Source organism: Artemia sp. Qi Xiang Cuo, chromosome 7 (genome assembly GCF_049724085.1).
Source record: "Artemia sp. Qi Xiang Cuo chromosome 7, ASM4972408v1, whole genome shotgun sequence".
Classification (NCBI taxonomy): Eukaryota; Metazoa; Arthropoda; class Branchiopoda; order Anostraca; family Artemiidae; genus Artemia; species Artemia sp. Qi Xiang Cuo.
Window position 1 is genome coordinate 80785083 of NC_142800.1, and position 72089 is coordinate 80857171.

Sequence of the window (72089 nt, forward strand, 5' to 3'; positions counted from 1 at the left end):
AGGATTCCTATATGAAATTCTTTTTATTTGTCTTACTTTCTCTTTCCCTAGTTAATTTTATGTGTGGAAATGTTAAGGGTAATTGTCCAGAGTAAATTTTCATCGGGATTGAATTGGAATGGGATTTTTTCCTGGAGGTGAAGCCAGATTTCTGGACATTATTCAAAAATCGATCAGAAAATAAATAAAAATAACCAAGTTTTTTCAACGGAAAGTAAGGAGCCACATTAAAACTTAAAGCGAACAGAAATTATTACGTATATGAGGGGGTTGTTCCCTCCTCAACATCTCGCCCTTTACGTTAAAGTTTGAATTTTGTCCCAATTTTTTAATAGCGACTCATGAAACGCAAGGGTCGTTACATTAGAACAATAAGCTTTTGTAAAAGTACTAAAAAAACTTTAGCGTGAAGAGCGAGATATTGAGGAGGGGGCAACCCGCTCATATATGTAACAATTTCTGTTCGTTTTAAAGTTTAATGCTGCTTCTTACTTTCAGCTAAAAAAAAACTTGTTTTTATGTTATTAGTACTACGAACAATAAATAAATATATTATGCTCCCTGGACCTATTCATAACTGAAAGTTTTTAGGATGGTCCCATTTTTTCTTCAGCGTTACCGCGCAGAACTGTGAAAATAAATATGATACATAAGGTGACTAGTTAAATTTGAAAACACTTTTGGTCCCTAAAAATTTGAACATCAACGCAATCTTGAATCCCAAAGACAACTATACCATCAAAGGAAAGCTACACCTTCTTAGGCTGTTTTGATGCCATGTTTTTAGTTATTTTCTATAATATCCTTGCTGAAATCCCCGCCCTCCACGAAATTTCTTAAAAAAGATTCAGCCTGAAAAATTTTCCTTGGCATACTTTCTTTTGAAAAATGCTTAAAGTTCTAATCGTTTTTTTCAATTACTCTGGGAATTACCCTTTCCATGGAAATTATTTCCAAGAAAAGTGAGTAGGCCAAGAGAAGGTAAGACAAAAAAGTAGAATTTAAAAGTAGAGTTTAATATACATATGCTGATATTTATTCCTTAAAATCTTAATTAATTTTTGATTTCTTAAAGTTATAAAAGTGAAAACATTTAAAATAATTTTTTTCAGTAAAGTACAAATTATATTCTGGCTCTTAGAAATCATAGGGTTTAGAACCCTACTCAGATTAATTCCTGCTCGTTTTGAGTTGGACTTATTTTAATTTCTGTTTGTTTTTGGGTTTCATTTATTTATTAATACTGATTTGTGGTATTTGTATGCTTGGTAGATTATTTGATTTTATTTTTCTTCATTTTTGGTTTCATTTTGTTCATTTAATGGAGTTCTTTACTTTTTTTTTGAAAAAATTATTTTGTGCAAAAGTTTTTTGATTAATTTTTGTTCGTTTTATATTAACATTGTCTTTTTGAGGGAGAAAGAGTGAGCCTCTTCTGAAGTTAAACAACCATCCCTTCCATAAAAACATTTAATACCGCCTGGGCATAACTTACAACCCTTGTCCCTAGTCTCTGGGGTTTGTTTCAACCCCAAAAGCCTTGTTATATGATATTTAGACTATTTGGAATAGAATGGATATCTCAAAATTTCTATTAGACACATTTCGGGACAATATGACCTGTGTGTAGGGGGGAGAGGGTAACTACCCTCTGATCATTTTGACTCTTAAAAAGGGCACTGTAGCGTCTGATTACCAATCCAGTGAGCCCCATTTGAAGTTTATATGACCACACTTTCTATAAAAACCCTATATTTCCCCATGGCAAAACTTACAACCCTTGCCCTGAGGGCTGGGGGGATTGGTTATCCTCAAAGACATAATTTCAAGACCTTTCTGATAGGCTTAACAAAATGGCTATATCAAAATTTTGATTGGAAGCGTTTGAGGAAATGATAGGCGTGAATGGAGACATTTGTCCTCTGATCGCTTTCGACTAATAAAAAAGGCAATAGTCCTCTCAATTTCGAATTAAATGAGCCCTTTTTGAAGCTTCTACGACAAAAATTTATATTAAAACTTTAAATGTCCCAAAGGCATAACTTACGACCTCTGTCCTGAGGGCTATGGAGGGGGGAGGGTTGTCATCCTCAAAGACATAATTTCCAGATTTTTCAACTACGTTGAACAAAATGGCTATCCGAAAATTTTTATTGGATGTGTTTGGAAAAATGGTGAGCGTTAGAGGGGGGTTAGTTACCCTCCAATCACTTTCGACTATTAAAAAGGGCACAAGCCCTCTCAATTTCCAATTGAATGAGCCGCTTTTGAAGTTTCTACGACAACACTATCTATAAAAACCTTGTATGCTCCCAGGGCATAACTTACAACTTTTGCCCTGGGGGCTCTCGGGGGTTTGTCATCCTCAAATACGTAATTTCCAGAACTGTCAACTACGTTGAACAAAATGGCTATCTCAAAACTTTGATTGAATGTGTTTTTGGGGAAACGGTGGGCGTGAGAGGGGGTTAGTTGCTCTCCATTTACTTTCGACTATTAAAAAGGGCACTAGCCCTTTCAATTTCCAATCAAATGAGCCCTTTTTGAAGTTTCTACGACAAAACTTTCTGTAAAAACTATATATGCCCCCAGGGCATAACTTACAACTCTTGCGCTGAGGGCTGTGGGGGGGGGGGGGGTTTTAATCCTCAAATACCAAATTTACATAACTTTCAACTACGTTCAACAAAATAAATATCTCAAAATTTTGATTGGATGCGTTTGGGGAAATGGTGGGCATGAGAGGGGCGTTAGTTGTTCTTCAATCACCTTGGACTATTAAAAAGGGCTCTAGCCTTTTCAATTTCCAATTGAATGAGCCCTTTTTGAAGTTTCTACGACAACTCATTCTACAAAAACTTCATATGCCCCCAGGGCATAACTTACAACCCTTGCCCTGAGGGCTGTGGGGGGGGGGGGGTTGTCATCCTCAAAGACCTAATTTTTCCACTATGTTGAACAAAATGGCTATCTGAAAATTTTGATTGGATGTGTTTGGGGAAATGATGAGCGTGAGAGGGGGGTTAGATACCCTCCAATCACTTACGATTATTAAAAAGGACACCAGCCCTTTCAATTTTATTGAATGAGCCCCTTTTGAAGTTTCTACGACAGCGCTATCTATAAACACCTTACATGCCCCCAGGGCACAACTTACAACCTTTGCCCTGGGGGCTCTCGGGGGTCATTCTCAATTACAAAGTTCCTAGACCTTGCAACTACATTGAACAAATAGATTATCTCAAATTTTCGGTTGGATATTTTTGGGGAACTGGTGACCATGAGAAGAGGGTCAGTTACCCACAAATCACTTTCGACTATTAAAAAGGATACTAGCCCTTTGAATTTCCAATCGAATGAGCCTTTTTGAAGTTTCTACGACAACTCTTTCTATAAAAACCTTATATGCCCCAAAGTCATAACTTACAACCCTTGCCCTGAGGGCTGTGGGGGATTGTCCTCCTCAAAAACATAATTTCTATCTGGAAATCAACTACGCTGAACAAAATGGCAATCTCAAAATTTTGATTGGATGCGTTTGTGGAAGGGGTGTTAGCTGCCTTCCACTCCCTGTCGACTATTAAAAAGAGCACAGTCCGCAGCAATTTCCAATTGAATGAGCCCCTTTCGAAGTATCTACGACACCTCCTTCGATACGATGTGCCCTGGTCTAAAGAAAAAAAAATAAATAAAAAAATAAATAAATAATACATTGTGCCAACATCGTTTTTTACTGAGGCAGCGCTATTGCGCTGCCTATGATCAGAATCAGGCAAATTTTCTCAGACTCAAACCCTTTATGGGTAACACTAAGCTTAATGAATCTTATATATTTAAGTTGCTATATAAGTTTGACATTGTAAGCACTTCAGACTTTTTTAAGAATACGAGTGGGAATGCTTTTGAATATCTAGGCCTGTTTCGCAGTCCATTCCCAAAGGAAAAGCCGAGCCCCCACCCTCCCCATTCTTCTTACAGGAACTCTGGATCTATCATTATTTTAAAGGTGTAAATATAAAAAAGGCACTTTTCGCCCCTCCCCCCCCCCAAAAAAAATAATATAAATTTGCGCTAGTGTATTTATGCAAATTAATGAAAGAAGAAAACCACGCTTCTTTACAATAGAAACGTGTAACCACGCTTCTTTAAAAATTCAAATTACGATTTAAAACTATTTGTAAGTCAGAAATTCCCGAATATCTCATTCTCGTAGCACTAAAATCAAATCGGGAACAGAAGAAAAACAGGTAGAAAAAAAAAAACAGGACAAAATAGCTATTATAAAAACAGAAACAGATCAGAACAGGTAAATAAAAAACAGATCATCTGTTTCTGTTCTGTTTTTTTTTATGAACACAACAGAAACAGGTATTTTGAAAACAGAAGGGAAACAGTGCCCATGCTTATAGCACACTCTGCTATGCAGCTCAATCTTGGTTTTTGAGAGCCAGTCTCCTATAAGATGAGATCTCCTATCCCTCACAGAGGTCCGACCATTGATTCCCCAGAGAGACTCAAATATTACCTCCTATTTCTCACCAAGTTTGTTAGTTATCGACAATTCGTTCTGGTAGATCGTCCTCTGTTTCATGATCCCTATACTGGACACAGTTTCAATTTCTATCCTCTACCGACAAGGATTTAATGCAAATGATATTCTGACAGTAGACGTAACAAGACGACAGGACTTAATAATTTGAACAAGTTTTTTCATGAGCCATTTTACCAGTCCGGTATATCAGTTACAGGAGCTGGCAAGCAATGGAAAAGAATGTCAAATAAGCCATTAGATCGGCCCAAAGTGATTTCCCAGATAATGAATAGGTGCTGATATTTAACAATTTTTATTACTCGAAAATCGTATATGCATTGTCCAATAAGAGCTTTGTCATTTTCTTCTCAAGGAAACATAAGCTGTATCTTTATTTCATTGAATGCCTAGATGTATGGACTAGTGTCAAAACGAGTAAAAAAGGCACACTATTAGTATGCCTTAAGAAAATGGAGGCTTGGATTTATTCAAGCTCAAATTAAAGACCTTAAGCTCTAGATGCTTCCTTCGTTTTTTAGGAGTGCTATTACATGTTTCATTAAGTTTGAAGGCATTTTTTAGCGAGATGGGGAGCGAAGCCGGCTAGCTTTCCATTATTCGTGACTAGCAGAAAACTGCCTGACTATTATTTTCGAGAACATAAGAAATGGCTATACTTGGACAGCGAATGCAGTCCCCTAGCGGAAAGTATTTCTAGCTAGTGGTTTTATCACTGAATTCAAATTACTGATACTTAAGACTTTTATGAAATTTCTAGTTTTGACTTTTGTCCACATAATATTAGTAATTACATCAGTAATTAATGCTATTTTTTATAAACCTTACAAGATAATGACTGAGACTAATTTTTAACATTGGTTTATACATAAAATTTAATAAAGACAATGGAAGTGTGGTCAATTTTTAAATAACTTACTTTTCTGCTCGCTTGTCGCGACCAGCTAGTATAATTTTCTCTAGCCTGTTTTATAAGCCAGCTTGGTTTCCACTGATTTTTCACGACAGGCACTTTTTTTTGCCACCGAGACACGGCTTATCACGAGAAAAGATTTGCTGTAGGATTAAAGATGTCTACAATTGCAAAACCTTTTTTTATGTACGCTACAGTAACAAAATGTATAAATAATAACCAACCTTAATAAGATTTGTACTGAGTAGTTTCTTTTAGGATTTTCCACAAACTGAATCTCTTTTCATTTAACCTATTTTAACCATATGAATAGAGTCTATCCTGTTCTATGAAAAGGCCTTTTTTTCTTTTTTAACAAGTCTATATCAATTTACTCAACTGGATGTCGCACGGACTTCCTGCTGTCTGGTTCTAATCTTGCTTAGGCACTTTTTTCAGACCTTAGAAGAGGTATTAGTCCCTGACTTGCACTGGCTGGACCTATTGCTTTAATTGGGCAAATTTTAATTTCTGACTAAAATCAAATGTCTTTAGTTTTAATGATTTAAATAGTGTGAAAGTTAAGACCTAATACCTTATTAAAATTTACAAATAACAATAAATATTGATAAGATTTGTATTACGTAGGTTATTAGGCTTTCTACAAACTGAATCTTTTTTTTTCTTTTAACCTACTTCATTAATATGAATAAAAAACAACAGGCTCTAATGCGGGTTTCTACTCAACATCACAGGTCACATCTAAATCAATATTATATACTCTAAATCTAAACTAAACGGGCCATATTGCTTGTTTTTCTGTTTTCTCTTTTTTATCATTGACTCTGAACTGCGTATTTTTTGCATCTACCGTAATAAAATTTATAGAAAGGAACCAAATTTGATAAGATTTGCACTCCTTTTTTTACGAGTTGAATGTTTTTCCTTTGATCTACTGTAACAAAATGTAGAGAACATTTGACTTTGATAAGAGATTTTTATTCAGTATCACAGGTCATATCTAAATCAATATTACCAATTCACAAAAGAAATAATCACGACAGAAATAGCCACTTTCTCTAATTAATATGATTAATAAACTACCCATTTCCAACATAACTTCAAATATATGTATATATTTATAAGGCGTTAGGCACAATGTATAAGCGAAAGACCAGACAATATTGATAAGTTCAAAATTAAATAAGAAACCAAATTCCCTGAGACGATCCCCTCAGTTATAATACAAAAAAGCATCGGTTTAAAAATGAATTGCGAAGGAAATAGTGGGTTTAAGACACTCACTGGATATAAACCCAAACACCTTCAACCAATTAAATAGTATGATCAAACCGGTATTAAATATACAGATAAAACACATTAAAAACGCTCAAAACAATGTGAAAAATCAAATCAGAAGATGGCAGGGTTGTCTAATAGTTTAAATCACAGACAGATGGCCAAAATTGGATATCTAACTTCGACAACTTTTCAAGTAATAGAAGTGATAAGAAACAATAAATATAAAAGTATGCGCACGGGAATTTTTTTTTTTTTGGGGGGGGGGGGATTCAAGTTAACGCAACAGACATCATCTAATTGTATGGAAAACATTATAAGCTATTGGACGAGCTGTAAAAAGATCCACATTTCCAAGGAAGGGGGAACCACTGCCCCGTATTTTTTTTAAATGGCTGAAAACAACTTGCATATTTGACCCCCCCCCTTCTTGCCCCCAGAAAATATGCTCTGATGTCATGGCTTGTGAAGACAAGATATCCAGCTTATTAAAACCGTGTCTCGTTGGGAAAGACAAAAATTGATTTTTATCTTTGCCTCCAACCCCCCCCCCTCTATCTTGTCTAAAAAAGTTTAAGGCAATGCATCTATGTTTTCTTATTTGACTCTTAACGCCATGTTTTATTTCTTCTTTTTTTAATCCGTTAACAGAGCCTTTTTTTCAAAAGAGCATAAATTTTAATTTTTTTTTTCAAATATCACAATTCTTAACAGCAAAAATTGTCAAAATAAAATTTTAACCATTTTTTATTTTTCAAAAAAGCTTAAAATGTTTAGTTAAAATATTTTGGCTATCCATTCGCAATTTCAAAAGAAAATTATACACATACATATATAAATTGGATTTTGAAGAAGATGTTATTTTACAATTTCTAGAATTTTATAAGACTAGAATTTACAACTGAAAATGGGAATGCAGAGAAAAATAAAAGGGAAAATTAGATACACCATCTTCTGATAATGAAAAAATTAACTTGCCATTGTTAATAGAGATCACACAAAAACTACAAAAACCCAAAAACACTGATTTATCACACAAAAATCACTACCCAAAATAAAGGCACTATGCCTAAAATTAAAAAGCCTTTTTAGACAAATTTTACTACTATAATCAACGTGATAATGCATAAGACTTGTGTACAGGCGTAACCTATTTAATATTTTCGAGAGTCTTTTTGGGTACACACTTCATAAGTTTTTTAATGAGATGGTTTGTGAGAAAAAAAAATAATACATTTGATTCTAAATTTCTCAATTTTTCACAATGTAAAGCATAAATAAGAAAAAGAAAAGACAAATCTTCAATCCACTTCTTTTTTGTTTCTTAGAGCTTTATCGTTCATCTCAGTGTTAGGTTTTGTTCCCCAAAGAAGCTTGAAAAAAAAAAAAAATTTAAGTAAGTCTGAGAATACCCACTTCTAATTAGCAAAAATATAAATAAAATAGAGTACTTATTAGGTAGGACTTTTTTGTGCACATATTGGACCAGCAATAGAGAAGTCTCAAAATCAACTTAGAAATTCTGAACAGAACTGCAAAAAACAATTTCTAAAATAAAAATTATGTTTCTTCTTTACAAATTTCGCCACTAGTCAATATTAATAATTGCTATATTTTGGATAACTTGTATTAATTTATATTTTGCACAAATTGTAAGTTTAGCCATGCTTTAACTCAATTACGGACATTCCTGATAGAAGCACTCTATTCATTTCATTTCATATACACGCTTTATATTATTTATCAAGAACAGCAGACAGTGGTGAGGTTATATTTCTACTTCGTGGGCAGAGGGTTCAATATATTAACAGGCATGAACACTCTAATCAACATATAACAAAAATATATGCAACTTCTATGAGAATTATTAAAAACTCGAATTTGAGGAGGATCAAGACCCCAGCCCTACCACTGACTAAATCTGTCGACGGGTTGCCTACTCTCCATCATCTGGTGTACAACTTGGAGTGCTAATTGTTCAGCTACGTGTGGTAACTCCGCTTCTTCGAACGAGACATGGAATATTTCCACCATGCGTAGCGCGCGCCACTAAATCTACGGGTTTTTGAAAGTAGGTACCTCCTCTTTATAGGATATTTCTTTAAGGCATCATTTAAAAAATCAAGACAAAACAATGAAATTTGCAAATCAAACATTATCATAGTATTAAAATTCAATATAACAAGGCACGGGCCGATAATCATCATACATAAATTATAGGGTTATGTCCTATGTTCCAAATAGCAGGATTACTGATATGTGTATTACTTCTTTCAAAATTAAATAGGTCGAAATGACGATGGGAAGAAGCCCGATGTTTCTGGTTGCTGACCCCTTGAGGCTTCCGGGGATTGTGAGGCTTCTGATGGACTAGCAAATTTTGGCGGTTTTCAAAATTTCCATAACTGGGAAGGAAAGGAAAGCTTCCTGTAACTTCTTTACGGTCGCAGCCAGCCGGGTCTGGAAAAAAAAATCATTATGATTGGCTCAAAATTTCTCGAACATAAAAATATATGAAAATCCTAACAAGTCACATACACACAAATTTTTTCAGCGTGGGCCAGATGTTTTAGAAAGAGAATATAATTTCACTCAAACAAAGGCGAATTATTTCTATTGGTTTCACCAAGCCAGAATTATAATAGCTACAACATTTGTAATAGTTGTAATATGTTATAAAACTGGAACTTTTTCCAAGAGAACGTTTTAAACTTGCTGAAAAAATATAAGGTTTTCCTATCTTCGTATGTTTTCAACGTATTTTTAATCTAAAAAAAGGAATTTCAAAACGTAATTTGGTAGATGTATATATGTAAATCTCAGTAACCGGGTGACACCAAAAATTGTCGTCTTAGGCTAAAACATTAAAACTACAAGACTACGTGAAAATAACATACCATAACCTTACACAGGAATTGTAAACCTTAAAGGCTTTTCACCATTATTAAAACAACGGCAAACCTACGAATGATGTGGCCAGTGTTTCCCTTTGAAATTTTCAACGGAAGAGTAACCTGAACAATTAATATTTCGTAAGTGTAAACAATTTGGCCTGCTTCAAGCGTAAACAATTGATTCTTTCTGGATGTTAAACCATAAGAATCTCACAAGGTTTATCACCTACCTAAATATATATATATATATATATATATATATATATATATATATATATATATATATATATATATATATATATATATATATATATATATATATATATACATACATTTAAATATAATATTTGATTGTGCGATATTGTTTATTTCTGATCCTTCCTCTACACAAATTAATATTTGCAGCCTTATCCTGGCCATTCATTGCCTATTTTTCAACTAAATTATGCGAGGGGTAGAATAATTGATGGGTGCAAGTTTTTGCATACTTGGAATGGGGAATATCATCGTGTTATTGACAATCTTCTTGCATGGCTTCCGTTGTTTCCTTGGGATATTTTCCCCTCTCATCGGAAAAAAACAGAATTCGAAGAAGCGGGATTTTGGGGAAATTAACTTTTCCGATAATAGAGAGAACGCAGTTTTAATATAATGGGTGAAAAGCTGTTGAAAAGAGGGGAGGAGTCATAAAAGTTTAACTCTTGAATGTGACTCGAATCTGCTTTAAATCTAAAGACATTTATTGGAAGTGACAAAACCATAAACTTATGAACGTACGTAATGAAGGGGGGAGGGCTCGGGCCTGCCTCTCCAAAATTTTCCAAATTTCTGGGCATTTCCTATTCAAATTATCAGGAAAAAATTACCATTGCCCCCTCCCCTTTAACTTAAAAATTCCTGCGTACAAATCTGAGTTGTCTCACTAATGGGCCGGCATAAGGCCACTTAATACTGCAAGGACTCAGTAGTAGTTGTAGCAACAGGGAGAAAATTTACCTCTCCCAGTCATGCTCCCCTGTCCGAAATAAATGCATGTGTCCTCGCCAGATATTAGAGGTCCATGCAAGAAATAAAAAGAGCATGCTGCTGCAATTGTAATTCAATTTTTTTCTATAGTAAAAACTATTGGTACAAACTGATGTTACCGTGAATGTCCCGAAATTCACCGGTAATGGTACAAAATACCTTTTTATAGCCCCCTCACTCAGGTTTTGTCGAGAAGTGAAGTTTAGTTAATACTAATGAAATAAAACAAAATATGATGAAAATATAATACTTCTATCAACAAAATTATGAAAACTACAACAATGAATTATGGAAGGGGGGGGGGGGGGCCGCCCCCCCTTCGTCGACATTAACCCGACTTAACCGACTTAACCCGACATTAACCCGAATGTCGACATTAACCCGACTTCGGACATTCACGGTAACAACTGTAATAAGTTTTCCAAGTTAAACATGAATTATTCAGACAATTTTGCTTATTGATCACTTGATAAAGATGACAGTAACTTGAAAGAATAATAACAAATTGCCGGCCATTTGTTTTGACCAATTTAGAATTTTACAAGATTGCGTGCAGAGACTACGAAAAGGGGTCCTCTGGCCCGTCCCTGTCCATGATTAAATACAATGCGACCGTTTCCATGTTTTCATATGCTTTATCCTACAATTCCACTTGATTTTTATATTTAGGCTCCCTGGAATGTCACCCTCTCCAAAATCCATCCATGCGAACAAGCCTGGTTGTATGAACAAATAATGTTTTTCAAACAAAGATAAATGGAACAGGATATTCAAATTATTACGCCGATTTTTACCAATTACTAAATCAAGAGGGATAAACCAAGGGATTGCCTACTTTCTACCACCAAATGTACACCTGTGTACGCCAACAAAATGTGCCGCACAATTCCGCCACTCGTGGCAGAATCCCCAAAACACTTGGCACGCGTCATCAAGTGTACGTGATTTGTGAAAGTCGGCAATACTTCGGGATAAATATGCACTATGAATTTAACTAAGAGCTAATTATTTTTATGTGGTTGTTTTTTGTTGTTTTTTTTTTTCATTGGAATACCTTTTGATTTTGGACGGCCGAATTTTTCATCTATTCGACCGCTAAATTTTCAACGTATATTTTAGTTTAACATATAGTCAACATAAATTGATATAAATATTCATTAGTCTAGTTTATCTAAAATATCTAATATCATTAAATATCAAATAAAAATATTCATAAGAGTAAATCTTATTTACAGAATCAAGACTATTTGACATTACACATAAAATGCAATAGGTCTTAAATTTCAACCCCACAGAGGCCTCACCTCCAAAGGCTTCAAAAATTATAAATCATATGCACAACGTAAAATATTGCTTCAAAATTGCTAAAAACAGTATTTGCAACGTCTTTCTAGAACAAGTCCTCAGCTCTACCCCCTCCCTACCCCTAAAAAAAAAAAAAAATGTAAGATGATGTTTCCGTGTAGACACATGCCAATGTTGGTTTTAACATTTGATGTGATGGTTGTCATAGCTAGGGGGCAACTTCTAAAAATTCTAAATCAATTCTTTCTAAATCTCCTTTCTTCTCCCATGCATAGATCCCTCTTTACATCCAGAAATTTCTTTCAGTATTTCCGTGACAGTTTTCTTTCAGTGCTAGACCAACTGACAAAAATACGTCAAGTAGTAATATTCTGATCAAAACAAAACTTTAATACAAATGACTTTAATTATTTGATTTTTCAGTTGAAAATCGTCTTTCCAAATATAATTCATTAAAATGTTTAAATTGAACGAAATTTAAAGCAATTTCAGTTAAGGATTTGCATTATGAAAACATATTTTGTCAAAGATCCAGATTGCTAAAGGCTTCGTGTTCGAACATCACGAACCAAATTCCGTCTGAGGTTTTCAAAGTATATTTCTATGCAATCCAAAAATGATGATTTCAATATTTTAAATATAGTTTTAAATTTAAAAACGCTACACCATGATGACATAACTGTAAAACAAAGGGCTGGTATTGTCAAGGGGTTACTGCCTATAAACCATCGTGTATATCAGGATGGCCACTACATCTGATTTTGTGAGCCATTTTGGAAATGAAGCGTAAGGTCACATACCGCATATAAAAAATATGGTACTGTTGTATTGGCTGGTACCCGCGCGATATACTGTATAGGGAAATGCTAAAGGAAACTAGTCAAACGGGTATCTGTCAATAGAGAATCGGATCGCAAACCGTGGTTTGTCATTGCGTTTACAATATTCAAACTATTGTTTTTTGCGGTTTAGGGGGAAAAAAGGTACCTAGGTCAGGTTACGTATATAATATATGCTATGCTTTACCCCCACCCCCTAATGTGCAAATATACAGTCCAAATTTGTTTCTAAACTATCATTAGCATTAACGAAACAAGACTTCTCGCGGGGTTACCAGCTAATACAACAATGCCAAAAATATATTGACGTTATTTAAAGTAAAAAATTGATTCACAGTTCTTCATGTATACATTCAGGACATTTGATTGAACCGAGTTAGTCATGAGCGTCAACTAAATCTCCTTGGGTTCGATATGGCCAAATACAGGTGTATAGAGTGTCAACCCTTAGACTGAGGAATCAAAATTTTTACTGGGGAAGAAGGGGGGGACACAGCAAATACATTTTCAGGCTACCACTATTCAAATCTTCAGGGAGGGAGTCCTTTGAACCAGAATTGGGGGGAATTCCTTTTCCTCTGAATTTACTACCCTATATGCATGTATTCACCAACAAGTATATTTTTTTTTATTCTGCTTTACAAAAAATAGATTCAAGATCACTTGGCCCAGGGATAAACCCTCTCCATTCATCACTTTTTGTATTACCTCAACCAAACCCGACACAAATCGAAAAAAAATGGTTCTGTCAATAGGATTTTTTAAGATCCCCCTTCATTGATGAAATTGATCGAACATAAGAGTTTCTCCGTCATAAACCATTGGCTGATTACAGCACAAAGCCTTACCCCATGTTAGGAGGGTCGATTTTGAAAAGGCAATTTATTTAATTAGCTCTTAAAACACACTGCTCAAGGTATAATTTCCTAGCTTGGGGTATCTGGCCAGAACAAAAAAAAAAGGAGTCACTTCGGAAAGATAGAATTTGCATTATCTGCACCGCTTTCCATCATAAATGATGGAAAGCGGTGCAAAGATTTAGATCTAAATGATCTAAATAAATGAAAAGGAGCATAAAATACAAAAAAGACAAAAAAAATTTTAAAATAAGGTATATAGGTCTAATAAGAAAAGTAATAGGCACTTTTACCTAGAATTAGTGATAACAATTCTCAATCAATGCTTCAACTCTGTGTACTTATATAGGTAGTATATTTGCACCCAGGAACATCCTCTGAAGAATTCCCTCCCCCAAATAAAACCTGTGCAGCTAGTGTCGGCAAGTAAATCGTAAAAGACTATAATTTAGTTTTAAAAGTATTATACAGAATATATACAGGCATAGTTGAAAGGAAAGAATTTATACAATTAGAAAAGCTGGAATATGTACAAAGCGGGTGAGCATAAAATGACCACACATATAAGCCTTTTATTTTTGTAAATATAGGCCTACACCGAACCTAACACACAAATTGTCAAAAAACCGAAATCCCCGCTTCCCCAAGATAAGCAGGAAAACTGAAAAATTGGACTTAAAGTACACATTTGAGGGTCCAATGTCCCTAGGGCTATTTTCTGAAACCCTAATTAGGGTTAGTCTACTAGGTAGAATTAAAATGAAAAAAAAAAACAATTTTTCTCAAGTTAGCTTTACATTTGGAATCATTTAAGTTTATATATTTGAAATCAGCAAAAAAAAAAAAAAAAAAAAATCCTTTTGACGTATTCATTTACACTAAATTGATTTTTTGGAGTTTTCATTACTGTTAGCCCGAGTCGCTCCTTGCTTACAGTTTGTTATCACAAAATGTTTGAAAACCGTATCACAAAATATTAGGTCAATTTCAGCTGAAACTTTATACACAAATTAATATGTTACTAAGCTAGGTGATTCGAAACGATACCATAACAAATTACATTGCACCGTTAGAATTGGCGCTGAGAAAGTAAGTCTCAAAACTGCGTATTTTGTGCTTGTTGTGTCTCGACCTTCTAAAATAATGGCAACTCTCTTTGTATGCTGATCCTTGTCATATATTTCAAATAAGATAATATTTACTACACGGAGAAAGTAAACTGAAGTTTTTTTTGTAACTGCTTTTACCCGACCTACACATAATTTATTTTAGATAATATACTTAATAATCATAGTCAAATCCATTTTTAAAAATTGAAATTGTCACTCATAGAAACGACAATTTTATAGCCAGTAATAGAAACGGTACTTGTCAATTAAACGAAGCATACTCAAGAATTACGCTTAGGTTAGATCTCAGATAACCAGTTTTATAGCCACAAAGACAAATGACCGGTGACAAAATGCATTGGACGTACATAATTTGGGCTATATATTTGCACATAAGGGGGTGCGGGTTAGGTTAGGGGCACTGTCCAAATACTTATCCCCCCACCCCAAATGTGCAAATATATAGCCCAAATTATATTATTAAATAAACTAAAGGTTAGGACTAATATTTCATTGGGACTAACCTGAGTGTGTTTCGTTAATTAACAACTACCATAAAACACCATTCCACCTAACTATTTACCAGCCTCTTCAATGCTGATGTTACCGTGAAAGTCCGAAAATGGTGAACGGTGAATGCCCGAAATACTTTCTTTTTCTTGGATTTAGTCAGCATTGCTAGTCAACTGTTTCAGTTTAATGCAAGGTTCGATGATGCCAGGTTAGATTAGGTTAGCTTATGTTTTTAACCCATTCTGGTCTGATATTTATAACCAAATTTAACCTAATCTAACCTAACTTCAATTTATGCCATCATAGCTTGCATAAGACTGAAAAAGCTGACTCGCAAAACAAATTGAATCCAAGGAAAGAGAATGGAATTTCAGACATTCGCCGGTGAATGTCGACATTAACCAGATTTCGGACATTCACGGTAACACAAGACATGTATACCCCAAAATAGCCAATAGCCTGGGATAGCCAAAACATGATTTTACAATTCCACCATAATTTTTAACATAATTAATCAATTTTATTGTTTCACCCCCCCCCCCCAATATTGCGCAAAGACCCACACTCTTCATCATCCTACAAATGAAAATAATGATTAAAACGGAAAAACAAGGAGAGAAGGTGCACGACACGGTTAATATCTTTAGTCAGATACAAATATTATTTACGTGTGTATTCTTGCCCAGGGGTCACACAGTCTTCACCACTTGGTTTATATCGCGAAGCACCACTAATTCGGTCATTCGTGGCACACTTCCCTCACACCGAATCTCTTCCCACCACACATGGTAAACACCGTACCACGCGTGGCGTGTCCTACCAAGTGTAAACTGTTTTCAATGAGAGCGACTCCTCGATTCCCGCCATATAAAATATTTACAAACTGACAAATTGAATTTCTCAGCTTAGGAACTAAGCACTACAAGGGGCATGGTATTTTTGAACTTCTTAAAATAGGGATATTAAGACTCCATTAAGATCTCAAATAGATGACAGAAATAAATTCTTAGAACTGGACAGCGTCCGAGGTCTCCCTGGGACTGGCTCGTTCTTTGGATTCCAAACTGTAGGAGGTCTAGCCAGGTAATTCTAGGAGACTTTCCAAGATAATATCTGTATCGAGAACGAAGTTTCTACTTAAATATAAGGTGCCTGATGTTAGGACATCATTGCATCAGCCATGGAGAAGCACTAAAAGTCTTCCTGAAGCAAAAAAGGGAGGAACGCAGATTTTGATTTTGACCCATAAATCAATGAAAGAAAGCAAACAAGATCGAGTCAAAAGTCAAAATTTATTTATATTGTTTTATGGCGGATTTTTTTAATAGTGATGACATTGAGCAATTTGTTCTGCTTATCAGGCGAGGTAAAGATAAGAGTATTAATAAATGTTTATATAGAAATAGCGTTTAGTGTTCTCTTTTAGAGAAGAAATCAGCCAGAAAAGTGTTTTGGGAGTTTTTTTTTTAATGTTGGAGCATTATAAATCAAACAGTCAGATTTTCAACCGTAAAATAACATGTTTCAAATGATAATCTTCCAAGGACTAAGTTTTAACAATAAATATTAAAGTATCCCACTTTCTATGTTTTTAAATTATTAGTTTATGTTAAAAAGATTAGGAATAGGATTTATTTTTGCAGAGGCTGTTCTAAAAGAAGAGCAAAAATAAATGCACACTGCAAAGTACCTCTCTGTTTATCCTTGTCGCCCTTGCTAAGCCACTGCGAGCCTCCTAAAATAACTTCAGTGGAAGACCCGAAATTTACTTTATCGAGTTTTCGACCTCCATCAAAACCCTCCCCCATCACTACTAAGGGACCTGTGTGCACCTGATTTGAATAGAAGAAAGGCATTTCAAGGGATAAATAAATTATAATTGATTAAAATTTAACGGTACAGGGCTGTATGACGTGCCAAAAATTGTACTTTAAATGAGATTAAATAAAAACAGAGATATAGCGATCCTGAAAACGTCATCAATCGATACAGCAGGAGGAATAATCGGTACTTGTGCATTTTATGGTACCCATGAAAGGAGTCAAGTTTGGTTAATGCTAATGAAATATAATAAAATAGAATGAATTAGAAACCAATTTGGCATATATATTTGCACATTAGGGGGATGGGGGTAAAGCATAGCGTATATTAAATACATATTCTAATCTAACCTAGGTAACTTCCCCCCTAAACCCTAAAAAACAACAGTTTAAATATTGTAAACGCAACGAAGACCACACTTAGCATTCGATTTCTCTATTGCAAATACCCGTTTGACGGGTATCCATTAGTAGTTCCTTGTACAATATATAGCGGTGGATACCATAAAGTGCACAAGAACCGAATAATCATATATTGTATATTCTGCTGAAAACCCTATTTTGCCTATATTTGATCCAGGGAATGCGAATGATTTCGATAGGCTGCCCAATGCCTAAAATATTCGCATGAGAAACATAGAACCTACATCGCGAAATCGAGCCAACCCCAAATACACACACATAAATCTTGGATGGGAATTTAGATTTCAATCACTGGAAGTTAGGTACGATGATTATAAAATGTCTTCCTAGGGTCCATAATTCCCCCCTCCCCCAATACTTTGTCAGAAGGAAGATCTGTTGGATCAGTCTTTGTCGACAAAAAACTGTTGTCAAAGCAAAAAAAAGCCCATAAGTCAGCTTTCACGGTCCTCCTCACAGTTGAATACGAAAATAACAATAAAACACTTAACATTCAATTGAAGTTGAGAATTCAGAAATTGCTCATAGACCGAATGACCCCCGCCAGGCTAAGATTTCAGAAGCCTGGGTAGATTTAGTAGGCTATAAAAATGCAGATTTTCTTCTAATATCGACTACCAGATTTGAATCAGCCGATGACATTCGACCCCGAAAATGAGATTGCAGATTCTTTGATCCGCAGCAGCTGGACTGCTGTAGACGTTTTACCAGAGGATGTAACCTGAATCTTAACAAAGAAACCGACTTTATTTATTCGTCCAGAAGAATCACTTTTATAATGGACCTCTATTACGGAGTTTTTCTTCTCTGCTACACGATTTTTTATTAATGAAATTTCGGAATTTTAATGGATAGGATTACGTCAGTTAAAATAAATGGCTAACTACATGTTTCTCTCGGGTACAGCTTGAATGCATTGGACCTAAAAGAGTCGGGTTGATGATCATCAAAAGTTTTGGTGCTACTTTTGCTCCAGAGCAACAAACTTGGCAACAACTGGTCGCCACAGAAGCAGCTCACTGTGGCATTAAAAAAACAACAACAATGAACTAAAAAAAAACCCAATTTCCATCAACCAGATTCTTGGAAAAATATCGTTTATATCGTAATGAAGCTCTTTCACACAGTGAATAAAGGGAAAAAACTTCTGAATTTGGCACGAGGCGTATATGTGTGTATTTCACAAGGGATTTCAACAGAGACGATATGAAATTCACAAAAAATGTAATCTCAAGCTCCATTTTATGTTTAATGAGCACATTTTTGAAGCCAAACAAAATGTTCTTCTCCATTCTCACATGAATCATCTTGGTATTTCTAAGAATTCTTATTATATTAGGATAATAGCGTAATCAATGCTCAAAATTCAATCAGCCGTAGCTATATTTTTTATTCAAAACATATCTATAATTTCCAGAAAAACTGCAACACTGGCTATCCAGTTTTCAATAAGGCATCTTATTAAGCGAACAGTAATCATATATCCATATTTATTTATTTATCCGTAAATCTTTTTTTCGAAAACAGCACTATGCTCTTTTCTGAAATTTGGCATACTACCATTTTCCGATGCGAAAGAACAATTTAGAAAGGTTACGAGTTTGGGCGAATTCGTTTAGAGCTTTAATTTTGAAAAAAAAAAACATATTTCGTATGAATGACATCACAAACATTTGAATAGTTATGATAAACTTTGTTGAAGACGAGGGAGTATCTGCACCAAATATTTCAAAAACACATTACAATTTAATTTGATCCTCAATAGCATAGAACATTCTGTCGATATAAATATGCAGAACGGTTTGCCAAATAAAATAAAATAATTTAAAGTTTTTTTTTGTGAAACAGAGTATTGACCGAGTGAAGGTCTGTACCCTGTTACATAGGAATAAAGGATTAAAAGTTATATTTCGTTGTTCCTTAATACTTCTCCAGTAAAAAGGAAGAGTTAACTGAGTTTGGGGAAGGGATACGCCCCTGCACAACCCTTGATTGACGTTAATGTTTCTATGTGCTTGCCTGCTGAAGCATTATTTCGACATCTTCTTTTTCTTCTTTCCTTACAAGTCTTGCAATAAGACAAACAAATTGAATAAATCGCTTTGAATCATTGTCTTGTAAGTTCATCTTTATCCTACAGACGAGCGAAGCGTCAATTGGGGGAAGGATTGAATGTCTCAATTGCTCCTCCTTGATTTTCACCCCTGCAGATGAGTATAATAATCTCCACGTTTGAAAAATAACGGTCTATGATCGGAGACTACTATTCCATTTTTGGGGGGAGGGAGGAAAAATTCTCAAAAGAGTGCATGTAGGAAAGACAAATTTATCCCCCAGTCGGCACATTTTTTTTTTGTTACCCTTAAAAAGTTCTCAGGCCACCCTGTCTAGACATGATAACAAAAAGCAAGAAATGGCGGGGAAAGAGAAAAGTCAGTCAGTGAAGTAAAATAATGGGGGAAAAACGACATTTCGGTAAAAACCTCCATTTAAGTGTCATCAGTTCAAAAGGTATATTCTAAAAATGAAAAACGAACTTTGATAAGAAAGTAGCAAATATCTGATAACAAAAACCAGAAAATCCAAAACTTAAAACCAATAGCGGCAAATATATATATACATAATATGTATGGTAGTGTTCTAAAATGTGGGAATATCGCGAGAATGCGACTCGAGAAAAGCAAGGCTCAGATAGCCATTGCCCGGTAATTGCCTATCTGACACTGTATAAAAAGAGGCTTATCACTCCGGCAAGGCCGTACCCAGGATTTTTTTTCGGAGGGGGTTTTACTTAGATTTTTTTATCGGGGAAGGGGGGTGTACACGAAAAAAAACTCTAAAACATACAAAATTTGTTTATATCCATTTTTATTACGCTTTTACGAGTCAAAAAAACATTTCGGGAGGGGTTCAAACCCTTCCTAACCTCTCCTCTGGGTACAGTCTTGCACTCCGAGAACTATATTTAAACTTTAGTTTTTTGGGGTTTAGGGGGAAACAGTACCTAGGTTAGGTTACGTATTTAATATATGCTATGCTTTACCCCCACCTCCCTAATGTGCAAATATATAGCCGAAACTTGTTTCTAAACTATTATATTTTTATCCTATTTTGTTTTATTTCATTAGCATTAACCAAACTTCACTTCTCGCTGTATTTTGAAGCAAATACCGTCCCAAATGATTCCCCGTGTCATGATGATCACCAAACAGATATGACCCTCAAGGGATGCTTCTCAACTCAGGCAGACATTTGCATATATTCTTTGTAAAATTAAAATTATTTTGGCATCGTTCTTTTTTCGAAATAATTCTGGCAAGTGTTATAAACACTTTTGTTTCAAATCTGAACGAGGAAAAAAAAAAAATTAGGCGTTGCCAGCTGAAATTATCGTGAAAGTTTGATTGTCATGATTTTTATAAAATAGGAGCAGATTTCTACTTCTGAATAGATGGGCGATAATTACTAACTTAATGTGTTCAAAGCCAAGTTAAGCATTTGCCGTAAGGTACTGTAGGATCAAACGGCACATTGCTATAGAGACGACCAAGGATGTAAAGGATACAGATAACAAGTCCATGTTTGATCAAGCACACAATTTGTTTAATCAAATAATTTGCATACAGAACTATCTAGTGCCACAACAAGGGAATAACCCAAGATATCTACAAGGAGGTCCCCCGTATGAGTGGCAAAAAACAGCAAGTCTTACGATGCCCTAGCATCCGGAGAGCCGAGACTTTCGAGAGAAAGGAAGGAGATTCAATCCAAGAATATCTCAGATGACAAGCACAATTAGTTCGTTGCTACGACTTTCTTCCAGAAAAGTGTTGTTAATGGTTGCTTATAACAAACTCCCGTTTCGATGTAAGACGGAGTCTTCTTTCGGAACTGAAAAATGTGCTGATATTGGCCGAGTGGAATCGTTCCTGGTCGAGTCTTGGTCTACCAAGAGTCTTGGTCCAAGACTGATTTTGAGTGCGTACCCAGTTTCACATATTTTTTCTTTGGGGCTACATCAAGGATTATTAGTCTCCGCAGGGAGTTTGAAGACCATTGTTAGACTCGATGACGCCATGGAGAGAACTAAAGCTATTCCTCGTTCGTGACCAACTTTTGGCTATGTATCAAGATAATGACCGGGCTAAAGCAGGGTTGTCTTGAACATATGCTCTAGAATGAAGAAGAAAAGTACTAAGATTCATAAATTTTACTATTAAAATCTAGCATAAACAAGTATACTCGACTTCCCAAAATTTAAATGTTTCACTTGAATCTTTCTGCAATTTGAAGTTTTTCCCCAGTCTCTTGAAAACATTGATCATATTGGAAAAAATCAATAGATTCTAGTCCTCTTTATAGTTCGAATTTATAGCAATGGCATCATGTTCACTGACATTTCTATAACTTGAAGTCGAAGCTTCTCCATTTTTAAGTTGGTATTTGTTTAATGCACAGATCTGTCTTGTTTATGCGAATGATATGTGAATTCGCAGTCTTATTTCAAATTTCAAAGTGCTACACATTTTGTCTGATTTGTGTTTTTAGAAACTTTAAATACCAAAATGTTGTCCTCTGGGAAAGAAATGTGTTTTTCTCAAAGTGTGTCCTTCGGAAAAGAAGCCTAGGATTTGAGCTTTAGAGAGTGGAAAATCAAAATCAGATGGCACCAAGCAGTTCGGCTTCCTACCATCGACATTGTTGATGATCCCGAAAACGAAGGTCCCATCACCGAAAGACCCTTAAGTGCCAGTAGAAAAAAAAGGGTAAAGGTGAATTTTCCTGTCTTAAGGAGTGCTTGCTTAAGTGCAAAGGACAAAGCGTTTTGGGGAGTAGTTTTATGTTGAAGGAAAAGGCCAACTTTTTACCGCTTAGTGAGAGCCTCTCACCACTATCGAACACTTTTTGGACAAGACTAGATGGAAGTACCTAGCTTAAAAGAAAACAACTGACCTTTCTTCCAAAATGAACGATTGTGAATGTTTTGCGAGTTTGCCATATAGGGTATGAACCTGAATCAATTTGCTAATTTCAACTAATCAAATGATTTATAAGTTTAAGTATCGTTCGTAAGTTTCAAATCAGGCACCGATCCAGCCAAGTATAATTTTTACAGAAAAATAAATCATGCGCGACATGGGCTAGTTGATCTTGTATGCAACAGGACAGTTAGCCCGAAGGGCTAGTCCTGTGACCTCTGTGGATTTACAAAGGTACACCAGCCCCCCCCCTCCCCGCAGTGGATGCACGAGCTAATTTCAAACTAAATACCCAAGTGCTCAATATTATTAAACAATGTTCGAGGTCATAGCCACCGCCCCCCCCTACGTGAAATAACAAATGCCCCTCTGGTTGTTAATGCTTTCGGTATTATTCATGTATTTGACAATTTTTCGAACTTGTCCCTCCTCCCAATACTAATGATGATATTCTGAATGTGTTTCAGAACATTTCAATTCTTTTTTAAGATAAATCAATTTATATGTTCAAGGTCAGAGGAAGACCCCCATTCTTATGTTTACAAAATTCTTTGGATATTTCTCGAGCAAAATGAATATTCTGAATTGACACAATCTGTTCCAGGAACACTACGGGATTGATGGTTTGTTTACTGTTTATCAAAAGGCTGTTCTCATGGCAACCTAGTCATTCATGAAAATTGGAAGTGGTTGTAATGAGTTAACAGTACATCTATTTTCTTCAAGACCATTATGATGTATTGAATGAAAACACCTTTTAAATCGATCCAAAATATTTGAGTTGTTACACCTAAAGAACGTAACCAATTGGACCATTTTTTTTTAAACAAAAAGAAATTAATGTTGCTTATGTCACGATTAGGTCCCGTCGGTGAACTTACTCCCTAAACTAAAACACTTACGGCGATTTTTCCTTAAAGAGCAGAAACATTTATAACAACAATTGACGTACTATTCTACAAATTTATTCTTAACTATAGACTCTTGACAGAATTGTATCCATAATTTTTTTTTCAGGAGGGGACGGGGGTAAAAAAAAACACCAACAAAAGGCGAAGCGTAGGTGTACGAAAAAGAATTACGGGTGAATCATACAAATTCGAAATTTCAGGTAGGAACATCATTACTAAGGTCCCCCCCCCCATCATGCGTGTATTCTGGAGAGGCGTGACACCCTCTTCCAAAAATTTAATGATCACATTATTTCCACACAGAGAATTTGTCTCTTTCAACACGCATATTTTAGACTCAGGCATTCACTCTTTTGGCGCTTTATTGTTTTTCCTTAATAGTATTGCTGGGGGGAGGATAGTGTTTGGACATACCTCAAGAGATTTCTCTACCCCCTTTTGTTAGGTGGTAAAAGGGCTCTTGTAGCCACCATCTTTGGTAGAGGATAATTACCGCCATTCAGCGAAACCAGCTTAATCAAATATCTGTTATTCGAGAAGTAGAATGTAAAAAGGGTTATGTAAATAATATAAGACAAATACCATAAAATATTTAATTTTGTAATTTTTCAACTTGATTACCACCACTGTAAGAACTTCTAATGTTGACAATTGGTTGTCTTCAAAAGCAATACTGCTGACTGCGTCTAGACCTACCTTTGGTTTACATTAAGTGACCTTGATATTTTATTATATCAGAGAAATAATACAGCTTTGAATAAGCTTTATGAATTTAGGCACACACCCCTCCAAATATGAAGTCTTATACTATCTCGCCATCTACAGCACATCAACAGCAATTTAAGAAATATTAAAGAAGTATTTATTGTGAGGGGAGGATGAGCAACCACACTTTGAGCGGTGTTTAGTTAATTAGTTGAATTTATGGATATTGATCGTTGCAGTCGTTCGTCCTCAGATCTTTGTTTCTTCTTAGACAACTACTTGTTAAATGATTATATGGTGTATTGTTTATTTAATAAAGTTTTTAATAAAGTTTAATTCAGTTCAAATTCAATTCAATTCTCCCATAGTTTCTTTAAATGTCGGCTTTATTCATCAATTTTTAGTTATTTTTCAAATCCCCCCCCCCCTTTAGCGAAAAAAAACCCACGAGAACACACTTTTTGGTTCAAGAGGAACGACGTAGTAGGAAATCCGATCCTTTTCGCAAATCATTACAGATTGCATTTCCAGGCAAATATACGTGAACTTAGCTAGACAACGATATCTAAGGTCCCCGTCTACTCTGTGTAGGCATGGTTCAAATTCATAAAACTTGTGTGTTTAATATAGCTTTTTAAAATTCTTTAAGGCTGGTTCTATGAAAATCATTATGCAAACATGGAAATAAAAAGAAAGCGAGCTAATTTTTCAGAACAGAGAACAGGTAAACCAAAAATATTCCAAGAATTTGAACTTTCAAAATTTTTGAAGTTCTTTTAAAGAATCTGACCGATTTCTTTCGTCGTTTGTATGACGGAAAGTATGTGTTAACAGGCAGTTAGGGACATTTTCAAGAGGGAATTTCACCTTCCACATACAGGCATGTTGCTAGAATAATAATTTAATTACTTGAAAATATTTATCACTAAACTATGTCTTCAAGAGGTTTATAGATAATTCCCTCGGGGGTGGCGGCTTCGGTTGCTACAAAAGTTGAGTAATATTAAGGTGCAGATCTGACTTACAACGCCTTAAAGCAAAACGAGTTCAAATAACCTTGTTTACAAATTCTTCGGCTTTCCTGTTGAGCAATTTCTCACACTCTTTATTAAACTTGAAAAATAGAATAGCAACGGACCAGAAGTGAAGGCTGTCTTCCCATTTAAGTTTCAAAAATTGGCATATTGTACATAAACAAAATATGAGAAAAGCTAAATAATTTCAAGATTTTAGAAGGGGGGGGATCTAGTCCCAATAGACACTACAAATATCCAGCGTTAAAAGAAAATAGCCGGTATAATAGCCAGTAACTTAGCGTGCATCCCCAACCTTATGTGCATCCCCTATTTTATGTCGAATTCCCAGCTCTTTTAGTGTTTCAACTATAGAGTTAAGCATACTATCTACGGTTACCTTTACCAATCTTGATTGGTAAAGTTATTAGACGTCCCATTTTGAATAAACCTAATCTTAAACTGATCAAGGCCGTATCCAGAGGGGGGGTTACCCGGTTTGAACCCCCCCCCCCGAAATTTTTGACCGACTCGAAAATAAGTCGAAAATTAGTAAAACCTAGGTAAAAATAAGTAAAATTAGTCGAAAACTGAGTTAAAAATTAGTAAACCCCCCCCCCCCAAAAAAAAGTCAAAAATTAGTAAACCCCCCTGAACAAAAATCCTGGATACGGCCCTGAAACTGATATCTCTCCTTTTAATCTATGCTCTTCCAAAAATGAATTTAGAATCGTGCCAGCCTTTCATTTTGCACTCGAGCATACATTTCATAACTGAAAACGCTCGAACAAGTGTTTTCGTGGGGGGGAACTTTAAAATCAGTATCTAAAAATTACTATTTTGCATGAAATGTGTTAGGAAATGGGAGGGCTGAAAAACTTTTACACCTAGCGGGGTCCTATCCAGAATTTGGTTTCGGGTAGAGGGGTTACCAAAACAGAAATGCTAAGTCGGAAAATATTCTTTAGGGGAAATAGTATTTTTACCTGCCTTTTTACGACCAATTTACGACAGGCGGAAGGGAGGCGATAAACCCGCTACCCCTTGAATACACTCTTCACAACTAGGCTAATTGAAAAATGTGCTTAGTGATTAGCTCCAAACGCCATAAACATCCATAACTCGGTCTGAAAGCGTACCCAGTCAAGTAGGCCTACTTGTAATTTCTTGTATTTTTCAATGTTATAAGCCTGTTTATTGCGTTTTTTTCGATTTTGTGCCCTCTGCAAAATATATTCGGGTACATTTGTATTTTTTTTATCTAAAAAGTAAAGCAAAACAGGTGACCGGACCAGTTTAATAAGCTGACAGAATTTGTCGGAAAAAAAAAACGCTGTTACTTATGGAGCTCGTGCAATTTATACGAAATTAGAGCAAATCCCACGAAATAATTAATAATTTCCCTAGTTGTGAAACGTTAGAACAACACGAAAACGTTATAATTATATTTGGAATGCAATTTTGATGGGTCTGGATGCCATTTGCATTGAATTGAATTTTATTTCAAAAATAAATACAACAATAAAAATATCACATCTCATAAGCTCCAGAAGCTTGCCCTTGTGAGGAACTTTAGGAACACAGAACGGGAAAAGGGTATAAATTAATTATACTACAGAAAAATCCAGTCTTCATTATTTTTTGTACATATTCATGCATCAGTTACAAGTGAATCGGGTTTCCGGTTATTTTTATTCGTCAGCCTAGAATACAAAGAAGAACCCCCTATTAAACCTCATGGGGGACCTGTCGTTCATTCAGAGTTTACCTCAGGTGTTTCTTAGTCCCCCAATTCTACTACATTTTCCATCATGAACTGTCAAGATTAAAAACAATTCATTGAGAATATCAAACTAATCACACCTCATCTCCCAGGCACAACGAGAGGAATTAGGAGGCAGAATTCAAATTTAAAAAAATGTGTCTAAAACGAAACCCACAAGATTTTGATTTTTCAATTAATAAAATAAAATCCCGATATATGGACGCCACGTTTCAATATGACTGATCTCCCAGGGTAAAAAAAATGCTCTAGTACCCTCGCTAGTGTTTCCTAAAGCATGGCATGCGTACCCCAAGGGTACAAAGAGTTTGATAGGGGTACGCATTGCACTGCAGTTTGGTGTGGATGTATACTGTGCAAGGAACAAGCTACTGGTACTGGGCGTCGTTGCATATCAAACAGTTCGTGGTAACGAACTGTAAGTAAGGAGCGACCCGGCTCAATGGTAACCGAAACTCTAAAAAACGGGATTTTGATACCAATAGATACATCAAAAGAATCAGATTTTAATTCTGATTTCAAATATATAAGTTTCATTAAGTTTAAGCTTACCCATCAAAAGTTAGGTGCCTGAGAAAATTTGGCTGATTTTCGAAAAAAGGGGGAAAGACCCCCTAAAAGTTATAGAACCTTAATGAAAATCACACCATCATATTCAGCGTATCAGAGAACCCTGCTGTAGAGGTTTCAAGCACCTATCTAAAAAAATGTGTAACTTTCCATTTTTTGCAATAATAAATATCACGTATGCTTGTTTTTTTTTTTTTTTTTTTTTTTTTTTACCAGGGGTGTTGTTATTGACCCCAGGGTCCTATAAAATAGTTGGCGGGCTCAATGGAACGGAAAATAAAATTTAAATTGACCATTTTAATTGAACAAAAAAAATTGAGGGCAACTAGGCCCCCTCCCACGCTCATTTTTTCCCAAAGTCACCCGATCAAAATTTTGAGATAGCCATTTTGTTCAGTATGGTCGAAAATATGATAAAAATGTCTTTTAGAATGACTTGATCCCCCAAAGTCCCCAGGGGGAGGGCTGAAAGTTATGAACTTACTCAATGTTAACATAAAGTATTGGTTATTGTGAAGTATACAGACTTTTTCAGAGGAGATATTTTCTGGTAGGTGGGGGAAGGAGAGGGTCGGGGACTATATGGAAGGATCTTTCCATGAAGGAAGTTTTCATGGGGGAAGGGACATTGCTATGAAGGGGGCGCCGGATTTCCCAGCATTATTAAAGAAAAAGATCAGGAATTAAATAAAAAAAAACAAGTTTTTCAACTGATCAACTGATTGTGATTAAGAGGTAATTTTTAAAGAACTGGAAAAAAAATTCGAACTATAGTTTAAAGAGCAGGGTATTGACTAGGGGGCGAACCCCCTAATATACGTGTTAAAATTTTATGAATATAGAAGTTCGTTACGTAAGTTAATTCTAAGTTACGTATATTTATTACTAATAAAAACGTTCGTAAATAAAATTAAACAAGTTTCGAGAAAGCCATTTAACCAAATATAAAATGCAAATTTTGTTTTAATTATTCATGTACGGTGAGCCAAAATCAAAACCTGCATTAATTCAAAAACGTTCAAAAATTAAATAAAAAAAACAAGTTTTTTAAACTGAAAGTAAGGAGCGACATTAAAACTTAAAACGAACAGAAATTATTCCGTATATGAAGGGGGCTGTCCCCTCCTCAACGCCTCGCTCTTTACGCTAAAGTTTGACTTTCTCACAACTCTATTTTTCTAAACAATAAAAAAACTTTAGCGTAAAGAGCGAGGCGTTGAGGAGGGGACAGCCCCCTTCATATACGGAATAATTTATGTTCGTTTTAAGTTTTAATGTCGCTCCTTACTTTCAGTTTAAAAAACTTGTTTTTTTTATTTAATCGACCAAAGAACCATAACGATTCATCATCTCGGCACAAATAATTTCATCTTTCTTATTGGTTCAAATAAATATTATTCATAATATGACTTATTTGCGCTTTATTTTTTTTTAACCAATTGGTGAATATACAAAAAGAAAATATATCTTTATAGTTATTGCAATAAATTTATTTTTCACAAAAGGCACTAAGGGTCACAAAAATTATAGAAAAGAGCACATATGTCAAAAGTTTGAGAAACACTACCCCAAGCAGTTGAGGTCGTGTTCACGATCATATACTAATAGTGTCGGGCTATCTTAGAATCAGGTCTAAACTGAGAGCCCCTAAATCAGAACTACTCACGATAAATTTCATGAGCAATCCAAACAAAAATCTTATGATGGAAATGTTCCTCCCAGAATATAGTTAGTAATGAACATAAAAACAATTCAAAGAAAAATAGATTATGATATACTTTTAACGCCCATGTTTATATATTTGTTTCGGTCACATAAGTCGTCTCCAAACACCAGAAGTATTTTAATGATACTTTTAAATGCAAATGACAGCACGTTTCAGACCTTTTTATTACCTTTACAAAATCCGCATTATAAATTAGTTGCTGTCTGCAAACTGTTCTAGACATAGCCTACAATAAAATATTTAATAAGGAATTGAAAGTACCTCTTTTCAATTGGCAAAAAAGAAAAAAGAGCTGAATATAAGCCAGCTCAACCATATTGCGAAAAGACGCAATGGAATGCAAAAGTCCAGTCACACTAGTCACAGTTACGTACTTGGTCAAAAAATGCAAGAAAAACAATTTAATTCTTAATCAATGGAAACTGGCTGCAGTTCAGATGGGCATGGTTTCCTGTTATGCTCAACCGAGTATAGGATAAACGCGACATGCAAAGGTCTTCAGACTTGAGACGCCCGGGTCAATTTTAGTAAGAAATAAAATGAGAACAGGACAGGTGGACCCAAATCATATGCGGAGGATTCAAAACTTTAGCAGAGGATCGGATCAGTACCTGCAGACAAAAAGGGGTGCTTAAAAGCGAGTTTTCTCTGAACATCATACTGAAGGACTACCCCTTCACGGAAAACCATCGATATCAACCAGAAGACTCAAATAAGGTTCTACATGTGATAAGATTCCTTTTTTTTCGGTGCAAGGTTAATAGCTCCACAAAAATAACATTTTCAGGTCCCTCGGAAGGGGGTGGGGCCCTTCAAACCGATGCATCTTTACCCCAAAATCTCAAGACCATTACGATTATTCCTTTAACTCTTATATGCTCGATACAATTCGCACATTTTGTTTTCTTGGTGCCTTTTCCCCTGACAAAAAGCGCTACATCTACATTTAAGAGAACTTCCACAAGCTTATTTCGAAATTTTTACAACCCAATAGAATTGCCAAGCCCTTTTATTTATCACCAAGTCTTTGTGATTTACTTTTTTCCTTAGTTAAATTTCAAAAAAAAGGCACTGCGCCATCAATTGGACTTCTTGCCAAATTTATAATTTTCACTGTGGTTGAAAATACTCTTCTTTTGGGTTGATTAAAAAAAAACAAGTTTCTTTAACTGAAAGTAAAGAGCGACATTAAATTAAAAACGAACAGAAATTATTCCGTATATGCAAGGGGTTGTCTCCTCCTCAACGCCCCGCTCTTTACGCTAAAGTTTTTTGTTCTTGTTTTAAAAAGTAGAGTAGTGAAAAAGAGTTAAACTTTACCGTAAAGAGCGAGGTGTCGAGGAGGGGACAGCCCCTTTCATGAACGGAATAATTTCTGTTCGTTTTAAGCTTTAATCTCACTCCTTACTTTCAGTTAAAAAAAACTTGTTCTTTTTTATTGTTTCTGAACGTTTTTGAATTAATACAGGTTTTGAATTTGGCTCCCCGTGCATAATTAATTAAAACGAAATTTGCATATTAATTTTACCTTTTTTGGCTAAATGGCTTTCTTTGAGAAAAAGGGCGGGGGACAAGGCCTAGTTGCCCTCCAATTTTTTGGGTTACTTAAAATGGGCACTAGAAACTTTAATTTTATTTACAAACGTTTTTATTAGTAAAAAACATATACGTAACTTACGAATTAACTTACGTCACGAACTTCTATATTCGTATATTTGTATTACGTACATGAGGGGGTTTCACCCCTCGTCAAAACCTCGCTCTTTACGCTTAAGTTCAAATTTTGTTCCAATTCTTTAAGAATGACCCCTGAATAACAAAGGGTTTAATCACAGGCAGCACCCTAGCGCTGCCTAAGTAAAGAACGATGTGGGCACAATGTGTTTTTTTTTTGCTCCATACCCGAGCACTTCGTATCGAAACAGTTGTCGTAGAAACTTCGAAAAGGACTCATTCGATTGGAGAGCAACTAGCCCCCCCCCCACGTCCATCATTCCCCCAAACATCCAATCAAAATTTTGAGATAGCCATTTTGTTCAGCGTAGTTGATTTCCAGACAGAAAATATATTTTTGAGCAGGAGACTCACCCACAACCCTTGGGGCAAGGGTTTTAAGTTATGCCCTGAGGGCATATAATAACGATGTTGGCACAATGTACTATTTATTATTATTTCCTTTAGAGCAGGGCACTCCATATGGAAGGGGTCGTCGTAGAAACTTGAAAAGGGGCTCAATCGATTGGAAATTACGACTTCTAGTGCCTTTTTAATATTCAGAAATGATTGGAGGGCAATTAGCCCCCCCCCCCCCACGCCCATAATCCCCCCAAACACATCCAATCAAAATTTTGAGATAGCCATTTTGTTCAGCGTACAGGCTCATTCGATTGGAAATTCAAAGGGCTAGTACCCTTTTTAATAGTCGAAAGTAATTGGAGGGCAACTAGCCCCCCACATCCATCATTCCCCCAAACACATCCAATCAAAATTTTGAGATAGCCATTTTGTTCAGCGTAGTTGATTTCCAGATAGAAAATATGTTTTTGAGGAGGACACTCCCCAAAATCCTCAGGGCAAGGGTTTTAAGTTATGCCCTGGGGGCATATAAGGTTTTTAAAGAAGGCGTTGTCGTAGAAACTTCAAAAAAAGCTCATTCGATTGGAAATTCAAACGGCTAGTGCCGTTTTTAATAGTCGAAAGTGATTGGAGGGCAACAAAACCCCTCTCACGCCCACCATTTTCCAAAACACATCCAATCAAAATTTTGATGTCCATTTTGTTCAACGTAGTTGAACGTTCTGGATATTGGTTCTTTTAGGATGATAGCACCCTCAGAGCCCTTATTGCATGGGTTGTAAGTTATGTCCTGGGGACATATAAGGTTTAAATAGAAAGTTGTTGTATAAATCATAGTCAGCGTGATCACGCTGCATAAGTAAAGAACGGGGACACGAAAATTTGCACTTTACTGAAAAAATACAACTGAATGTGCATTGTCAGTTCAATATACATATACTGATATTTAGTAATCAAAATGATAATATTATTTGATTTGTTGAAGTTATAAAGTAAAAACATTTATAATTTTTTCAGTAAAGTGCAATTTTTGTTCTGGTCTTGGGAAGACATAGGGGTTTTGCGGCCAACTTATGTTAATTTCTGCTCGTTTTGAGTTTGACTCGGTTAATTATTATAATTTCTGTTCGTTTTGGGTTTCATTTATTTATCGATGCTGATTTGTGGTAGTTTCACGCTTGGTACTTTTCTTTGAAAAACTTATTTTGTGGAAAAAGTTTTTTAATTAATTAGAATAAATAGCTTTTATGAAAGTACTAAAAAAAAAATTAGCGTAAAGAGCGAGGTATTGACGAGGGGGCGAACCCCCTTAGATACGTAATAATTTCTGTTCTTTTCAAGTTTTAATGTTACTCCTTACTTTCAGTTGGAAAACTTGTTTTTTTTATTAAATTTCTGATCATTTTTTAAATAATGCTGGGAAATCCAGCGGCCCCTTCATGGAAAATTCCCTTCTCCCATGAAAAATTCTTCCAAGGAATGATCCTCCCACGTAACTTTCTCCCCCCCGACCCCCTTACCAGAAAAAATCCTTCTTGATAACGTCTATATACTTCCAATAACCAATACTAGCCTATATGTAAACAATCGGCACAGTTCACAACTTGCTGCCCCTCCCCCGGGGACTGTGGGGATTAAGTCATCCTCAAAGACATAGTTATTATATTTTTCGATTATATTGAAAAAATGGATATCTCAAAATTTTAATCGGGTGACTTTGGGAAAAAATGAGCGTGGGAGGGGGCCTAGTTGCCCTCCAATTTTTGTGACTACTTAGAAAGGGCACTAGAACTTCTAAAAAATGGCACTAAAATTTCCGTTTGAATGATCCCTCTTACGATATTCTAGGACCACTCGGTCGATACGATCACCGTTGGAAAAAAAAACACGCATCCGTGATTTTTCTTCTCGCAAAAAAATACAAAATTCCACATTTTTGTAGATAGGAGCTTGAAATCTCTACAGTAGGGTTCTCTGATACGCTGAATCTGATGGCATGATTCTCCATTTTTTCCTAAAATAAGGCAAATATTCCCAGGCTCGTAACTTATGATGGGTAAAACTAAACTTGATGAAACTTAGGCTTTTTTTAAATCAGCATAAAAATCTGATTCTTTTTATGTATTTGAGCCGGGTCGCTCCTTACTTAGTTTGTTACCATGAACTGTTTGAAAATACAGACATTCCGCTTAAAATGAACCCAAAAGAACAAACAACAATTATCCTTTTTAGACCTTTGGAAAAGTTGAAAATTACTGTGTTGCTGTTGATAGCATCGATGCCCCCAAGAAATCTTAAATAGCTTTGTAGCTTCCATAGTTAGCGACATTCTCTGTGTTTTCCAAAGTTCGCCTAACCCTATTCCACCCCGAAATAAATTACCACATAGCCTATAGATTGGTATTACTAAAAAGTTTAAGGAAATGTTTATTGTTTAGTTTATCTGAAAGATGACAGACAGGCAACACCTTGGGCGTTAAAGTAACGCAGAAGTTAAATTTGAATGCTACTATGTCCTCTTTTCTCTGAATGAACCCTTTAGGTCCAAAAGTCCAAAAAGTTCCACTTAAAATCACTCTAAAAGTAGAAGAAACAGTTATCAATTCTAAACCTTTGAAGAAGCTGAAAATCACTTTGATATGATGTTGAGAAAGAAAAAGAGAAGCTAAACTGATAAATGATCTAGTGTGCTTGTGTTTACAGACTTTTTTCTCAAAGCGGCCCTCTCTAAAATGGTTTCAAACCCTTTTTTCATAAAAGGGAAATCCTCTTGGTTCCCCTAGAATGCACCTCTATGGACCCCATGCCAGGTCCATGTGAAAATCAGTGGGTGTTCAACTATTATAAATTTGAAGATGGCTTCTGCAAACAAATATATAATTTGGTATTTATCTATTATAGTGCCCCGGTACTCTTGCATTATGTGGGCCTTCCGAGTTAACCGCTATAGAGTAGGCAATGATAGCATGGTTTTCATTGCGTATACGATATTAAACTGTGATTTTTTGGGGTTTATGGGGGGGAGGTACCAAGGCTAGGTTAGGTTACGTATTTAATATATGGTATGCTTTGTCCCCCACCCCCACCCCACCCCCTAATGTGCAAACACATAGCCCAAATTTGTTTCTAAACTATTATATATTCATCCTATTTTATTTTATTTCATTAGCATTAACCAAACTTGACTTTTTAGAAAGGCCTACAGAATGCAAGAGTACCAGTGTCCCCACTCAATAAGTGAAGTTAGGTTAATCCTAGAGAAATATACCAAAATATGATGAAAATGTAATACTTTAGAAACAAATTTGGGCTATATATTTGCACATTAGGGGGTAGGGGTAAAGAATAGCGGGTCTGCATGCAAAATGTGTTAGGTGGAATTATTCTGCATATTATGAAGTAAGAATCATTTTCTAACTTCACACTGTCTACATACCTTACCCCCCCCCCCTAATGAGCAAATATATAGCACAAATTATATATTTCCCATCTATTCTGTCACTTGTCTGGTCTCACGATAGCTGAAAGAAACTAGCGAAGGAAACCGCTTCTACAGTGCGTCAATGGATGAAGAACTTGAGTGGGGTCACCATAACAGATAAGTACCTATACTTTTAATATATAAATAAACATTACAAATAACTTATGTACTGAATTTTGAATACCGAGGGGTTACCTAATTCAGAAGTTTTCCACACCAGGTGATACGCACCAACGTTGCGGAAGTGCACTACATGTGGCACCCCGATTTATTCACCAGGTGTTGGAGAGTGGATAACCCCTATGTGAATGTTTTCTGAACATTCGTTCGGCTCGGAATAACAGTCTGTCATTTTCCTGCACGCAGGACAAAGGGTATAAACAAGTTAAGCGTCAGGCGGACTCACACATTCCTGTTATTGGATAATAAAAAAATGGAATGTCGAAGGCGTTAGGGAGGCTTCCAAAATGGTGATGAAGTACACCTGGTTCCTTGTCAAGTTGTCGCGGACCGTTCTCATTTTAAAGGTACGAAATAGGTTACAAAGACGGCTTTTGCATTGCAAGATTATTTCATTGCAAAAACAAAAATAAATAACAATTAATTTTGACACTTCTTAGCAACAAGTTTTATTGTATATGCAATTTGATTAACGTCTATTAAATTAGAAGGTAATTGACCTGACCCCAAAAAAAACTAACAGAGTTGGACAAATTAATCAGTGGGTAAGGATTCCGAAACTTTTCGAAAGCAGTCATTTTATTGATGTTAAAACAAACCAACAAGATATTTTAATACGTGCTTTGTGCTCCCTTCAAACAAAAATCAATTACAATCCAAACAAATTATTTTACATATGTATACAAACGTGACAATGTTCGAATTTCTGTTAAGTTATATAATTTCTAGACAAACATACAAATAAGAATATTATGTACCTAATAAAATTCTCGGATATAAAAAGAACTATTTGGAAATTTAATCACACAATTTAAAATAGAATTTCGAGACAAAAAATATAGCAGAGGCTTCAACAATATTCATATGAATGACGCAGGCAATCTTTATAAGGCTTCTATTATCCATGTCGTGAAAACCAGACTGAATTTCTCGGAGCTTATAATACATTCAACGTTCAGTTTATTTTATGGTGAGCGGTCACGTGCGAGGGAGGTGGGGCATTACGGCCACCCTCTCATTGAAATCCCAAGACGTTTAGGATTTGTCGGATTAGTTTCAATTTTCTTGGACTTGTCTCGCTCAAGAAATAAATCACTGTGTAGGTATTCAAAAGGGAGTGAAAAATTGAAAAATCATTAAAAAAAAAAACCCACCGAAAGTCCACTTTCAAATAACAACAATTTTTCATGCTTTATTTATAGACTTTATTTAATGGTAACCTATTTAAATATTTTATTTTCTCGAAGAAGTGTAATTAAAAAAAAGAGAAATGGTGGCTTAGATTTGCAGAAAACTGCCACAAAGTTCTATTTCAATAGGAGGCTGTGAAAAAAAAGTTCTTCTGATGAAGAATAATAATAATAATAATAAACATAAATTATTACTTCATAGTCAATGCATCATAGGGGTGTATCCCATTTGAGCGCTTTCCCATTTGCGCGCCGTATTTTAATTAGTTCAGTTGTGTCCCATTTGAGCGCCAGATAATATTTTGCGTATGTTAGGTGATATAGCTAGGTGATCAGGTAAATTTTTCGCAAATCATATTATTGACTTACGAATAAAGTAAACACACCACTCGATGCCTTTTTAGGCTCTTTCCAAATATAATAATCATTTTTGTCGGAAATGAATTTTACCCCCACCCCTATGTATACCAATCCAGGGTATATATTTGCACATTAGGGGGTGGGGGTAAATTTTAAACTTACCTCCCATTAACATCAGAAATAAAATTTACCCCCCCCTAATGTGCAAATATATACCCTGAATTGGTATATATAGGGGTGGGGGTAAAATTCATATCAGAAAAAATGATTATTCTATTTGGAAAGAGCATAAAAAAGGTATCGAGTGGTATGTTTACTTTATTCTTATGTCAATAATATCAACTGCGAAAAATTTACCGACGGGTCTTCATGTCTGTTTTCCTCATACAGTATATAGCGGTGGATACCGCATAATGCATAAGTACCTGTATATACCTTTAGTAGTAAATATATATGGTAAACATAAATACTATATATATTTACTTAGTTTATAATACTATAAATGGAAGTTATTTTCACAACCATTGACCCAATAAAATCCTCAGTTTTGTTCGTTGTCTTCGTGGCAATAAATATTTCTACAGGTCAATGTGGCAGCAAACCACGCTTCATCCACCGCAAAATCACAATTTTGGGTTTGGCGCTCAAATGGTACTCCGTGGCGCTCAAATGGGAACAAAATTCCATGGCGCTCAAATGGAACAAAATTCCGTGGCGCTCAAATGGGAAAGCGCTCAAATGGGAACACCCCCATCATAGATCTATATAACAAGTTCAAATGAACTGGTTCAGGATAATTCCCAATATTTTGTTGTCTGTTGAAAACAGACAACAATATATAATTTTAGTACAATAGGAAAACAAAATGCCTTGATATTTTTTTCCCAGTAGAAAAATAGTAGAAACGCAAATTATGTTCTGGTCTTCAGAAGGCACAGGGAGCGTTAGCCCTACTCCTATTTGTGGTAGTTTTTGCTCGTTTAAAGTTTGACTTGGTTATTTTTGTAATTTCTATTCGTTTCGGGCTCTATTTATTTATTGACAGTAATTTACGGTTGTTTTACGCTTTATAAACTATTTGACTATCTCCGCTTACCTTTGGTTTAATGAAGTTCTTTATTTTTTCTTTGAAAACCTTCTTTTGAAGATTTTTTTTAATTAATCCACAGAAAAGGTAGTGTATTATTAGCAAATTATTTAAAATTTCTAAAACATGGACACTCAACGAAGACAATTTTCTTAGTCAGGTCATCAAGTAGCATACTAAGTGAGCGAGTAAGTAACTCCGTACGTCTTATACTTAAAATATTCTAACGTACTGAACAAATCTCTTAAACTTAAGAAGTCTTCATAGAAAAACCCTCAAAATAAGCATTAACGTAAAAAAGATTGATTTTGAAAGTTGGCATAAAATAGAACCGTATTGAATATATACGGCCGTTTCTCAACTTAGAAAAACATAACATCTGCCATCCCTCTAAGAAAGTGTTAACGTTCGGTAACGTAAGTGTTAACGCTTTTTTGCGTAAAAGAAAACGATAAGAGTCGGTAACAGGGGCACTATGTTGTTTCAACTAATATGATGAATATAGGTAATAGAAGTCATTTGGCTTTTGGACTTTTATCTTTCACCTGTGATAAGGATATCATTCAATCCGCAATCGCATCAAGCTAATATTTGCTTGGCATAATCCGCTTTGTTAAGATAAAAAATTAAATGATAATTCCCAGATTAAAAGAATTGGCTATACTCTTAGCTGAACCAAATATTTCACTACTGTCAGAATTTGGCCACATATGGCTCCTCATGTTTTGCTGCAGTATGATTCACGAACGTACACACCATCTCGCTGCAGGGACCAATTAAAGGAGCGACTCAAATTCATCAGAAAATATCTAAAGTATAGCATATGTTAAATGCGTAACCTAACTTCACCTAACCTAGGTACCTTTCTCACTCCTAAACCCCAAAAAGCAACCGTTTAAATATTGAGAAACCACGCTTTACCATCAATTTATCTAGCAAATCGCCCATTGTCTGCTAATGAAATAGCAGTTTGACGGGTTTCGTGACTGGTTTCTTTGATGTAGTATAAAGCGATGCCCGCATAATGCACCAGTACCGAAAACTCAAGAGGGGGTCATTTGACCCTCTCCCCTTAGAAGGCATGTTCTTAAAATCTTTGGTACTTTTCGGTTATTGGAAACGCCAAAAAAGTGAAGCTAGGTTAATCCTAAGGAAAAATAACAAAATATGATGATAAAATGATATTTTAGAAACAGAATTATGAAAACCTAACCCAAACTAACTTAACCTAACCCAACCCTATCCTCACCCCTAATGTGTAAATATATAGCCCAAATTATATAAGTACAATGTACTCTGTCTAAGTCCAATGCATTGTATCATCCATCACTTGTTTTTGTAGCTATGAAACCAGTTTTCTGAGATGTAACCTAAGCGTAATTCTTTATGTATTTCCAATAGCCCACAAGTACCAAATCTTTTTCAAGGGTCGGATCTATGGCTACAATGATAAGAAAACTAGATACACTTAAAGATGAGGTAGATATCACAAACTTTGCAAATCAAACAGAATTTTTGACTTAGATGAATGTTTCGTTGCATATTTTCTTTCTAAGTTTTCCACTATCCTTCCCTCCCCCCCCAAAAAAAAACAGTGTGGTTTTCATAATTACTTCAGGTTTTCGTAAAATTTTTCTATTTTTAACTTTTTCGAATCCTCCGTCTTCCCTCAAATAGGTTAATGCGTAGGCTATATGCCAAACTTAAAACATTGTTTGTCTTTCAAGTGACCAATCATACTTAAAAATAGTGTATTCTTTGGGAATTTAGAAAAAAAAGGCGAACTACTTCCATTTATCAAAAGGCCATAAACGTTTTTTTTTTCAAGCTAGGACAAGTAGCATCAATCAAATCAGGCACGTGCATAGAATTTCTTTTTGTGGATTGGGTGGTAGCTTAAGAAAATAAACTAAGTATATGAAAAAAACGTAATAATTTAATATTTTAAAAGGTTAGCACAGCGTCAGCGTCCCGAAGACCCCATGCGTAAGTGCTTCGATCAGATTTTTGGTTTCGGTCAGATTAAACATTTATTCGTCACTCCAAATGCCACACCGATTGCCAGATTAATCCTCCTAGAATTTCCCCAATTATTATGCCTTGGAATTTTTCTTGTCCCACCCACTGAAAAGCCCTCTCACAAAAATCCTTTGATTTGAATGAATGTTCTTACCCAATATTGATAGATCCAAACACATCTGGCGTTGAACAGATGGTTAAGGCTATGGTACAAAGAAGGCAATAACCAAATAAAGAAGAAGCTCAAGAAAGCCAAATTTCACGACAAATGCGTAGCTTGATTTTTTTCAAACCAGCTGGATGACTTCCGTCGTGTTTTGTAAAAAATAAATAAAAAACTAAAAAAAAAAAAAAAAAAAATATATATATAATACAACCTATAGCTCTTAATATAATAGCATCACTTAATTACTCGAACTAAACCCGGACGATTCAAACCCATAGCTGTAGCACAAGAGTTGCCACCCAAAAAGAAAAACACTATAATTTTAGTGATTTTCTTCAATAATTTTTTATAATACATTCTCTATAGCTCTTAATATAATAGCATCACTTAATTACTCGAACTAAACCCGGACGATTCAAACCCATAGCTGTAGCACAAAAGTTGCCACCCGGTGAAAAAAAAACCACTAGATTTTAGTGATTTTCTTCAATAATCTAGTGATTTATATGCTGATTTAGTTTTTATTTGTTGTTGAGACAATATAAAAATCGCCACAAGAAGTGATAAATCACTAGGGGTGGCAACCCTGTGTAACACTCAAAGCCATATTACATTGTCAATAGCTTTTTTGTTTCTTTTTTTTAATATATCTGAAGAATGCATTATTTCATCACATATTATTTATACTTTTCTGTAGATGAATAAACCGCCAATGACAGTTTGATTTTTTTCAGATTGATAAATTTAATTTCGAGTAACCAACTAAGAGAAACATGTCCACGCTTCACTCAAAGATCTCCTTCCCAAAAGATTTCAGAGACCCTAAAAGAAGATGTAATATTTTTGGATTAATATACCTGGGCATACTTTTTACCATACCTATGCCTCTTTCCCGCAAAAAATCTTGCAATTTGACTACATGCCCCTTTGGCATGGGCGCAACAAAAGAGGGAAAATGACTTCTATGAGAAGAAAGACAATCCCCTTGTGTATTCACCTTCTTTGACATAAGATCTATTCAAAACTAGGCCATTTTCACTTAAATGAAGATAGTACAGATTTTTAAAACATTTAAAGTGCTTTAATCTATTTCTGTCACCCCTTTTCATCTGGAAACTACCACCCTTCCCCTGAGGAAAATTCCCCGATGGCGTCATTTCCCCGTGCCACTCATAATTTGCCTATTATGCAGTTTAGATGCACAGTCATATTAACCTAGCCACTTCCTTCGCTATCAATAGCCAAGTCACCAAATTTTTCGCCTGGAAAAAAGGAGAACACCGAAATGATAAAAGAGAATCTACAGCCAAAGAATTTATATATCTTTGGAACAGATAAAATTTTTCTTGACTCGGGATCAATAGAAGGTCTGTTGCAACAAAAAGTGTATCTCGGGATAATGTACCTAAATCTTTCTCAGTTTCAGAATGTGTTCATAATTTTCCTGTTAGAACAATGTACGGACCTGACTGGGAAAATTCTCAAGCTTCTCCTCGTATCCGTGAATATTTACTTCGATTCTAGAATAAGAAAAAACAGAGCCCGAATATAAGATTATAGAGATGGTTTCAGCCCTTTCAGTCGCGAATTTTTAACTGATTATCGGTTTATTAAGCGAAATGGTCAAGTTTTTTAACAAATAAGTTTTTTTTTCACGAGCATTAATTGAAGGGTTACGTTTTTTAACAAATAAGTTTGAAAGGATAGCATTTATTAATTGAAAGGATAACCCTCATTCTCAGTTACGAAATGAAAATGAGAAATGAAACATAGCACGGATGTCCTCGCTAGGGAAATCAAAAACCCGACTTGAAAGGGTTGGCTTCGCTCGCGAGAGAAAGTACCCAGCGAGAGAATCCATTAGTTAAGACAAAGATGACTCTGATGTCCAATTCCCATACACACTTAGCCAGATATCAATGTGTTGGCATAATCATTATCGGCAAATGCTAATTTGTTTCCTCTTTTATAAGCGGCTCCGATTGGTCAAAGTGATGATGGCTACAATTGATGTCCAGCTAAACACACTTGCGAACTGGCTTTCTTTCCGAAGTCCAAAACTTCCTTTAAATTGCAATTTTGCTCTCCCCAAGCTTTCCGCCGAGCGCAAATAACGGAATTATAACCATCTGGATTACCGCCAGAATAAGTGTCTTCTATGCTTTTCGAGGAACCAGAACCAACTTAATTCTGAAAATCAGCCAAATTTAATGGACAAAGCAGTGGACAAGCATAATTCAAGTTTTCAGCCATGAAATATGAAATAGACCATTTAATGATATAATTATCTGGAAAAGAATTCTCACTCAGGTGCTAGACAGATTCGTAACCTCAATGGAGAAAAGAGAATATTCTCAGCACTAACAAACATAAAATTCTACGAAAAACAATACATCAAAACATAACAAAGGGGGAAAAGTAAAGGCTCAGGGCCCCTGTATACCTTCATCGTCTAGTTTACAGCCCGTATACTTTGTTATGAATAATTATTTCCATGTTCAACCTACCATCGAGGGGCGTACATCTTAAGTACTCCGAATTTCACCTTGCATAGTACACTTCCATCACATTAAGCTTCTTCGCACCTTTTGACACTTCTTTGAAGCGTTTAGCCCCTCGCCGTTCATAACCCAAGGAAGTCCTTAGCACTTCGGTGCAATCGTTTTCACGAAATCATAAGAGTTCCATATATTATTATTATTTTGTCCTTTCAAGCAAAAACGTGTTCGATTCCCAGCATATACGAAAAAAGCCACCTGTTTATTTTCGCAGAGAATTTCTATCGCAATTATCTATGGTTCCCAGACATGGAATGGAAAAGGGGCATAGAAACATCTGTAGGCCATTTTATCTAAACAATGATGAATTCATTACTTTTTCGTCTAGCCTTTATTAATCAAATTAAATAAAAAAAACAAGTTTTTTAAACTGAAAGTAAGGAGCGACATTAAAACTTAAAACGAACAGAAATTTTTCCGTATATGAAAGGGGCTGTCCCCTCCTCAGCGCCTCGTTCTTTACGCTAAAGTTTCTTATTGTTTTAAAAAATAAAGTTGTGAGACAGAGTCAAACTTTTGCGTAAAAAGCGAGGCGTTGAGGAGGGGACAGCCCCTTTCATATATGGAATAATTTCTGTTCGTTTTAAGTTTTAATGTCGCTCCTTACTTTCAGTTTAAAAAACTTGTTTTTTTTATTTAATTTCTGATAGTTTTTTAGTTAATAAAGCTTTTATTTTGGCTAACCGTCATTGAATAAGTAAACAAAATTTGCATAAAAATTTTACTTTTCTTTTGCTAAACTTGCGTAACCCTAGTCAATACCTTGCTCATTAAGCTAAAGTTTTAATTTTGTTCCAATTCTTTAAAAATGAAATCGTAATAAGACTGGCCTTTAATTAGAATTAATAGCTCTGGTGAAAGTATTAAAAAATCTTTAGCTTAAAGAGCGAGGTATTAACTAAGAAGCGAACCGAATCATATAGCCAATATTTTTGTTCGTTTTAAGTTTTGATGTTGTTCCTTACTTTCAGTTGAAAAACTTGTTTTTTTAAATTTAATTTCTGATTTTTGTTTTAAATAATGATGGGAAATCCGGCGCCCAATTCATAGCAATGTCCCTTCCCCCATGAAAAGATCCTCCCATATAACCCCCGACCCACCCCCACCCCCCACTACCAGAAAAAAAAATTCCCCCTGAAAACGTCTGTACACTTCCCAATAACCAATACTATATGTTAACATTGGGCAAAGTTCATAACTTTTAACCCTTCCCCTGGGAACTTCGAGCGATTAAGTCATCCTCAAATGCATATTTTTTAATTTTCGACTATGTTGAACAAAATAGCTCTCTGATGATTTTGATCAAGTGACATTGGGAAAAAATGATCATGGGAGGGGGTTTAGTTGCCCTCCATTTTTTTGGTCCCTTAAAAAGAGCACTAGAACTTTTAATTTTCGTTCCAATGAGTCCTTCCACAATATTCTAGGACCACTGGGTCGATACGATCACCCCTGAAAAAAAATAAAATAAAAAAAAAAAAAAAAACGCATCCGTGATCTTTCTTCTGGCAAAAAATGGAAATACCACATTTTTGTAGATAGGAGCTTGAAACCTCTACAGTAGGGTTCTCTGATACGCTGAATATGATGGTGTGATTTTCATTAAGGTTCTTAGGGGGTCTTTCCCCTTCTTCGAAAATCAGCCAAATTTTCTCAGGCGCGTAACTTTTGATGGGTAAGACTAAACTTGATGAAACTTATATATTTGAAATCACAAAAAATATGATTCTTTTGATGTATCTATTGGTATCAAAATTCCGTTTATTAGAGTTTCGGTTACCATTGAGCCGGGTCGCTCCTTACTTTCAGTTTGTTACCACGAACTGTTTGATATTGTAACAGAAATAGGCACCAATTGTGAAGACAACATTTACAAAAATATTTGATAAAAACAACATATTTTCTAAGCATACCTGTGCACCAGCTGGAGATGAAGAGAGAGAACTTGTGCCCTAAGAACCATCTTAATCCCCCTTGAAATGAATAAGAAAATCGCGTTAAAATACAGAAAATTTGGGAATTTTGGCATGCAAGACGTAATTTTGGGATATCGAACAGTTTTAAAATTATCCAAAACGGCCAAATCTTGGAGGAGGGTGTTAATCAAAAGTTTAAGATGAACAAACAAAAAGCCAAACTGATATTTTCCTGAAAACCCACGCAATAGGGTTTTTCAGTTCCTGTCCTCAAAAGATAAATCTTGGTACTTAAGCCCCCACCCCCTTAAAACATACTGGTGTCCATCATACCATCCATCAATAGCAATACCAAATATTCGAAACCGAATACAAAAGTAAAAAAGAAGAAAACAGGTGGCATTCAGAAGCGGTGTTACATTTCAACATGGACTCCTAAGAAGAACAGATTCACTTGTATAGCATCGAATCCATGAGAATTTATGCCACTCCGCAGGGGAGATTTCAAATTAAAATATTTCCGTCATTTTCCCCGTTATTCCTCTCTCCCCTTGGAATTTAATAGGAAGAAAGTTAAACAATGTAAATTGATTCCATCATTCTAACAAATGGATTACGTGATACCATCGTAGCAAAGAATGCATTTTAACAAAGGAATCCGGGTATATGGCAATAAAACAGGAACTACTTGCTTTTCTCATTAGTTTTCAAATTTTACTTAGAGGTTACCCTTTCAGCTCTGTCGATTTACAATTAAGGTCCTAGATTTTTATCTTTTCGGGAGAGGTCGGAGCAAGTATATACCCAATGGGGCCTTCCGCCCCACTTCTCAATTCTCGAACGAAATCCCTTTTACGTTCCTAAACCGATATCAATCACTTTGTACTTTACCGAGATCCAATATAAAAAGTTATTTGTGCAGAGTACTTGCAAGTTTCTTAATCCGACTGAGGCTAAACCACCAATCAGAGTCACGGAATGGCTATCGCTTACCTTTTCGAGAAAGGCTGCAGCAGCCACGCGCCCATTGGGGCCTTCCAACTCACCCCTTTTTCGAAATCTCAGCATTGTCTCGCAATTCCAGTATAATGCGCCTCTTACTGTTTTAACATGCATAATCCTCGATTTTCAACAAAAATTTGCGTAGATGTCTGGGCCAGAAGTAACCTGTCTGGGCCAGTATATTGCACTTGACAAAATCCCAATATAAAACATGATTTTGTGTGGTGTTAGCAAGCTTTAAAGTCTTGGAGAGGACCAACCACCAAGCAGCGTCATGGAAAGGCAACACCCTCCCAGTCTGCACTCATAATGTTAAAAAGAATTGTGCTCTTATATCCATCAACCCACGGCCCCAGTGTTGCTCTTGAACAGGATCACCTTACTGACGTTGGAGTACCCATTGGGAAAAAATTGCGCGCAACCCCAGTTTTGTTGAATGATCTTTTTTTGGAATAAAACAAGGAAAGCTTATGGGCAGCTAGTTCCTGTGAAATTTAAGTTTAAATCACCGTTTCCTAGCTCCCGAGTGTAATGCTTATGCAACCCCGCATTTGCTAGCTCTTTCACCATTTTGGCCGATTTTTACGCAGGGTAATATAGCATATATTAGTTTTATAAAATATGCAAAGTACCTGCCTTTTTCGAGTACTCTAAAAAACATAACGCTTAAGGCTATTCTAAAAAAAAATAACGCTTTTTCTACTGAATAGTTATGCGATTTTGTGCGTTACGATGGTAATAAAATTATACATACATACACACACAAACACAATATCAAAAGATAAATTAAAACACTGGTATGCATTTAATTTGGACATGAATCCAAGTCAAACAGAAAAAGCTCACAGTGCAAGCTGTCCAAGATAAAACCACAGTGAAGAGCTCAGAGAAAAACGTGGATGGAACGCCTATGAATTTTTCTTAGAACCGCTTAATGAACACAGCCAGATTTTCAAAGATATTCCGACTGTTATAATTACAAAAAAAAGTGTTTGTATTCGATTGGAAGGTTCGACAAAAGGTAGCTAGATTTGTACCCACGTAATTAACTATTATATATTTAATATATTCAGAATAATACTCATCATAGAACATGTTTAAGGTTTAAAAAAAAGGATGGGTAATGAATTTGCACAAGAGATAATAATAAAAAAAAAATCCAGCAAAGAACCGGGTAAAAGGTAAGAAAAGAGAAAAATGGCCCAATAAGTCGCATATATCGAAAATCTATATCCTATATCGAAAATCGTCCTTTGTGCAGATGAAATCCAAAAAGAAACAGCGAAAAAAAAAACAAGTGGAGCTAAAAGAAAAATAATAAATGCAGAATACGACAATATAGAACTAGTTACTACTCAGACTTTGCGGGATAAATGATTCTCCGTTGTTTGTTTTTTTTTGTATTTTGATATTGATTATTTTTGGGTTCCGGTTTTAATTTTCTCAAGGGGATAGAGGTAATCCCTCCAAGATTGTTCAGATTCCTTCAAAGAAAACAAACTTAGTTTTCACAAACCTATGAATGTTTTGATAAAAAAAAGCTCTTAAGCATCATATTCTCCCCCCTCCCATTAGAGAAAATTTGACCAATTTTGATAGTACCCTCGTGAGAAAAAACTAATGATTTCTTTGTATCACCCAGGTTTAAAAATTAAAATAGCACGTTAAAATGAAGATTTTTATTTGCTGAATCAAAATCATCATTTCACATGAAAAAAATCATTAACCCATACAGATGTTCCTTCCCAGATTCATTAGAGTAAGAATTACTTCTATATTAGCCCAAAGAGCAGTTTTATCTTCCGAAATATGAACTTTCATGGCATACAAATCCAAATTTGTAAATGTTTAATTGCAGTTAATCCCCAGAACGATTAAATCTAGTCTAAATTATAATTTGTGTCTTATACAAGTTTAACGCCTTTTAGAGTTGCGATTCCAACTTTGCTCTTTTTTTTCGGATTTATTCGAACAAAAACTGGAAAATAAACGACTCGGGGTTGAATCAGAGTTTCCTTGTAGAAAAGGTTGTGACTCAAAAACATTGGTCCTTTCCATTGGCTTAAAACTTCATACAAAGGAACCAATCACGTTGTTTGTTTTTTTATTCTGGCTCAAAATTTGACATAGCATTAACAGGTAAAAAAGGTGGGGCTGTTTGGCTTCCCTATCTGACATACATTTTAATAATATTGTGATCGCCTTACAAAATACGTCACAGAACTAAACCAATGGAATTAAAGCACACTTTTTAACATGAATGTATGACTCAATAATCTTTCTTTTTTTTTTGCTTTGGGCGAATCACGATGACGGAAATCTTAGAAGAATCGGATAATGGTTGTATTTCTCAGCAATTCTAAGTGAAACTAAAGGTCCTATCTATCAAAACATTTACTTTTAGTTAAGCATCGGCTTGGAAGCGATCCTCTACATTTGCTGGAATAAGAATCCGGAATAAAATATTCCAAATTGCTAAGGGCGAACCAAGATTTCAATCTTAGAAAAAAAAACAGGGGAGAAGGTTGGAATTATCTACAAAATATTAAAAGTTTTCCTGGTTTTTGTATGATAAACACCCTACCTAATGTTGTTCATTCATTGACGCATTATTGAACCGCTTTTTTTCGTTAATTTCTTTCAGCTTAGTATGAGACAAGACAAAGAGAAGTGACAGAATAGATGGAAAATATATAATTTGGGCTATATATTTGCACTTTAGAGGGGTGGAGGGGTAAAGTATTTGGACAGTCTGAAGTTAGAAAGCAATTCTTACAGCATAATATGCATTGTACCTAACACACTAGGCATAAAGACCCGCTATACTTTACCCCCCCCCCCTAATGTACAAATTTATAGCCCATATTTGTTTCTAAAGTATTATATTTTTATCTTACTTTGGTATATTTGATTAGGACTGAGCGTCAGAGAAACATATTAGAAGAACATTAGGTAGGGCGTATATCATACAAGTACCGTTTACATTTTCTGGATTATAGCATTCGGACAGGCCCGAATGCAGAGGTGAGTGCCTTTAGGCACCCATATCCCCCATAAATCTCAAAAATTGGCGATTTTTCATACATTTACTTTCCTTTGCGTTTTTTCTATCGATGAGATACAGGGTTATCCTACCTGAACCCACAGATGCGTTAGCCTATACAAATAAAATGAACATGGCAAGCAATTTCAATAGGACTGTGAACATCGGTAAGTCTTTTTCATACGATTGCCCACTGTTCTCCATATTCATATGGACACGGCTAGGATTTCAGGGAGCTGTATCATATCTAATAATTTTAATGGGGAGTAAGGGTTTGAAAAGGAAATGGGTACTTTCCCATTATGTGGACACCTCTCTCACTCTGGGAACTATATTTAAACTGTTGTTTTTCGGGGTTTATGGGGGGGGGGAGGTACCTAGGTTAGGTTACGTTATATTATCTATGCAATGCTTTACCTCCCAACCCCCCCCCCCACTAATGTACAAATATATAGCCCAAATTTGTTTCTAAACTATTATATATTCATCCTATTTTGTTTTATTTCATTAGCATTAACCAAACTTGACTTGTTAGGCGTCCACATAATGGGAAACAACCGGAAAATGCATCCATTTTTTGACATTTTTTATGTGAAGTCCTTGGTGCCAATTTTACGGTGACATGCACTTATGTCATACAGCAGGGACAAAAGTTTTAAACACAAATATCAAGTAATTTTCAGCAAAAGCTACTAAACAAAAGAAATGGTCCATCTTCTTAACCCATTAATGGCTAGTTTTGAAAAAAAAAATGGCTTGAGGATTTAGTGTCACCGGAAAGACTAAAAAAAAAAGTAATAAGCCTTGACAATGTTGCCAGAAAGAAAATTTTCTATTTACAAACAATTAATTTTTTCCAAGGTCAAAGATTTTATTTATTAATTAACAATTCATTTTTGCAAGATTTTCAAAGTCGTCTGGTAGTAATTCGTGCACGACAAAGCGTAGAAGATGAAATAGCATGGAGAGTTTAACGACCAGATATTTTTAAGATCAACAACAAAAGCAACGAGATTTTATTGCCCTCTAGCAATTTCAAAAGCCAAATTAGTGACTGTCCATTTGAATTTTTGGCTAACTCTACTTTAAAAGGTAGCAAAAACACAGGCATTTATCAACCTGAAGAAAGCAACACTTTCTCCTCGTATTTTAAGAAGTGTGATCCGGCCGATTTTCACCATATTGTTCCTGAAACAAGGAATCGCAATCGAGAATTTCATAATGATCAAAATCGGCAAAAGAATATAAAGTTTCCCAATTCTAAAAAAAAAACTTTATAAAAAAAAAACTTTATTTTAGATTTTCATTTCTTAAGTGAATATACGCTTTGCTTAGACGTTAAGTATTACCCTGATTGATGTTGAGCTAAAGTTTCACAATATTAACAGTTGACTGTTTTTGATTCATGAATGACGTTAGCCCTGTCTGAAATACCTTAATGTTTCACTGACCTTTGCAAAAAAAAATTAAATATTTACTTAATTTGCTCTAGCATAAATAATTTTGCTCTAGTAAGCAAGATTGGGTTAAGAGAAGTACACTGCTACAACTAACAACTCACTGCACCATCAAACCGCCTGTGGCCAACACAGCTACGCACGCTCCCATCCCAATCTATTCAAAGCCACCTCCTTTACACCCTCCCAGAAAGTTCCCATTTCCCTTAGATCTTCCCTTACGACATCCTCCCACACTATTCAGAGACGACCAGCTTTTCGTTTGGTCCTAGATGGTAGCCCGAAAAGGACGATACGCAGGATGATTTATGGGAGGGGGAGGCAGTAGTCATAAACATTTAGAATTGGGAGGGGACGATGGCCCAGGTGCCGCCACATATGTCCTTGCCTCGAGAGCATGATACTTCGACGAAAAGCGTAATTTTTGATCAAAACCGAAGATGGAATTTTTCAAAAAAATTTCCCTCGAAAATGTGCTAATTAAAATAATTCAATGGATCACGGGCATGGACATTCTTCTTAAGTCAGTCACATAGACTTATTTAAAGCGTTATTTGTGGTTAAAATAGGAAGAAAATCCACGGTTGTGTAGAATTATTCTGAGTTAAACTTTTGGAAAATATTCAAACAGTTGAAGGCAGTTATTTGTCCATTATTTTGTACTGTTCATGTTTTGGGGCTGACAAGTATTCCAAGTTAAACATATTTGAAAAATTTCCCTTTTCTCCAGAATTTTCATAAAATAATCCATTAATCGTCATGTTGTTTCGTCACGCTTTCCGTTGGGGGGGGGGGCGGCGTGCAGGAATGTCGCAAAGTTTATAGAGCTTTACACATTGACTCTAAAAATACTTATCAGCCGCAAAAACGAACAGAATATTTTATATTGAACTAGATATTGTATTCATTGGTATAGCAAGTAAAATACCTGAAGATACCAAAGTTAAAAAATAGTTCAAACCAACAAAATCAGCAAACTTTTAAACATATCCCAGGACTATACCCAGGCATGGGGAGAGGCACAGCTGTGTGAGACATAATGTAGTATTATGAAATAGTGTCGAATCAGGATATCAAATGGTGTTACTGTTATTTGAGTTATGCTAGTTTAGTAGGAGCATTAGGTTACCAAACAAAATGATAGAACAGTATTTGCCTACTGAGCAGAAACGTGTTAAGAAAACAGTTCTTAAATTATAATATGTAAAACAATTGTAGATAACGCATTTTAAAGGCGCTTTTACTTTAGGCTACCCCAAAAACCCACTTTGAAATATATAGACCTAAATATATATTTCTCATGCATCACTCTTGTTTCAACCCATGTAGGCCTACCCGTGCATTGAACCAACGATGACGAAATCAAGAAACGAAAAAAAAACACATGGGAAATATATATTTGAGCTAGGTTGGTAAAATTCTACTTTAGCTACTTTTGGCTATCTTGGAAAGGGGCTCGGTTAGGAAGATGAAACTTTCAGAGACGGGTTTACAGGCTAAAGTATGTCCTGGGAAGGTATTTTCAAGTACCTACATCCACTCTTTCTCTCTTTAGAGGGTCCTGAACCTTGTCTACGTGACAATTCTATACCTATTGAAACTTTGACAAAACAACATTTTACCTTAATTTTCAGTTATCAGTTTCTTTTTCTCTGGCTTTAGTTCTGAAAATGCAATTCCTGTTATCTGAGTAGAATTTTAAGCCATATCAATATTTTTTTTTTCAAATTTGGGAAATGCAAGCAAATTTGGGGTTGAGCAAAGCTGTGAAGGTGAAAACAATTTTGTTGTACTTCATTTAAGCAGAAGATCCATTTTGCAAGGTTTCAATTTTATAATAGCCTATACATATTTTTAAAATTCATCTAGAGGGAGAAGGAGTGGAGGTAGGTACTTCAAAATACCTTCACTTTAGCCTGTAGATCTATCCCTGAAAGTTCCGTTTTCCTAACCTAACCCCTTTCCAAGATAGCCAAAAATAGCTGAAGTAAAATTTTACCATCTGGTTACTAGGCGTGGGGTAAGGTATACTGAAAGTACCTTCAGTTATGTCAACTACAATCTCTCTGAATATTATGAAGTAAGAATTGTTTTCTTAACATGTTTCATTCTTAATAGCCCCAAATGTAGCCTAATACCTCAATTCCAATTAAATCACTTGAACTTTGACTATCTTCATATTCACCAATTTCGCATCCCTGTATTCCATGTCGTCTGCCGCAAAAGAAAATTTAAAACCAATTTTAAATAGTTAAACAGAGTCTAAGTTCAAAACCCTTTCACAGCAACATTAAACAAAAACATACATTGTAAGACAGTAACCAGATAGAAAAAAAGGAAACGGACTCTTTTATATACTGCAATGGAAACCAGTCACGAAAAACCCGTTTTTGACGGGATAATTCAAGACAACGCTATAGAGTAATACAATATATAGCGTGGTTTTCATTCCGTATACGATATTTAAACTGTTATTTTTGGTGTTTAGGGGGGAAAGGTACCTAGGTTCGGTTAGGTAATAATATAGGCCTATGCTACGCTTTACCCCCCTAATGTGCAAATATATAGCCCAAATTTGTTTCTAAACTATTATATATTCATCATCCTACTTTATTTTATTTCATTAGCATTAACCAAACTAGCACTAAATAAAAGTCATATATAGGGGGGGGGGGCTGAAATTCATTTCCGATAGAAATGATTATTATATTCGTAATCAGCATAAAAAAAGCCATTGAATGGTGTATTCACTTTATTCCTAACTCAATAATATGATTGTGTAGAACTTTACCAGAACGAGCTACAACTTAGGATTTTGCTGCTTTGATTCAGTAAATAGCCAAGACTAGCCTAAATACAAATGTTAACTTACCAATATGACCAAGCAGGAGGTGATCAGATACAGTGGCAACAGGTTCAGGTGAGGTACACATATCCGTTTGATACAACCATCTACTCCCTTCAGGGGTTAAAAACTCCATAGGGCTCCTACATCCATCTGTACCTCTTCCGCTATCATTCGAAAGGACTGGAGTCTGGACTCCAGACGATAAGATAACTGTATCGACAAACTGCTCTTCAGGAACTGTTACCAGCTGAATTGGTTCTACAGGGACTAAATAAAGCTGATCTTCAGATTGTAGGAAAAAATGGTTATTTACAGGTTGTAGGAACCATGTCGCTGTTGGCAGGGAGGTTTTCGGTCGCAGAGGTGATGCAATTTTTAGAATCGGATCAGCCCCTTCTGGTGGCTTAATATTTTTCGGTAAGTCGTATTCAACACTGCAATCCACACTTAACGGCTTATTATAGTCTTTCTTAGGGTCTATTGAAAGTGGCCTTTCTTTTACGGCCATTGTTGGGGGAAAGACTTGAGTTTTTCTAACTTCTTTCTTTTTTCTTAATAAATTAGGCCAAGTTGCTTCTGGCTTAAGGGCAGGGACTTCAGGAATAATGACTTGCCCACCTGAATAGCCATTTGAACTAAGGTACCTGGCAGACAACTTCGGCTCGGGTTTCTTAAAATTTCTTGCTTGAGGTCGTGCTGGGGGCGGCTTTGAATAAAATCCATCTCGAATCAACATTTCAAACAACACTTCTTCATTACCGTGTAAAGTAGGAACATTTCCTGGACACCTCATATTCAATTCTTGATTATAAAATCCACTAAATATATTTTGTATTGGTTGACAACAAACTACACTCATTCCTTTTTCAACTAAACTCACTCCACCTCCGCCCGAGTCTGAATACTGACTGAAACTTCTGTTATTTAAGAAAAGCGCAATTGTTCAACCACGTTGCGAACAGCTGATTACCGCGCTCCCGGAAAAACTGGTTTTTCTCCTCAAAGATATGCGCTTGTAATAACTCAATGAACCATCTATAAATGGGCCTTTCCCCCTTATTATTTACCCTGCAGTGAGGGATTACGAAACATCCTAATGAAAATGAAGCGAAATAGAGGAATGTACAAATGAGTTGACCGATCAAAGCAACTTCAAAATTCACCTTTTCGCGGAGCAGGAGGGGGGATGGCTGAAAAGCAAATTATTTGCCGGTACTTGGGCATTATATGGGCTTTTCCAAAAAGTAAAGTTTGGGTAATGCTAATGAAATAAAATGAAATAGGATGAATATATAATAGTTGATAAACAAATTTGGGCTATATATTTGCACATTGGGGGGGGGTGAAGCATGGCATATATTAAACACATAAACTAATGTAACCTAGGTACCTCCCCCCCCCTAAATCTCAAAAAACAACAGTTTAAATATAGTATACGCAATGTAAACCACGCTATCATTGTATTACTCTATAGCGATTAACCCGTTAAAACGGAGTTTTCGTGACTGGTTTCCTTGTAAAGGCCCATACAGTGCCCAAGTACCGGATTGCCAAAGCCTCTGAGACACAGGAGTTTGAGTGAGACAATCAACTGAAGATAAAAATTTTTGGACTTCTGCTAGAAATAGTATTTTGCCTTCTTTATATTTAAGTCAGGGGATTAATTCATTTTTTAAATTTAATTGAAATCAGCAAATGCGTCCACACAACAATTCCCAGGGGGTCCAACAAATATTTTTTTAAGAGGAGAAACGGCTGAGGCTTGAAAAATAGGCTTTTTTGTCGGAAAAAATTTAATTAAAGGATTAAAGTTATTTTAGTTTATATCAATTAGGTTTTATCCAATCTTGAGAAGAAATTTTTCGAAGCCGTGTAGAAGATGTTCTTTGCAAAAAAACAAGCATAGATTCTACACAATCAAAATACATTATATGACTTAACCAATAACAATTGTCCATACTGTATAAAGATCGGTTTCTCAGGCCACACCATCATATGCAATAGAATCATAACCGCGTGGGTTCCTGTTCGAATTTTTATTGCATGGCACCAAAAAAAAAAAAAAAAATCTCCTAGGTGGTACTGTCTGCTTGGCTTCAAGAAATGGTAGAACCCCTGTGAAAGAGATCGATGTTAGTTAGAAAATGGTAGACTTTTTGGAGAGAGGACATTCTCTTCCGCCTAAGTGTTGACAGAACACTTTACCTATTCTCTTTTTAAAATCAATCCCCAAGAATTTAGTTTGGTACTGTTCTATTAGCTGGGAGACCCGCAAGATATTGTATAGCAAAGATGATAACAGAAACTAATCAAACAGGTTCGTTCGAAGGAGAATTCCTATGCCGAGGATTGCAAACAGTGAGTTCTCACTGCGTTTACAATATTTAAACTTTAGCTTTTTGGGGTTTAGGGGGGAAAAGGTACCTAGGTTAGGTTATGTTACGTATTTAATATATGCTATGCTTTACCCCCTACCCCCTAATGTGCAAATATATAGCCGAAATTTGTTTCTAAACCATTATATTTTCATCATATTTTGTTTTGTTTGATTAGCATTAACCAAACTTCATTTCTCGCGGGTCTCCCAGCTAATAGATCAGTACCTTTAATTTTATGAAGTCAAAAAATTGCCATGATTATAATAGAACCACATTTCCTCCTTAAATTTATTTCATGTTAGAATTTTTAGCTCAGTATGAAAAAAGATCCATAAATAAAAAGAATAGCTTTTCGATTCAATCTGACCGTTTGAGGGAACAACATCTCGCCCTAGAGTATCTTGTTTGTCACATTGGACCTTATGGGTCCCATTGAAACGATAAGGTTTCAATCCAATTCAGTATATCATACTCCCAAAAATAATTACTTAGCTATGGAACTGCTCAAAAGAGAAAAAAAAAATACAAAAAAGTAAAAATTTCATACGAAGTACTCGGATTAAAAATAAAAAATAAATCGATATAGTAATTCGTGGTAACTGTTGGTAATAATCACTGTGTCCTTGTAAATAAATAAAACCCCGGTAAACACACCCAAGAAGTAAAATTAGGTTAATATAATACTAATAAAATATAAACACGATGATAAAATAATACTTTAGAAACAAAATTATAGAAACCTAACCTAACCCAACCTAATATAAACCCCACACCTCTCCCCCTAGTGTGCAAATATATAGTCCAAATTATACAAGTCCAATGCATTCTATCCAAGTCCAATGCATTGTATCATCCGTCACTTGTTTTTGTAGCTATAAAGCCGGTTTTCTAAGATGTAACCTGAGCGTAATTCTTGAATGTGTTTCCAATAACCGACAAGTACCAAAACCTCTTTCTTTGTCATTTTCTTTGAGAAGTTTATTGTAGAAATCCGAAGCTATGTGCATATCTCATAGGTCCAGGGTCTTGCCCATCCCGTTAATGACTCAAAGAGGAATCTCCAAGATGAGTCTCAGAAGGAATACTATCTGGAAAAGAGGGAGGTAAGCGAAGATTTTCTGCGGTCTCAGCATCTCTGGTCAACCTCCTTCCAATACAAAAGCAAATGAGGGTCTTCAGAAAAGGTGATTGTGAAATAAACACTGGACCATTGAAGATAATGGAGATTCTTACGACTCATCCTCCAGGCCATCCGCTTTCTACCACCTGGTACACATATCAGAGAACTACTTGTTCCTCCACATATTGCCTTTCTGCGCCATACATTGCACGCTTCACGCAAAGCATGGCACACATCCATCACGCGAGGTACTCGCCACCTGGTGGATGTGATTTTGAAAGTGGGCCACCCCTTGGTTTTTCTAATTTTGAGTAAACAAAGGGGGAGGCATGTTTTAAATTCCTTGAGTTAACCTTTCACAGTTTCTAATTTTTGATATGATTGCCAAAAACAGATCACTTTCTGTTCTCAAAGGAAGGATCAGTAGAGAAATTTACATTAGGAGGATCAAAGCGTTAATACATGAGGAGGGTCAACAGCTTTGGAGGATCTAAGCTGTTGCCTGTGAGCAGAGCTGTATCCAGGTTTTTTCGGGGGGGGGGGGGAGGGTTAAAGAAAGATTTTTTTCAGGGGGTTTTACAAAAAAAAACTTTAAAAACGCATCAAAAATTTGTTTATATTCATATTATTATTTTTACGAGCCGCACAAACATTTCGAGGGGGGGTTGAAACCTTCGACCGCTTCATAGGGTCGAAAATGTCAGATGCGACCTTTAGGCGTGAGAGGGGAGACATTTTTTCAAATCCTTGCTAAAAACGTGTAATACCAGCTAATCAATTGGTAGATTACGGCAAGAGCGGATCCAGGATTTTTTTTCGGGGGGGGATTACTAATTTTTTACTCAGTTTTCGACTAATTCTACTGATTTTTACCTAGGTTTTACTAATTTTCGACTTGTTTTCAGCTCGGTCAAAAAATTTTTTTTTTTTGGGGGGGGGGGGGTTCAAACCGGGTAACACCCCCCCCCCCTGGATACGGCCTTGGATTACGGTACCTTCTTTGTAATAAATTTACAGTTTTCAATTTCAACAATCTAACACAATGATGCTTCTGGCGAGGATTCGACAAGAAAAATAATAATAATAAAGTAATCAAGATCGGTACGTATCTGTTAGCCAGCACACACTCGAGAATTTGGATCTACATGTACGAAGTTGAAACAACTGAGACGAATGGGAGATGGATAGGATATATGTAATGTGGGCTGTATATTTGTAAATTAGGAGGGGGGCTAATTAATGCGGGACTGCATGCAAAATATAATCTGACCAAACCGAAATACCAACTAACTATTTATTAAAATATAGGTACAATGTAGTTTTCCACTGAGCCGAAGCTAATTGTCTCCATATACAAACATCAATAAACCGGTTATTGTCTGATTTTATAGATCCAAATTCTTGAAGGTGTACTCGCTAACAGATACGTACCTGAAAATCAATTGGCCAATGGTAAACCTAATGACACTTAAGCCAGTCCAGTTTGACTGCTGCAAGCTACAATTTGTCCGAGAATAGTCAGAATTCTCCCCATTTATATGCTTCTTTCCACTATTTTTCCTTTGCCAATCCATGCTTTACCCAAATACAATTTCAAGCCTCCAATCGTGCTTAACTAATTAAATATTATCACTTTTTCTCTTTCCTTGGTGAAATACAATTTTGGTATCTCGTATGACAAGTCGGTCCAACCTAAAACCCGCAGGTGGTAAACGCTCGGTAGACGGACAAGTCGCAAGCACAGCTAACATAGCCTAATTAAAACCGACTAGATTTTTCAAACATTTCGTGGTAACGAACTGTAAGTAAGGAGAGACCCGACTAAATAGTAACCGAACCTCTAAAAAATCGGAATTTTTATACCAATAGATACATCAGAAGAATCAGATATTTATGCTAATCTCAAATATATAAGTCTCATCAAGTTTAGTCTTACCCATTAAAAGTAACACGCCTGAGAAAATTTGACTTATTTTCAAAAAAAGGGGGAAACATCACACCATCGGATTCAGCGTATCAGAGAACCCTGCTGTAGAAGTTTCAAGCTTCTATCTGCAAAAATGTGGAATTTTGTAGTTTTTGTCAGAAGAAAGATCCCGGATGCGTGTTTATTTTTTTTTTTTTTTTATTTCCCCAGGGGTAATCGTATCGATCCATGTATAATATAATATCGTGAGAAGGGATACTCTAAAGGAAATCGAAATTGCTAGTGCACCTTTTAATCTATCAAAATAATTGAAGAGCAACTTGGCCCCCTCAACGCTCATTTTTTCCCCAAATCCCCCAATTAAAATTTTGAGATAGCCATTTTGTTCAGCATAGTCGAAAATCTAATTAATAAGTCTTTTAGGATGACTTAATCCCCCACAGTTCCCAGGGGAAGAGCTCCAATTTATGAACTTTGCCCATTGTTTACATATTGTATTGGTTATTGGGAAGTATACAGACATTTTCAGGAAGGATTTTTTTTTCGGGTGGGGGGGCTGGAGGGGGGGGGGTTACTCGGGAGCATTTTTCTTTGGGATGTTTCCTTGGGGTAAGGGACAGTTCTATGAAGGGGGTGCCGGATTTCCCAGCATTATTTAAAAAACGATTAGAAATTAAATTTAAAAAAACAAGTGTTTTCAACTGAAAGTAAGAAGCAACATTAGAACTTAAAACGAACAGAAATTATTACGTATATGAGGGGGTTCGCCTCCAAGTAAATACCTCGCTCTTTATGGTGCAGTTTTTTTTTAGTTTTTTCAAAAGAGCTATCTAATCTAATTAAACGGCCTTTGTGATTCAGGGGTTTGTGATTTAAACAAAATTTTAACTTTAGCGTAAAGAGCATGGTATTGACTAAGGGGAGAACCCCCTCATATACGTAATAAAAAAACAATAAAAAAAAACAAGCGTTACGGCTTCTTTACGCTAAAGTTTTTTAGTACTTTCAAAAGAGCTATCTATTCTAATTAACCGGCCTTTGTGATTCAGGGGTTTGTGATTCGAACAAAATTCGAACTTTAGCGGAAAGAGCGAGGTATTGACTAGGGAGCAAACTCCCTAATATACGTAATAAAAACATACAAATATAGAAATTTGTTATGTAAGTTAATTCGTAATTTATGTCAGAACAATATTTCGAGATAGCCATTTAGCAAAAGTAAATTTAATATGCAAATTTTGTTTTAATTATTCATGTACGGTGAGCCAAAATCAAAGCTGCATTAATTCAAAAACGTTCAGAAATTAGCTAAAAAAACAAGATTTTTTTAACTGAAAGTAAGGAGCGACATTAAAACTTAAAACGAACAGAAATTATTCCGTATATGAAAGGGGCTGTACCCTCCTCAGCGCTTCACTCTTTACGCTAAAGTTTTTTAATGTTTGTGAGATAGAGAAAAACCTTAGCGCAAAGAGCGAGGTGTCGTGTAGGGGACAGCCCCTTTCATATACAGAATAATTTCTGTTCGTTTTCAGTTTTAACGTCGCTCCTTACTTTCAGTTAAAAAAAAACTTGTTTTTTTAGTTAATTAAAGTTAAAAACGATTGTTTGCTCTGCTTGAGTTACGAATGTATTTACAATTTTTTTTCCTGCTTTGAGGGGTGTGGTCACTAATTTTTACACACCCCCCCCCCTGCAAAAATTTAAGGCATCTCAGAAATCTTAAGGCCACAAAAAAATTCCTCCGCGATTGCAAAGCTAACACACTGTTTAGGGGTAGTGAAGCACTCATATCACCGTCCTTAGGAATGACATCTAACCGTCAGGAGCACTAACGTCAGGACATCGACAAAAAAATCCGTTAGTACCACTAACCGTCATAACATTTAAAATTTAAAAACTTTAGTTTTTGGGGTTTAGGGGGGAAAAGGTACCTAGGTTAGGTTATGTATTTAATATATGCTATGCTTTACCCCCACCCCCCTGGTGGGCACATATATAGCCGAAATTTGTTTCTAAACTATTATATACTTATTACTAAAATATATACCACAGTATATAAATTATAGGCAGTATGATCATTCCCTATCTCACCCATTATAGAAACCCGGACCGAGGTGCCGGTGCTCCAGAGAACGTAGAAACATAAGCGACATAAGATCTTTTCACGGGTAGACAAGTCAGATTTCTCTAGAACGCGAAACTTGGGTTCAACGTTGGAACGCTAAATTTTGAAGAAACTAATCTTAAATTAATTTATTTCGATACATATATGAAAATCGGTAATTAGTAGTGCAATGTTATTATTAGATGTTTTTAGGAATTAAAAGTAGGTTTCGAAGTCTCAAGTTGGTTTCAAAGGCATTTTGAGAAAGTTTCTGCCAAAATACGTCTTCCAGGGTAATTGGACCGCTGATGGGATCAAATGAGAGGAGCTGTTTGTACGCGCTAATTCAAGAAGAAGTGGGAGGAGCTGTTTGTTTGCACCGAGAATGAAGAGCCAGAAATTATCTGCGGTAAACTTACTGCTATATCTGTATACTGTGATATAAACTTATAAATTTTTAGTCGATGTTATGACGGTTAGTGGTTCTGACGGATTTTCATTTTAGATGTTATGACGTTTAGTGCTTGTGACGGTTAGTCAAAATGGTAGCACCCCCCGTCCTTGAACAGCAGAATTGCGAAACTGTTTTTGGTAAAAACCGTGTGATTAAACAAAACGATCGTAACTAGGCGGCTCAAGGAAAGAGACATTTCAAAATGTTTATAAGCAGGCGCGCGTGTTGGAGTTAATTGCTTGGTGGGGGGAGGGGTTGTAAATCCTGTGATAAGGACAATTTCGTACAATCTTCTTGTCCCCAGTGAAAGCTGTGAGGGGGCTACTGACAACAATTACACAATCATGATATTGAAGGGACCCGTGCCTAAAGCTCCTTCCCTCCGAGTATGAACTTGAAACAAGGTATGCAAAATGTTCTTTTTCTAGCACTGTCATGCAAATCAAACCGTTCTTGATATTGAACAGTAAGCAAAGAGTGGCGCCTTTGTCACTAGTATTGAGGATTTTAAAAAAATTGCTAGTTAGAAAACAATGCATGCATCAAATCAATCTACTTTTAAGAATGATTCCAAACATTCAAAAGGTGTTACCTATTGAAAGCTATAAGCGTAAGACATTCACATAATTTTAGAAATGAGGAAACCCCCAAACAGAGGTGATATTCATGAAAATTACGCCATTAATTTTAACATACTCCAGAACGAAACATATGTTTTAGCCCTATATAAGCAAAATTTCAAAATTTGTTAGTTTTCTTGACGACAACCGTCACAGAATGGGTTCATTTATTTTTTCAGTCTCCTTCTTGTTGTTCCCAGGGGGTTATCGCATCAAACCAATAATGGTAATAAAAAAAAAGAGAGGGCTCATTCAAAGGGAACTATTGTCTGCTAACTCATTTGACGTACCTAAAGAGATTGCCTTAAGAGACCATTCTATACCGCAAAAAGAAAACTTCGAAAAACAGTTGAGCGAAAATTCTGATATAGTTAGTCAGTTTAAGCCAGTCAAAAATCATCATATAAAACATCCCAGATTCTGAGGATGCACGATTGTGGTGCCAACGTGCCCATGTGCTAAAGCTTCCCTTAAGTTATTCAATGGATTATTCTTTGAGAGTGGCAAGAAGGTCAAAAAGTACATGTCAAGGCCCTACTTTTCCAAAAATTTCGCAAGATGTCCTTCCAATGAACCTGGAGGATGGGGGGCAGGTGAAACTGAATCCTGTAATCTTCTTTCATTTGAAGAGATATATTTGGTTTAAGTACTAAGAACGGGCACTGGGGAGACGGCAGCCCCGCTCTTACTGCAGAAGGATTATGGGTATCATAGTCAGCGCAATAAAGCTGCCTAGGTAAAGAACGATGTTGGCACAATTTATTATTTATTTATTTTTTGGTTTTGGCCAGGCACTTCGTATCGAAGGGGTTGTCGTAGAAAATTCAAAAAGGACTCATTCGATTGGAAATTTGAAGGGCTAGTGCCCTTTTTAATAGTGAAAAGTGATTGGACGGCATCAAACATCCCTTCCACGCCAACCTTGTCCCGAAACCAATCCAATACAAATTCTAAGATAGAAATTCTGTTTAGCTCAGTTGATTTCCAGATAAAAATTATGGTTTCGTGGAGAACACTCCCCCCAGCCCTCAGGGGAAGGGTTGTAAGTTATACCCTGGGGGCATATAAGGTTTTTATAGAAAGCTTTGTCGTAGAAACTTCAAAAAGGTTCCATTCGATTGGAAATTCAAAGGGCTAGTGCCCTTTTTGATAGTCGAAAGTGATTGGAGGGCAACTAACCCCCCTCTCACGCCCACCTTTTCCCCAAACACATCCAATCAAAATTTTGAGATAGCCGTGTTATTCAACGTATTTGAAAGTTCTTGAAATTAGGTCTCTGAGGATGACAACTCTCCCTCCCCCACATCCCTCAAGACAAGGGTTGTAAGTTATGCCTTGGGGGCATATAATGTACTTAATAGACAGTGTTTTCACAAAAAGTTCAAGACGGGCTCATTTGAATGGCAATTGAAAGGAATAATGGCCTTTTTTAATAGTCAAAAAGGATTGGGAGATAATTAATACCCCTTGCATGCCACCCATTTCCCCAAACACATCCAATCAAAATTTTGAATTAGCCATTTTAGTGAATGCAATTGAGAGTTCTGGAAATTATATCTTTGAGCAGGACACTCCCCCCACAGTTATCAGGGCAAGGGTTATAAGTTATGCCCTGGGGGCAGATAAGGTTTTTATTGAAAGCTTTGTCGTAGAAACTTGAAAAAGGGCTAATTTGATTGGAAATTAAAGGGATAGTGCCCTTTATAATAGTCGAAAGTGACTGGAGGGCAACTAACCTCCCTCTCATGCCCACCTTTTCCCCAAATACTTCCAATCAAAATTTTTAAATAGCAATTTTGTTCAACGTAGTTGAAAATTTTGGAAATTAGGTCTTTAACGATTACAACCCCCCCCCTCCCACAGCCCTCAGGGTAAGGGTTGTAAGTTATGCCCAGGAGGCATATAAGGTTCTTATAGAAAGCGTTGTCGTAGAAACTTCAAAAAGGGCTCATTCTAATGGAAATTGAAATGGCTAGTGCCCTTTTTAATAGGTGAAAATAATTGGAGGGCAGCTAACCTCCCTCTCAAGCCCACCATTTCCCCAAACACATACAATCAAAATTTTGAAAAAGCCATTTTTCAACGTTGTTGAAAGTTCTGGAAATTATGTCTTTGAGGATGAACCCCAGGTTCTTATAGAAATTTTTGTCGTAGAAACTTCAAAAATGGGCTCATTTGATTGGAAATTGAAAGGTCTAGTGCCCTTTTTAATAGTCAAAAAGCGAACGGAGAGCAACTGAGCCTCCTCTCACGCTCACCATTTCCCGAAACACATTCAATCAAAGTTCAGAGACAGCCATTTTGTTCAACGTAGCTGAAAGTTCTGGGAACTATGTATTTGAGGATGACAATCCCCCAGAGCCCCCAGGGCAAAGGTTATAAGTTATACCCTGGAGGCATATGAGGTTTTTGTACATAGAGCTGTCGTGGAAACTTCAGAATGGGTTCATTCAATTGGAAATTGAGAGGGCTAGTGCCCTTTTTAATATTCGAAAGTGATTGGAGGTAAAATAACCCCCCTCTCACGCCCACCATTTCCCCAAACACATCCAATCAAAATTTTGAGATAGCCATTTTGTTGAACGCAGTTGAAAGTTCTGGGAATTAGGTCTTTGAGGATGACAACCCTGTTGCCCGTTCAATTTTTTATGGAAGGGATGGTTGTTTAACTTCTAAGAGGCTCAGTGTCTCTCCCTGAAAACGATTATGTCAATATATTCAATATATACTGTATTTTAATGTCAGTATTCGTTTTAGAACAGGAATTAATCAAAAAACCCTTTTGCACAAAATAAGTTTTTCGAAAAAAAGGTAAAGAACTCCATTAAAACAAAAATGAACAAAAATAGAGTCAAATAATCTACCAAGCATACAACATACCCAAATCTTCATTATTAATTAAATAAAGCCCTAAACAGACAGAAATTAAAATAAGTCTAGCTTAAAATGAGCAGAAATTAATATGAGAAAGGTTCTAAACCCTATTCTTTCTAAAAGCCAGGATATATCTTGTACTTTACTGAAAAAATTCTTTTAAATGTTTTCACTTTTATAACTTGACCTTAATAAGTTGTTTTATACTTTTCGGCCTAATTCTCCCATCGGGTGCTTTCCTCAAAAAAAGAGAGTTGAGATTTAAATTCCTCTTTACCTAAGCTCATACTGCATCTCTTGCTTCCAGATGATACTGGGTAAACGTTCAAATCACGACAAGGTCTGTATTTTGGATATGAAAACCCCAATTTTTTCTAGTATATAGTTTTTTTTCTACTACAAAAACTACAAAGGTTTATGCTCATGGTAATAAATTTTTGTGATGGTTTTTTTTAAATATTGTCCAACAAATGCGACATCTAAACAAAATAAAGTATCCTTTCATAATAAATAAATAAATAAAAACTACAGAGAAAAATGTAATATAAAGAACTACAGACTTATCTTTTTACAACGTCGTCTTTTTAGAACGTCGACAGTCATAACATCAACACGTCATAACGTCTAAAATTTTTTGGATGTTATGACTGTCGATGTTCTGACGGTTAGTGATTCTGATGGATTTTCGTTATGAATTTTTTTTTTTAGATGTTATGACATGTCGACGTAATGACTGTCGACGTTCTGACGGTTAGTGGTTCGGACGGATTTTCGTTATGAAAAAAAATTATAAGTTTATATAATAGTAATAAGTATATAATAGTTTAGAAGCAAATTTCGGCTATATATTTGCACATCAGGGGATTGGGGTAAAGCATAGCACATATTAAATACGTAGCCTACCCTAACCTAGGTACCTTTTCCTCCCTAAACCCCAAAAAACTAGAGTTTTAAAATTTTAGATGTTATGACGTGTCGATGTTATGACTGTCAATATTCTGATGGGTAGCGATTGTGACTGTCGATGAACTGACATGTCGATGTTATGACTATCGATGTCCTGACGTGTCGATGTTCTGACGGATTCTTTGTCGATGTTATGACGGATTTTGTCGATGTCCTGACGGTTGGAAATTAATCTAAAGGAAAGTAAGTCTTAGGCTAGAACTAAATGAGAGCGAGACCATGTTGTTAGGTAACGAGAACATCGACCAAGTGGATAGATTTTCTTACCTGGGCTGCATTATTAGCACAGGTTGTGGGTACACTGAAAATGTGGAAAGTAGAATAGCCAAGGCGCAAGGTGTCTTCTTTTTTTACAGTTAAAAAAATACTGGAGGAATCGGAAGACATGTTTACACATTAAATTAAATAATTGAAAGCCACGTTGATTACGATGGTCAAGCATGGCTATGAGACATGGGCACTTCAAAAGGTTGAGTAGTGTTATAGTTACACTTGTGGATAAAATCAAACCCGCGCATCATCACAACTACAATAATTCATCCTTCGCGTAAATTTGGGAGTTGAACAATGTTCAGCTTTCAGTCGTAAAATTCATGATCGATTATCTAGTCATTTAAGGTATTTTTTTTTAATTTAAAACAAAATGGAACAACATAATTCCTATCTAAATGATGAACATGGCAAAAGGTACAAAGACCTAGTATTGCTAGACACTAACTGGGAACAAATTAGCGTAAATACAGGCTTTTCAAGCTAATTTTATGCCATGTCAATTTTCCGCTTAGGCAGTACACGTTTGACGTTAAAATCAAGAAAGAGCTTATATCATTCAAATATTTTTTATCTTTCTTTTTATCAACAGGACTATTGTGTGTCTCAGGCGTTGGACCTTTTTGTCTCTAGAAGATAATTTTCTTGGATGTATTTACTCCGCGTCTCGTCAACAACACATATCTGGAGGATAAAATTGTAAACAATTGCATTGGACCGCTATGCGAAAATCGCCATCATCAATAAATAGATTCGTCAAGGTCCCAAGAAGTGTTAGCAGAATTAATACTCTAAATATTTGGGGACTACGAATCGGCATTGTCACTCTGCAGTAAAGAGAGCAACGGAAAATTGATCTTTCACTACAAGTAAATTAGCGGATGTTTAGTTAGAATGATAGGCTACATGTATCAAACAAAACTTAAAGCACAGAAAGCTAGATCGAACCCTACTTGAGTTGAGCCAAATCATCTAAAGTTGGATATATAATATGATTAATTTAACATAATATATGATTAAAATATGTAGCCTAATATTAGTATATAATATATAATTTAATATCTGCTCTATAAAATTTAATATCATTTATGTTTAAATATTTCCACAAAAAAATCGTTCAAAAACCCGTTATGCACTTCAAGACTGAATACCAAACTTGTGTATCAAAGGGGCAGTGATACCAACGGGGTGAGGACTATTGCCCCCCTAGGTTTAAAAAAAAGATACCTTTTTTTGTATCTTCGCTTAAAAAATTGATTAAAATCCTTGCCCCTCCTTTAGATCCGTAAATTGGTGCCCCTGTCCAGGGGTGCCTAAAGACAGTTTTCAAGGGGTTGGGGACATGTTTAAAAAATCCGAGAAATGTGACACATTTCTTCATTATATCATAAAAGTTTGTTATTTTTTGTTCCTGATCTGTCACCCCCTCGCCCTCTGTGTTTTCTGCTTTACATCCCTATATAAACAATTTAGGGCCTGTATCCCACCCAAAATTAGAAAAATTAGGATATGTGTAAATAAATTGGCAAATTTTAGAACATACGGTGGTTATATAGGTTGAAGAAACTTTCCTTTTCCTTGAATCTGTTAGAATTCCTACAAAACATTTAACCAGTGTCACTAGAATTGCTGTGTTACTTTTCTTCTTTGACAGGGAGTGAAAAAAAGGCAAATAATGCATAAATATATAGTTTCCTTACACTATTTTGCTGTTTTGAAGTAGGATGTTAGGGATGCTTTGAGGTATAGAGCAAAGGCCTGTTATTTTCAGACTATGGCTGTCCATTATTTATTACCATATGAGACTTTGAATTAAATGCTTTATGTATTAAATGGAATTAGCACTTCTCGACGCCCATGTAACGCTTGTATAGGTCACAAGATGACTCTAACCATTCTTAAGAGCTATTAAATAAAAAAAAAGTTTTTCATTGTTTAAAAAAATAGAGTTGTGAGAAAGTCAAACTCTAGCGTAAAGACCGAGGCGTTGAGGAGGGGACAGCCCCTTTCATATACGGAATAATTTCTGTTCGTTTTAAGTTTTAACGTCGTTCCTTACTTTCAGTTAAAAAAAACTTGTTTTTTTTAATTTAATTTTTGAACGTTTTTGAATTAATGCATGTTTTGATTTTGGCTCACCAGTAGAAAAGGGTGTGCCAGTCGGGACCCCACACCATATATGGGCATAGACTCCCACGAGATACACTGCGTGCTGCCATCTACAAAATTAGTCTAACGCTGACGGGACATAATTTATGCATGTTTTTATGGTTTTTGTCACTGAGAATAAAAAAAACAGGATTTTTCTCACTTTGATGTATTTTCATGGTTTATTAATGTCTAATGGGGTCAAGATCGATTTATTTGTTGTTGTTGTTTGACCAGGTGTAATGACTCCTGGGGTGAAGTTTGCACATGCGCATTGACGGTGGGAAGAGATGTATTGATCTAGGACTCGAGGGGGAAGTGGATTTCCGAGAAACTGATTGCGTAATCGGTGGGGAGAGGATTTCCGAGAAATTGATTGCGTAACCGAAGGGGAACTAAATTTCCGAGAAATTGATTGCGTAATCGAAGGGGAGAGGATTTTTGAGAAATTGATTACATAATCGCTGGGGGAATTTTATTCATCCGATAACGGGAAACAGGATCACGTGTCTCCTTCTAAGCCAATCAGGGAGTCGGTTACATATTAGCGGGAGAGGATTGCAGAGAATATAAGGAAAGGATTTTTGTTATAGTTTTTATTAGTGTGGGAATAGAATTCAACGGAGTGAGAACAGTTTGACTTTACTCATTTGGATATATTTGTGCTGATGATGAGTGGAATGTTTACCCTATTAGAAGTTGATAGTGGAGTTAGTAGCAATAATACAAGAGCACCAAACATTGTGGCGGAAATCATGAGAGAATCACGGCTTTGTCTGGAATGGGATGAAGTATGCGCAAGACATGTAAGGTCCTTGAGGAAATTCGGAAGGCAGGATAAATTATGCTTTGTTAGAAAAGTTGATATAGCGCAAGTGAATAGGTTTCAATGTGTTTTAAGAGCGTTGGTGAAACATATCGAAGACAATAAACTGTATCGCTAATTGTACATGCTTAGTATTATTGTTGTAATTATCTAATAAAATTGTTTCAAAATCGAAAATGTTCCCTTTCCTTTTGTTGTTAGAATGTTAGGCTAACAAATCATGGTCAGTCTAGAGTCAGCAGTCAGAGTAAAAGGATTGAAAAATGAATAAATTTGAGGAAGATAGAATTAGATCGAAGCTGGTGTTTATGGAAAAATATTTGGATTTGGATGATAATTTTCTCGAGTTATCTCTTCAACGCAGGATATTCTCTCGGGAAACACTTGACAATATAATGGGGACTGATTCTCCCCCATTGGACTATTGTATGAAGCTTTGTCAATGGACTCAAATGCTTATACTCAATTTATTGATATATTAATTGGAACAAAGCAGAATAATATCGTGGATACACTTTTGAAAAATTTGCCATAGATTCAATATAGATGGCTTCCCCACCATTCGAAAGAGGTGACGTCACAGAGTTACTCCTCTCCCATTCCTCCACTCTGAATTTATCTGTCAGCAGGGATGATCAGTTTCGTTTTAGCTGTGAGAGAGAGCTGACATCGGAAACCAAAAAAAAAATGTTCTATACATGTCCATTATGCATGTACACTCTTGGCAGTTGGACTCAATATGAGAATTGTACAATTATTGATGACTATAGTGAACATTGTAAATTATGTAATCATTGTAAATTACATAGAGGCTATGCAGTACAAATTAAAGGATGTAATTCATGTCTTGAAGAGATTTGTGACTCTCACCCTAGAGGACATCTGTGCTCCAATTGTCACTATGAGAAATGTGATCAGTGGGAGAATACTTACCCCGCTATGATTGGAAAAAATACCAAACGTGATTTTAGTATCTTTCCACGAGAATAGTATCATCGTAGATTTAAGTTTTTATGGGAAGAGGAGTCTTTTGTACATTTCAACTGTTGGACTAACAGGACAATTTGATTTCAAAGTCATCGCTGTGTCGACACTTCTTACTATTACTATATACCTAGTTATATTTATATGGCAGTTACCGAAGGTGATTCACTATTCGAAAACACTGTATGTGATATTGCTTCCAATAGATAGATTGAAACTCGGGAATTTCATAATATGAATGCAAACAGTATCATTGACTATACAAAGAGATATGATAAGAGTGAAGTTATATTGTGCTGTATAAAATGTGACCCTGACCTCGAAGCCAATCAAGATGATTGTATAGTAAATTCAAATGATTTAGCAACATTATTAGTTAACGACAGTTACCTGTAAATCGAAGAAGAAGAAATCTGAATGAAATAATTGAAGAAACTGTTGTATATATAGATTTTTTATTAATAAACAAATTCACAAACATTTTTTAAACACTTTACTCTTAGGGCACTGAAATTTATACTGTACAGGTCTGAGAGGATATTTTCCACTAAAAAGTCGTTCAGACGTGGATTGTCACCATAAATGTTGAGAAAATGCTTGTAAGTATAGCCGCGACATCTGAACACAAAATATAGTAGTGCATGGAAACCACAGCTTTTAGTCGTCAGATCCTGCACTCTCCTCCGATTTTGAATAATAGTTTTCACACTGATCTCAATATAGTTGTTGATGTGGGGTGTGTAGAATGTATTGGGTAGACCAAGAGGATCAAAAATTGAATTTTCATTATAGTTTGAAAGATACACAGCAAATGACACGTCAGTACAGTCAATGGACTGCTGTTAACAATAATTATGCTATTGATGACACTTAGAATTTTTCGAATAAAGTCTGATGGCAGACAATAGGATTTGTACTGGGACATGTAGGGATCCATATTAAATACATTGATTATTTCACTGGTGTTCATGGTGCCAAGTCTAGTAGAACACTGTCTTCGGGAGTGATTTCCCAATAGATTTCATATTAATTTAGTGAGATTAGTGCAATACTCTCAGCCGAAGAGTTGGCAAATGTACGCTCTAAATGCACACTCCCCACACGTACTATACTCATATCCAGTATGCCAGACAAATCTAGTTCAATGATACCATGTGTTTTAGCAAACATTTCTTCGGTTATACCATTTTCAAATAGTTGCGAATCATGATCTAGGGTTTGCAAGGTCAACTCATACAATGTTCTATAGGATTTATCAAAAGATGATTGTAGAGGGGGAAGCTTTTTATTTTGCAAACAAGAGATGAGAACCCAAAAATTTCGAATTTATGTGGACATCCAGTCCACGATCCTATTGCACTAGCACTTTTTGCAAATGCCAAATCAAGCTTTGAAGGAATTTCGCACTTGATAAAGAATGAGTCGGTGAAGGTGCGTGACCCCATGGCAATATGACACTGATTGGTGATTGTATGAGGAACAAGTAGTTTAATATTATTTCCACTAGCTCTCAGTTTTTTCACTGCCAAAGCAACAGAACTCTAAACTTGCTGTTTGCATACATGAAGCATTGCCGAGGTGAGGGAGAGACTTACATCAGTATTGGCCGCAAGTTCGTTTCTCACTATGAAATTTGATGGAGCAAGCGTTAATTTTATATCCACTTTAATATTGGGTGGTAGCCATTGGGGTATATTAAATTTCATGAGTTTATTTCATGATATATTTTTCCAACTAGATGTAATTCACTAGTTGTAGCATTTTTAAGTGCATCTGTACTATCAGTATTAGTAATATATTCATATCCATTGGAGGTGCCTCTCAATTCCTTGTATGACTTGGGTGTCATCAGCATGAATTGCATATAGCTTGTATAATTTGAGAGATTGCTGCTTGTGCTCACCAGCGTGCCATTGATGTAGACACTGATTTGACGAAATAAATTATGCAATATACAATTTTCATAGGATATTCCATTGGCAAGAATTGGCAATGTATTATCGGATTTCCGGACTTTCATTTGTAAATCTATAAATTTTGAAGACATGTCCATAAAGTAGTCTTCATTGGAATAAATTTGAAAGTGGATATTATCGGAGAGGGGTTGTTGAGGATAAAATAGTTCATAGTATCCATGTTTGACACTCACATCAACATTTTCAGCATTGAATAGATTCAATGAGGCGGTGATTGAAGGTTGAGAATCCTTATGCGGTAGGTAGGACATTTAGGAAAAGAAATCTAGTTTCGATCTAACAATTCTCTTCCTGGGTTTTCTTCTACAACTGTTTACAGTGCATGTCGGCTTTTTCCTTCTTTTCTTTGACAGTGGTGATGTCTTACGCTTTCGACTTGATTAGAGATTGACGGGCTATGCACCGTTTCTCGACCTTTTTAAACCTTTTTTATATTGTTTTGTTCCCTCACCCGGGGTTTATACACCGGACGTAAGATTTTTCGAAGCACTTTTATTAAAATCTCTGCCAGAGCCCAAATCGTATAATGTAGAGGATAAAAATCTGTCGCAGCCGGTACAAGATATTTTCTAGCCAGTGGTAGTGAAGAGCGAAACAGCTTAGCAAACCAACTGCCAAGACCATAGCCAGACATTGACGAGTGACCTTTGTAGTAGTCCATTCCATTGCTCTGTTGTCTTGGGCCAAGAGTATTAACATAGCAGTCAATATCAGGACAAATGAATACCACTTTTCTATTAGACATCTTGTTGAACAATGGGTCGAAAATGGCATGTAATCACAGCCAAACCTTTTGAAATTGCTATGGGATCACCTAATTCAGTTCTTAGTGTTAACTGACAG

The 72089-nt window shown here is 35.8% G+C and overlaps 1 protein-coding gene across 1 annotated transcript; it reads right to left on the minus strand.

Moving 5' to 3' along the window:
- Nucleotides 1-7002: 7002 nt before the first annotated feature.
- Nucleotides 7003-53508, minus strand: LOC148950749 (uncharacterized). Its single transcript, XM_089092616.1, has 2 exons — nucleotides 52621-53508; nucleotides 7003-9200 (listed from the first exon to the last, which is right to left on the minus strand). The coding sequence occupies exons 1-2, from the start codon at nucleotides 53453-53455 to the stop codon at nucleotides 8944-8946; spliced, it is 1092 nt and encodes a 363-aa protein (XP_088948742.1). The 5' UTR covers nucleotides 53456-53508; the 3' UTR covers nucleotides 7003-8943.
- Between the last annotated feature and the right edge of the window lie 18581 nt (nucleotides 53509-72089).

Excerpts from the sequence above, each read along its gene's own strand:
- LOC148950749 (XM_089092616.1), bottom strand. The coding sequence starts at position 53,455 with ATGAGTGTAGTTTGTTGTCAACCAATACAAAATATATTTAGTGGATTT. Across the intron at positions 9,201-52,620 it reads CCTCCTGCTTGGTCATATTG|ACCCGGCTGGCTGCGACCGT; the intron begins GTAAGTTAACAT and ends TTTTTTTTCCAG.